This window comes from Mustela nigripes, chromosome 2 (genome assembly GCF_022355385.1).
Source record: "Mustela nigripes isolate SB6536 chromosome 2, MUSNIG.SB6536, whole genome shotgun sequence".
Classification (NCBI taxonomy): domain Eukaryota; kingdom Metazoa; phylum Chordata; class Mammalia; order Carnivora; family Mustelidae; genus Mustela; species Mustela nigripes.
The window spans coordinates 160,387,869-160,448,816 of record NC_081558.1 but is presented as its reverse complement, the minus strand read 5'-3'; the positions used below and the strand labels follow the sequence as shown (position 1 = coordinate 160,448,816).

Genomic DNA, 60,948 nt, shown 5'->3' with positions numbered 1-60,948 from the left:
TAACAAATAAGAATATAAAAAGATGACCAATATCATATGTTAAAGGAAATTGCAAACTAAGACAAAGGTATTACTATACACCTATTAAAATGGACAAAATCCAGAGCACTGACAATACCAAATGCTGATGAAGATGTGAGCAACAGGAACTCTCATTCATTGCTAATGGGAATGCAGAATGGTACAGCCACTTTGGAAAGCATTTTGACAGTTTCTTACAAAACAGAACATCCTCCTACTATATGATTCAGCACTCATGTTCCTTAGTATTTGATCAAAACTGATCAAATAAACCACATATACCAAACTGGCCACTACACTGGGAAACCTAAAGTAAATGATCTGGTGTCTTTCAATGGTGAAGATTATAGAGCATATATTCTGAATCTTCTGAATCAGAATTTTTTAGTGCTAGGAGTTGGTAATCTGCAGTTTATCAAGTTGTTGAGGATGTTATTCAGTACCATAAGGCTTGAGAATCACTTTTCTGCTTCATATCCACACATTTCTTTTTTAGTACAAAAGCCAATACTAAATTGATTCCAAAGAAGTTTTAATAACTTTATTATTCATTACCTTATTATTAATGAAATAAACCATGTGAATAATACTGAAATAGGTTTATATGGGAAATACATATATAATTCTGACACCCTTTATTTAGAAGCAATAAAAACATAAGTGATTTGGAATTTTGGCAGCATGATACAAATTTAAGAATAAATCATTTGTAGAAGTGAAATCATTATCAACATTATCTTTACTATAAGACAGGCTAATAATATAACAATAGACAGAAAATTTTTTGTTGCTTAAATTTAAGAAAATTATGAAGGAACTGTTCAGCTGTGTGTTTTCATCTGATAAGGGCAGCTAAAGGTATCCTCCCATGCTTCCTGTTTCTATATTTAAGAATACCACAAACAGTTATTCTAATATATCTTTTGTATGTAGTTGCCTAAAAATGCAGCTTCGCTGAAAGAGCCTACCTAGATCCGTTGCTCAGAATTCCAGGTACTGTGCTATTATACTGGCTTGATAACAGTGACTCTAAAGAAACACCCACAATCCCAATTTAAGGGGCAAAATCCTTAAAAAAAATTTTTTTTATTAACATATAATGTATTATTAGCCCTAGGGGTACAGGTCTGCGAATCGTCAGGTTCACACTTCACAGCATTCACCATAGCATACATCTTCCTAAGGGGCAAAATCTTAATGTCAATGTTGTTACAGAAGAAAAGCTCCACCACAAAATCCCAGTTTTATCTTTATGGGATAAAAAATATTATGGGATATCATACCCTCATTGCCATAATTTCAAACTTCTATTTTCATACATTTTCTTTAATGATCCATTTTCTCTAGTATTCTGAACATTTTAGGAAACTGAAATGGAATGTTAATTTTGTCGGTTTCTCTTTTTACTATTTCTATAAGTCACCTAGTCTTCCTTACACACACACACACACAGACACACATACACATACATTCATTTGTGCAGCAGCTCAACTATTTGTTCAAATGGATCCAACCTTTGCTGTCCACTTTGTATGAGGCGTACTGCCTTACTTAGTAGCAGCACGTGAGAATCCTAACAGCCTCAAGCTATTGAATAAAGTTGTCGATTATTTTTGAAATAATTAGCCTCAAGTACTCTGGAAATTCAGACACTTTGAAAGCATCGCCTCTTGCTGTAGTCAAGTGACTGCAACTACAGTATTTTAAAATGAATTGTTATGAAGCCGTACAGATGTGCTTAATGAAAGGATGGTGACCTGTACTGACCAACTAAATATTCCAGACTTTTCTCTATTCCAATAACTATGCTTTTCATTTGCTATCAGGTCAACCGCAATGCAGTTTAAGCTACCAATCTGTACCTGCTGGATGATACTTATTTTCACCGATTTTTATGTTTACTTAGACACCCCCAAGGATATTAATTTAGCAGCATTATGTCACATTTATAAACATTAGTCTATGTGACCCAAACCCTGAGTCACAACTGTGGTTACAAATGAGCAACAAACACATTAATACTCCATTACTACCTATGTTTGCTTAGCAGTGTAACAGGGCAGATAAAACCTTCTGTCCGGGATGGGGAGCCTCTACACTACATTAGCTGGTGTGTTCCACATCTTCATTGCACCATTTCTTCTTTCCATTCTTTTCTTATAACAAGTCAAAAATGATTTCTTCTTTACATGTAAGAAACCCCAGTATGAGATGGACAGAGGAAAATTTCTCATCATGGAAGAATGACAAGGAATAATCATAATATTGTTGCTTTGTTGATGGTTAGTCAGTCAAACTGGGACATTCTTTCTTCGTCAAGAGAGTGTAGTGAACTAATCCAGATAACACAAATCTCTCTTGCTTACATGTATCTCTCATCCTCCAAAAAATATACTAACTTCATCCATTGGGTAAAATGTATCTAAGTTTAAATGTTCTGCTACCCTGCTATTCATAATACCATTCATTTTTGGAGGGAAGGCTTTTTGTGCTATTGTTCAGTGCTATGCTGTAAAAAAGTTCCCTTGTAATTTGGGGGGAGAAATTTTAGTCATTTGTCCTATGGACCCTGAAGACCCAAGCACCAACATGAACCTCCTTGAAGTGAAACTTCTCAGGTCAAGGTATACTGTCTGATATTTTGTTGGGCTCAGAAAATGGCATTGATATGCTGATCATTCAGTGATCATTGGTTGGAGATCCAGATGGAATTTAACTCCTTACACATATGGCTGCATATTCTGTGGGTGCCTCTTTCGCATTCCTTGGTTGTCTTGGGTTTATTCCAGTGACAGAATGGTTCAGGGAGGCATAAACAATGCTCTGTTTGTTTTCCTCCAGACATGGGTTAGAATAAACTTCAGACTCTTCCTGGACCCTGAACCAGGGCTCATTATCATAAGTACTAGTCTCTGATGGCAGTGTTTGGGGATTTTGCCTGGTTCCCACTTCAGTTTGCTCACTCCTAAAGGGCTGAGGAATATCAACCTATAAGAAAAAAAAAAAAAAAAAGATTGTTTTAACTACTGCCTAAGGATGTGATAGTGCATACAATTAGCAAACTATGAGTATATGCTACATTGAGTCAATATACCAACAGAAATAATTTACTCTTCCTCACTTTTGCTGCTGACACTTACATCTTTAGCAGATTCTTACTTGATGAAAAATGAAAGGCTTAGGACCACTATTCCTCCTAAATAGTTATTTTGTGCTTTTTTTATTAGTCACTTTGGAAGTCACAGAACACTTCTAGCTATACAATAACATGACCTGGTAAAAATGAAGATGCCATTTTAATGCTAAAAGTTGCTCTTCCAATTTTTAAATACCAGTTTTGTCAGTCAATTTATGATCTTGATGTTTGGCCTAACTCCTTGAAGGTGTCAAGTCCATAGTCTTTGACAGTCTACCTGCCTTATCAGGTCCTTTGTCGTTTTCATTTTATACGTGAAATAGTACATCTCCCATCCCTCCTTGTCAGAATTCTAGCACAGGTGCATGTCAGGCTCTATCCCAAGAAGCTAAGCATTAGCTGCCAAGTATCTTGCTTCCCTCTGATGAGGTGGCTGCCTAGAAAATAACACTAAGGCCGAATGACTGAACGGAGCAAGAATCACTTTACCCTGCCCAGTCTCTTAGCCTAGCTGGAAAGTGTCCCAGCCTTCACTCTAAGGAACCTAGTGAAGACTCCAGAGAAGCACTGAAGAAGAAAACTGTCAGAACCTAATAAATAGCCATAAATCCTCAATATATCAACAAGATCCCTGTTGTGCTTTTAGAATATATATGTCTGTCAGCTCAATTACCTGGCTCTCTTTCCAAAAGATGGTTGGTTTTCATGGAAAACTTAATTAAAATGAATGAGGTTAAAGAAAACATGGTGGTCTGTGGCTTGCTGTACCCCATGGCATCTCAGCAAAGCGGATAGATGCCACAAGCTGGGACACCATACTGTGGTCGATAGAGATGACAAACACCAAGGCAACTATCCTACTCTCTATATGTATGGCATTTTACAGTTCACAAAGGGCTTTTAAAAAGGCATAGCTGAGTGTTTTTTAGTATTCAAGTACATTTACCCTCCAGGGACCATTGTGAAATAAAATGAGAACCTTGGCTTTTATATGTACCTGCCATGTTCTAAGCAGTTCCTTTCTCTACTTGATTTCTATTCCACTGGTTCCAATCCATGTCCCTTCCTAAGAAATCCATGTCCCTTCCTAAGAAAGTGACACCACTTTATTTTCTTAAATGTTGGACAACTCAAATGACACAAAGCTCTGAATTCCTATGAAAGATACAGACATCTTAATACAAAATTCCCAAATAATAACACACACACACGCAATCCCTTTTGAATTCAACTTCAGATCATATATAATTTGTCCAGCCTACACAGGAAGAAATATGACTACATTTTAACCAACCTAGCCTTAACTTAAACTATCTAGATTATCATTGTAAACTGTTTCATAGATCTCAGTCCTCATTGTAACAGAATGTGGTTCATTGGTATTCACTATAGGAAGAAAACATTTAAGTACATTTTCCTACTTGAAGAATCAAAACCTTAGCACCCAACACAATGTTGTTTACTGCCACTTATGAAAAACTTAGTATGAGTTTACAAAGTTGAATGCATTTGGCTTGATTTAAAAGTGGGCAACCTGGTGGGGGATGCGAAGTATCATTTAGTATTATAGGTAAAATTTTGGCTATATCTGCCTTTGGCATTTCTGGAACTTTTGAGAGGTTTACTACATCTTTACCTCTACCCTTCCACCCTGAAACGTGCATATGCACACACAAGTTCCTTTGTAGTACCTCATTTGTGACTATTTGCTTTTAACTAAAAAACATCATAAAATGTTTTCAGAAATGTATTGCCTCATCTTGATTTTTGGGTTTTTTGTTTTTGAGTTCCAATATTTACACAACATTGAACCCCAAAGAAAAACCCAAGTTTATATTTCAAGAACTTGTAGGAAAATTTGGCCCTGCCTCCAGAATGCCCTAGGCTTTGTCTGGAGGTCTCTTCCTTGATGAGCCCACACACATTATGGAAGATGTTTGCATAAGTAGTAACTTTTCCAGTTGGCCTTCTCTATCTGCTGGTGATCTAGGAAGAAATCACACAGTGTTTTATGAGATAATTTATGGTTCATTCTTTCATTAACTCTCAACTCCCTTTCAGAAAGACTTTAAGGTATTTTTTGTGAGAATAAATGAATAGCCTGAAGTTACATAACAGGGCAAGAGCAGAGTCAAGTTATATAATCCAGTCTCTGACTTTTCTACTTCAGGTCTATACTGCCACTCATGCTCTTCCAAAGGCCACTTATTATAAGTCTTGTTAATCCTGAAGAATCTTTGCTGCAATTGGATGTAAATGTAAAATAAACACTTACTTTTTTAAGCAAGTCAAGATATAGAGAGAATATTTAGACAGTTCCTGGCATAGGGTGAGTGTTTCATAGCCTTACCCAATTTAAAATAATATATTAAGATGAACATGGTTAACAGACTGCATTTGCTTTAACAGATACATAGGACATACCAGGTTAACTTCCCTTCTTGCTGTATCAGAAGACTTCTTTTGTTCTGCTGAAATTCAGAAAGAAAAATGAGAAAACAAGAAGAGAAAAAGAACAACACAAAATTCTTCCCCAATTCCCTGTAAGTTGAGGTTGTGGGAAGAATATGGGTTCTGGAATCTGATTGGCTGGTTGAAATTCAGTGTCTAGGGCAGAGGTAGGCTGCCTCCCCACCCATGTCATGAACTTGCATGCCAGTGGCAGTGTTAACTCCTAGTTTTGGCTTGTTTGTTTGCTGGCAGGTACACCTCAGTTTGCGAGCATTCATGCTGCTCACTTTTTTACTGGTTCTTTACTTCTTACTCCAGAGAGCCCTCTGGCATATCCAAGAGGAAGGGGCAGGATCAAGTACCTCACTTTCAACACTCTGGAAATCCTTGTTCTGTGGATATCCGGTACTCGATGTCAGACACACTGCTGTCCTCTCACTTACAGAGGCCAGGATCTCCTATGGCCCAGTTCACTCCAGATATCGTAGGTCAAAGGATTTATCCCTGCCTCTTTTTCTAAAGTTTTCTAAAGCAGCCTTAAGAAAGATGGTAAAAGCTGGGGAGGGACCATGGAAAGAAACTTGGAGTTACAGAAGTGAAGTTGGGGTTACAGAGGATTCCCGCAGTATTCTGGGAAGGTTCTGGGCTCCGGAAGTCCTTACCACAAAAGACCAGAAGTTTTTTTTTTTTTTTTTTTTTTCCCAGACAAAGCTTTCTCTGTGGCAGAAACAAGGGATGCTCTGTCTAACTTCATTTCTATAGCTATACTGTGGCTGCCAGTGTGGCAAACGGTGGGAGGAGATGGCAGAGGGGGAACCGTAAAGACAGAGAGAGAGAGCGCTGGGGTGTTTCAGATTAGAGTTACATTAGAATTCTCCACACATCTCTCTCTCACTGTGATTGACTGTCTGCTCATGACTCTGAGGGAATTCTTAGAAAAGCAGGAAGGAATTGCTTCTAAGATGTCACATCTCTCCCATCCTCTCCAAACCCAGATTTTTCAAATGCTTTATTTTTGGGTGACAGTTTAGTTCAGGCGTGTGTTTTTGATGGCATCAGAAAGTGCAGACATAGGAGTTTCCTTTGGAGCTATTTAATCTTCATTTAGACAAGGGTGTGTGTGATTGGCATGACATGGTACGGCTGTGAAAAAGAGAATGAGACTAATTCAAATCAGACATTTGACCTGAGAGATTATTTCAACCTCCCTTTCGATACCTTTAAAGCTCAGAAGAGCAGCTTGTCACATAAATTTAAGATTGACACAAATAGAATGGGTAAGTCCCAGCCATGTGCCCTCCTTTGCACAATCTCTGCCTGGAGCACGGTGCTGGTGTGACTGTGCCTCACCATGACTGGACAGGACCTGAATTAATCCATCTGTCTTTTTGGTGGAAGGATGAGTTGTCCCCGAGGAAATCATTATCCATGGCTCTTTGCAGAATATTGGGAAAGAAAACAACAGGAACCAACTAAAAATTAATCAGCTCTAATAACTGAACCCCAAATGTGTGGCACATAGCAGCAGATGGAAGATGGAACCCACCTTGGTGCCTTCGAAGGCAGCAGAATAGGTAGAAACAGATAATAAGCAGAATCAATGCTCCTAAAGGAAGCAGACTATAAAGCATCCATTGTCTTTCATCTGTCACTTGTGCAGAGGGTGGTCCTGAGGCACTGGTTGTATCTGAAATGTGAGTCGATGCTAAAGACAGTTAGGAAATTGGAGGTATAGTAAGATCAGTAACACCTTCTGCACCATTACAACTTAAATGAAGGAGATTTCCAGCTGATGTTTCTCTTTCTCTTCTGGAAGCCTTCCCCAAGAACTCTGTGCCTCAATGTTCTCACCCACCTCTTGCTTTGTTGATGAGCTTATGTGGGTGGTTCTGGGTTATAATTCAACTTTTGTAAGAATTTTTTATTCTTCTAGGGTTAATCCCCTCTAAAACAATACCCATAACAGCTCTCAGTGAGTATTTCACCAAGCTTTTTCCTTGACACTGTCTTACCTTTCACACTCAGCCCTGAAGGAAAGTAAGGAAGCCATTATTTTTATCCAGTTTCATGCCTTGATAAAGGTTTTATTGTTCCAAGACTTGCCCAAGGTCAGATAGCTAGTGAGTTGCCTTGGGACTCAAGCCAACATGTTTTTCCATACTAAATTCCAATTCCATTAACACAAAGGCTTTTTGTTGTCTCATAACTCTTTGGGATCTCCAAATACTAAGTACTTTCCTTATCTCAAGATACCTTTGTTATCACCAAATACACTTTGTTGGGCCTATAGCCAGTGCTCATTGCTATGACCCATGTTGACATGCATTAAGTTTCTGTTTGACTGGGGTAGATTGATTGCAACTCACTGACGAGTCATGAAACAATTTAATAGATCACAAACAGCCTTAGAAACATGAATTGCGGCAGAACAAAAAAATATCAGAAGGCAACATACATCATTAACGTTGTATATATGTTAAATTTTTTATGCAGGAAATTTTTATTTCTAAATATATTAACATCATTATCTGCTTGCTTCTGCATGCGCTTGGTTTGAGGTAAAGGTGGACAGGAAATACAGAGGCTGTGCAAATAGTGGTTAGGTAATTCAGACTGGTAACAAATGCCACTGTTTATGCTGCAGCTGCTGCTTGGGTTAGGACAGCAGCCAAGTCATTACCAATGATGATAGACACAGCTGTCTGGGGGAAGGGTGTAGATAGAAAGAGGGAGGAAAGTTCCCACATAGATAACTAATAACAAACAGATCCATTCAGTTAGGCGAATCCAACTTATTATTTCTCCGACCACCTAATAATCTAATTTCCTTAATTTTATTGGACTAGTTTGATACTTACTTATCAGAGGGTATTCGGAATTATTTCTAGTCCATTCTGAAATAGAAAATCAAGATAAACAAGTGAAATTGGTTGTAAAAACAACACTCAGTTGTGTCCAAAATCAGAACTAATCTCCTAGAGGACTCCTGCATTTGCACTAACAGAATCCAGTAACTCAGCTTAAAGGAATTTTCACAATTTGCAAATCGGCACCTCAAGATCATGGACACAAAATAAGTCTCTGGGTTTATTTTGAGGCTTGAAGTAAGACTGTAAATCCAACACAAACTTTGTCTGTCTGCTTTGATTCCCTCTTCCCCATTAAGTAGAAGGATAGAATACAGCCTGTAAGACCGCTTCCAGCTTAGAAAAACAAGATGTTCATTCAGCCGGTGCTCCAAGTTGAGTGTGGAGACTCATATGGGAAGGTTGCTTCTGATGACATTCTGACTATCATTCTGAAACAGATGGTGCCTCCCAGTTCCTGCCCACTGATACCACCCCCACTTCTCTACTGAGAAGATGACTGCCTGCCCTTGTGAAGTTCCTAATCAGGGATTGACCAAGGGCACATTGAGGAGGTTGGAGTTACAGGTCAATGTACATTCTAGTGACTGTTTCTCAGCTCTGTCAACTTTTCTCTTGGAGCTTTGATTTGCAAAGCATTTTTCTTCATTCTGGGAAAATACTGCTTTCTCAATAGCATCCAAGCCCTGACTGAGCTGACAGTCTGTTTGTACATGAACCAATTCTTTTTTTCTTTTTTCTTTTTCCCCCATGGGCCAACTTTTAACTTGAACATAAAAAGAAAAAGAGAGTCAGGTACAGAAACAAGAAAATTCCCAATAGCCCCTAAAAACAAAATCTCAAGGGGAGAAAATGAAATTTTTTTTTTATCATGCCTCCACATTATTTTTAAGAAAAGCATCATCCTTAAATATAATTTCAGAGTATATTTTTCTCTGTCAGTACTCAATTCACTGAGTATTCCCAGGTAAAGAAGGAAAAGGAATTTTTCTTTGACTCTTTCCTTCATAAAAGGAAAATACATATTCAGTTCAAAGCTAATTCTGAAATAATTCATTTGGCTTTTGTGAAGGAAGCAAGGATGACCCAGAAAAACATGACACAGTTTCTGCTTCCCAGGACCTTTTAATTCTTCATGGGATAAAGAACATTTCCACACATTAAACTACAGTACAAGGAAATGTCTGGTAAATGAGAAGCACAGAGCTTAAATGGCATGGAATATGCTAGAAAAGAGAAATTGCTTCTCCTAGGATGAACCCTGGAAGGCTTCATTAAGAAGTGGGAAATTGGCAAGTTGGGTTTGGCAGGAAGGGCAGAATTGTGGTAAATGGAAGCAGATGAATGGGTGCCCTGTGAATGGTGAGAAGAGCATGGTGAAGACATGTGATGGTAGATAGGGCTGTTGGGCTGGAGCAGAGACTCAAAGTGGAGTCCAGAAGCAATCCAGAAAGGCAGGTGGGGATGGACTGTAGTAGGGCTTGAATGCTGGGAGCCAAATTTGAAAGCACTAAGGATGCTCTGCCAAAGACTCGATAGAGGAGTGGCATGATGGAAGAAATTTATTACGCAATTAAGTGTATTGGGAAGATATTTGCCTGAAATGGACCAAAATAGGAAGCACTAAAGACACGGACTCCATGAGGCTGACTGGAATATTTGTGAGGAAGATAATGAAGGTTAGAGATACACATGAAGCTATAGGAGGGAGGCAATCCCAGACAGAAGGATGCTGACAGAGAAGAGAAGACCGCCAAAATGAAGTCCTGGGGAATTCCCTTGGTCAGGAGCATTAATTCATAAAGTGATAAGAAAGGTAGGAGTGTGTGAAATTAGGGCAACAGAAATCTCCAAAGGGAAAATTAAAAGGCCCTTCAAAGTTTTCCCTCTCATCACTTCATCTTTATCTCTCATCTCCAGTATGATCCTAACAAGTACATCCTCCCAAAGCAATGGGATCGACGGAGAAGTTGCCTCTTTTGCTTTGCTTCTCTGCAGCTCCCTCCTTCCCAAGGGGAGAGACCGTAGATCCTAATTTTAGCCCCAGCTTGATTCCTAGAATATGGGACCTTTATGCACTTTACAAACTGTGCAACCATCTGTAGTGGCTGTGAATGATCCCAATATGGGACAGAAGAGACACAGTAATATCCCTGGGATGCTTCCATGTCAGAAGTCGTTATTGGCTTGCCCCTGACACTGGTTAAATTCCTCCCTGTTGTATGGAAGGGAATTGATTCCTATGAAGGAAAAGAGAATTACACAAGAAAGCACCTTTTACAAAGAATGTGAACTCGATGCCACTTCATTTAATTTTATTATACATTATATTAACATACATCATATAAATAATCTAATAGCATTCAATTATTGTGTATTTTGTCATATAATTAATATCCTGGGAGTAAAGTTTTGTAAGCTTGGCTTATTTTTATCATCTATTTTGCCAGTTAAAAATTGGTACTTCTTTAAAAATTCAATATCTCATTATGTGAATTAATAGTGAAAATTTCTCCAGAAAGCATTCTTTCCATAATCTTCAGTATAAGCTTCTCCTGATTGTTAAAGGCAATCGTTTCACTTTGTACAGATTATGTCATTTAATTCATCTAGGAATTATAAAAAAAGATTTATTGAACGCCTACCATGTGTTATACGCTATGTTTGTAGAGAAGCAAAGATGTTTAAGACACAGCTTCCATTCCAAAGAGGTTTATAAGCCTGTGCATGGATAGTGGCTGGCAATTAGCATTGCCTTTGACCCACATTAGCAAAAGCAGAGTCTCTAACTCTGCCACGAATCCCTTCTACACTTTACTGTGCATTCTCTTACTGGGCTACTTTCAGAAGTCTTAAATAATTTATAGGATTTTAAAGAGATTTAAATGGATTCCTTCACTGGGCTACTTTAAGGGAGTTAAAAGACTGACTCCAAAGTGTGCATATAAAATAATAAATTACATTTTTAAAAACACAGTGTATGCATTCAAGTGAACGGTGTCCACTGAAGAAGTAACTGCCTATGTCTGCATATAGATTCTGTGCACAAAAGCTCTTTGAAATTTCTTTTTTTGCAATAATCTTCAAGGTCAGTTTATGGGCCACAAAACAAGCTCCATTTCACAGATGTTATCTGTGTTACACTAGGTGTAAGTGATAAATCACTAAATTCTATTCCTGAAACTAATACTACACTATATGGTAACTAACTTGAATTTAAATAAAATATTGGAAGGAAAAAGAAGTCAATTGGCCAAATATGTATGTATTTATTCTGGACTCTTAATTCTTTCCTACTGATCTGTATATTTATCTTATGCCAGTACTACACTGTTTTGATTATTGTAGTTTTGTAGCAAATCTTTAAACTAAGGAGTGTTAGTCCTCCAACTTTGGTCTTCTTTTGCAAGGTTTTTGTTTTGTTTTGGCTATTTGGGTCATTGCAACTGTACATGAATTTTAGGGTCAGCTTTTTCATCTATGCAAAAAAAAAAAAAAAAAAAAGGTTGGGATTTTGATGGGAATTATATTGAACCTATAGATTATTCTGGGAAATATTGCTATCTTAACAATTTTAAGTCTTCCAATGTGAATGGCATGTATTTTTCCATTTATTTACATCTTCTTTAATTTCTTTCAGCCATGTTTTGTTCAGTGTATAAGTGTTTAGCCTCCCAGGTAAATTTATTTTTTTCTTTTTGAGACTACCATAAATAGAATTTATTTATTTATTTATTTATTTATTTATTTATTTATATAATTTTTTATTTTTTATAAACATATATTTTTATCCCCAGGGGTACAGGTCTGTGAATCACCAGGTTTACACACTTCACAGCACTCACCAAAGCACATGCCCTCCCCAATGTCCATAATCCCACCCCCTTCTCCCAAACCCCCTCCCCCCAGCAACCCTCAGTTTGTTTTGTGAGATTAAGAGTCACTTATGGTTTGTCTCCCTCCCAATCCCATCTTGTTTCATTGATTCTTCTCCTACCCACTTAAGCCCCCATGTTGCCTCACCACTTCCTCATATCAGGGAGATCATATGATAGTTGTCTTTCTCATTTTTTTTAATTTCCTTTCAGATTATTCATTGCTTGTGTTTAGAGAAATCACTGGTTTTTTTTAGCTGATCATACAACCTTGTTGAATTCGTCTATTAACTCTAGCATCTTTTGTGGATTTTAAAGGATTTTCTATATATAAAATCATGTCATCTGTGAATAGTGATAGTTTCATTTCTTCCTTTCCAATTTGGATGCTTTTTATTTCTTTTTTCTTGCCCAAGTGTTCTGGCTAGTACTTCTAGTTCAGTGTTGAATAGAAGTGGCAAAAGCAGACAGCCTCCCCTTCTTCCTGTTTTTTTTTTTTTTTTTTTTTTTTTTTTATTTATTTGACAGAGATCACAAGTAGGCAGAGAGGCAGGTAGAGAGAGCGAGAGGGAAGTAGGCTCCCTGCTGAGCAGAGAGCCCAATCTGGGGTTCGATCCCAGGACCCTGGGATCATAACCTGAGCTGAAGGCAGAGGCTTTAACCCACTGAGCCACCCAGGAACCCCCTTTTTTGAAGATTTTTTTTCTTTATTTATTTGAGATAGAGAGAGAGAGAGCAAGGATGAGCAGAGGAAACGGCAGAGGGAGAGGGAGAAGCAGGCTTCTTGCTGTACAGGAAGCCAATGTGGGGCTGGTTATGGGGCTGGATGTGGGGCTTGATCCCAGGACCCTGGGACCCATGACAAGAGCCAAAGGCAGACATTTGATCAGCTGAGTTACCCAGGCATTCCTCCTCTTCCTGTTCTGAGGAAAAGCTTTCAGTCTTTTACCATGGAGTATGATGTGGAATTTTCATAAATTAAACATATTCATTTATTTTCCTCTACTCTTCTCTGTTTGCTTTCCATGTTTTTTTCAGTTTGGTTTTGCCCAACTTAACCTCAACCTGTTCTCCCAATTTCTGAACCTATTGAGGGCCTCTGGGAGAGTGGGGAGGGAGCTAAAGCTATGAACATCCTCAAAACTCATCAGGGAGTCAGGTTTATTTGTGTGCAGTTTCTTCTCTGTGAAAACTATGAATTATTAACAAATGTATAATTGTCTGAGCACCACAAATGTAACTTCAAAGGTTTATTATCAATAAAAGGACTGGTAAATGGAAGAAAAAATAAAAGATAAAGAGGATAAAGGATAGAGAGCTGTCTACTACAATCAGTATTCACTTGTAATTTTTTCCATATTTCAGTGACCTACTTTGGATTTATCAAACAAATGGTATACCCCCTAAAGGCAAGAACAATAACTTTTATTATATATTTTTTTCTATTTTTCTTTTCCTCATCCCAAAATTACATACACACTTGCTCACACAGATGACAATCTGAGGAGTGTGTCAACTCTCCGATTTATATGACTTCAGTTACTAACATAAATGCTTCAGAATCTGGGTCCTCCTTTTCCTTAAAACATGATTAAAAAAATATGAGATAGTCTTTTTGTTTTTTTATGAGACAGTCTTGATGTGTAGAACCTACCTGTCACATTAATGGTAATTGAATGGCTTTCAACAAGTCCAGATGAAAGATTCGCAGAACAGCGGTATGACCCATTATCATCAGGCAGCACACGATTAAAATGCAGAATAAAAGCTGAAATATTCTCCTTTTTGTCCCAACTTGTGTATGTATGATGTTTATTCCTAAAAGATAAACAGCTTTTTCCTTCGAGTTTGCACCAGATTACGTCAGGTCTGTTAGTACAGTATTTCACAGGGCATTTCAGATCAAATGATTTCCCTGCTGAGACAGTGTATATGGAATGTCTCTTTACATGCAGTTGTTCTTTACATGATTTTTCACCTGAAAGATGAAAACAAAATTAAAATCAAATATGTTCTAGAAAGACCAGATATCTGCCATTCAACAGTTCCTGCCAAAGATTTTATAATTTTATAATTTTCCCAAATAATGTGTTTTTTTTTAAAGATTGTATTTATTTATTTGACAGAGAGATTGAGAGAGAGAGAGAGAGAGAGAGAGAGAGAGCGCACATAAACAGGGGGAGAGGCAGAGGAAGAGGGAGAAGCAGACTCCCACCAAGCAGGGTACCCAATGTGGAGCTTGATCTCAGGACCCTGGGATCATGACCTAAGCTGAAGGCAGACACTTCACCAACTGAGCCACCCAGGTGCCCCCCCCCCCACCACCCATAACATTTTTCAATGTATTAACCCTTACTGGCAGAGTGTGTGGTACATAGTAGGCACATAATAAGTATTTGCTGAAAAAAAATTCCTCAATTGTTAATCCCCTCAATTACCAAAACATTACTGACATTTTTAATTTTATAAAATGTTATTTTATTTTATTATTTTGTAGCTACTCCAATGGTAGCAAATAATAATAACAGTGTCTGGTCAATAATTTACTATATTCCAGAGGCTGTTCAAAACACATTAATAGGGACGGTTGGGTGGCTTAGTCGGTTAAGCGTCTGCCTTCAGCCTGGGTCATGATCCTGGGATCCTGAGATCCAGCTCCACTTCGGGCTCCTTGCTTAGCAGGGAGGCTGCTTCTCCCTCTCTCTGCCTCCTCCATACTATCGCTCTCACTATCTCTCTTTCTCAAATAAATAAATAAAATCTTTTAAAACCCACTAAATATTTTGACTCATTTAATTTTTACAACAAAAAATATATTATTATGACAGCTATTTTTCAGAAGTAGTAAAATATTTGCCTAAAGTTATATGCTAATAATTAGGGGAATCAAGACTCAAATTCATACTAGGGTCCATTGCTCTCTAATTCATTACCCATTTCTCTGTTATTGTTTCTTGGGAAGTAATAACACTTTCTATTACTAGCTCTGATATATTCCAATAAGTGGGAGAGAGGAACTTTTGCAGACAACTATTTCCCTATTATATTTGGTATAAAAAAATTTTATTACTTTTTTTTCAGGGGCTTTAGTGCTGCCCTGCAAATTTTTTCCTTGACTTTTCCTATGTATGACACACGCAACTCAAGATCATTATTGAAAGATAGGATGTTTTGACATAATATAAGTGTTTTGTCTTCCAAAGGGGAAGAAGGAACAGTGATGCACCTCTTTTGGAAGTTCTGCCTTTTGGCCTAACAAGGCCTAACAAGAAGTTACCTCCCTTTGTTTTGGTGGGGAGAGCTTTTTCCTAGAAACAGATTTTCTGTTATCTTTTATAAACCTTCTGTTAGTAATTGTCAGTTGCGTATAAATCTGCAGCCAAGAAAAAAGAACTTTTAAAATTATCTATTACTACTGAATAAGTTCTGTAACTCTACACTTACCATGAAAGTATTTACCTGGAAACATCAATATCTAGGATGTAACTGAGAACCAAGATACATGAGGAAGTATTCCCTAAACCAGCAAAATAGATAACGCAAGAACCCAAACTCATCTCACTTTATACATAATCCTTATAATTCCCTTATTATTTCCTAATTAGGTTAGAGGGTATAATTGTGTTATATAATACAGAATAATAACTATACTCATAACAAGAAGACTGAGTCAACAGCAAAACTTATTATATATATTCAGCTTAAAATATTCATTTTTTGAAACAAAGAAGAGTTCAACCCATTTTAAAAAGAATTTCTTCAAAAATGGTCACGTCAAAAAGCATTTTGGCTTCTAAAGGAGCAAACTTTGGTTACTTAGAATGTATATTTATGTGGAAGTATTCACTCTTGGATAATGGTTGGATTATATTGTCCCTTTGGAGACTCATGCACATGAGCAAGAAAAAATGGCACCAACTGGGGCGCCTGGGTGGCTCAGTGGGTTAATCCACTGCCTTCAGCTCAGGTCATGATCTCAGTGTCCTGGGATCGAGTCCCACATCAGGCTCTCTGCTCAGCAGGGAGCTTGCTTCCCACCCCCTCTCTGCTTGACTTTCTGTCTACTTGTGATCTCTCTCTGTCAAATAAATAAATAAAATCTTAAAAAAAAAAAGTTCACCTTTAAAAAAAATGGCACCAACTTATGACAACCACTCAATTTTTTTGTGTCAGTGACATTATGAGTGTATATAAATCATAGAATATTCTACTACTGATCCCTGTGCTGGGAAAACAAAATAACTACAATTAGCCAGATTCCTTTTAGTTAAGAATGTGATAGTGGTTCATACCTTTTTATTTTTCCATTAGAGCTAAGTCTTGAGAGTGTTTTCTCTTTAAGTTCCTTTCCCTACGTCTTTATGGTTTTTTTTTTTTCTTGGCTTTGTCTTTCTCCGTTTTGAACTACCCTCCCAGCCACATATCCAATATATCCTCTTCATTAATTTCTTTCACTCATCTCCAAGTGTCCTTCTGGACAGAAGTACTGTCTCACATCAGCATGACTGAAAGGATAGCTTAAACTAGCGTGTAAAGGACAAAGCAGGCTAAGGGCAACTCGGATGTTGAGGTGGAGGACAACTTTTGGCCCTGCCTTACCTTACACATACTCAGCTCAACTTAGCTGAATGTTCCACTTTGTATATTCTCATTTTTAGCAATTTCCTAACCTCCAAAAAAACCTGCCAGTATAATTTCTGCTCACATCTCATCAACCTCTGCTGCGTTTCCAGGAACCAGATTGAGAACTGTGGAGAACTTTCAGAAACTTTGGAATATTCATATATTTATAAATGCATTGAAACCTCAAACATGATCATTTTAAGGCTTACTAGACTTACTAATTCAGTTGCTTCCAAAAATTCAAAATAAAAATGAAAGCAAACTAAAAGCCAAGTTATAAGGATGAAGTTTTCAAAAACTTGAAGAGAAAGGGTAAGGTAATTTACCAACAGGAAGTGCCTAAGAATATAACACCTGGATGTGGTTAGACTTGCAACAAGAAAGCAAAGAAGCCAGAGGCAGAGAAGCCAAGTGAAACTCACATTTCCAGAACTCCATTCCTCCTCCCCCTGAAGTTAATGGACTGCCTCAGCCTCCTAACTTCCCTTTTCATGTACCTGGATCTGGATAAGTCAGTCAGAGTTGTTTTGTTTTGTTTTGTTTTTTTAAGATTTCATTTATTTATTTGACAGACAGACATCACAAGTAGGCAGAGAGGCAGACAGAGAGAGAGAGAGGAGGAAGCAGGCTCCGTGCTGAGCAGAGAGCACCGCAGGACCCTGGGATCATGACCCGAGCCGAAGGCAGAGGCTTTAACCCACTGAGCCACCCAAGTGCCCCAGTCAGTCAGAGTTTATGGAGCCTAGAACTCAGTGCCAACACTGTGGAAAACAATGAGATATTTGTAGAAAAGGCCTTCCTGCCCTCAAGGAGCTTAGCATTTAATTGATGAGAGGAGATTAATTTACATAGGCACTTGCTCAGAATAAATTTATCTAAATTTATCTGCCATGCTTTTTATCTTCAAATATATCTGAGCTGAAACCGGGGCTCAAAGGGACCCTGTATGTCCTTGTATGTTAGTTGTTAGGGGGTATAGAAGTAAATAAGACAAGGTGCCTTCCTTCAAGGGGTTTGCCTTCTAATGGGAAATAAAGATGTTTAACAGATGGGAGAATGAAATAACACTATAAAGAGGTGCAAAGTTTGCTTGGGTGTGCAGAGGATTAATCTCAGCTGGGACTATTGTTACGAAGCTTAATGAACTGTAGTGAATTAGTAACCTTTTGATAACCAGAGCCCTGAAAGGGAGAGGGGAGGTATTTTAGGACTGAAGACAGGGAAGGGCAAAGACAAAGAAGCCAGGAATCTCATGGCAGATTCAGGGAATGGATACATACTTGGATCATGGGTTGCTCACATAGTGACCCAGAGACCACAGGTTGGTTCAGAATAAATGAAGCAAGCATTAGTTGGGCCGTGTTTAAACTCCACTTACTCACCATGAGAAAATACAGAGCCTGATACTTTTGAGATATTTATAAAAGTCACATAAATACCTAAAAACTAGAATAACCATTCAAACATAGTTGCTCGGATACTCTCAAATACTAATATATTGGTGATGTTGAGATAGCCACATGGTCTCACTGGACCTCAATTTCTGTAAAACAGGATGAAAACAGGAAAATTCTCACCATACTCGCCTACACAAATGCATCTGCAGCTTCAGCGCCCTCACTGTGTGACCGACAGGTTAAAACCAGCTCTAGGTCTGTGTTGCCTTTCCATTTAGCCACTGAGCTGTTACCCAGTGCTAGTAGCACAAGTGAATATCCCTTCGAGTCCCAGCCTGTGTGGCTATGTGCGTGGGGAGAGGACAGAGCAGGGGTAGGAGAGGAGGAGAGCCAGCTGATGGTCCTGACCCCATCACTGACTCCCAGTGGTGTTATGAAAACGTCGCCGGGGTTCCTGCATATTCTTATCAGCAAGATGAAGATCACTGGCTGTTACATTGGCTGGTACAGGGAATTTTCTTGAATGAAGGAATGAATGGATGAATGCAGACTTGCCAACAAGCGTTGAAAACCATGAAGAGGACTCGCTCTTTGTTCGAAGAGGGTATTAACGTGTCCCATCTTCCTGAAACTCAAACGTATGTTTGTAACGCAGGAATGCTACACGGAGCTGAATGGCACAAATCTAAGTTTCCATCAGACAGCCATGTTGACCGTTTGCTCCTGGTCCTGAATTTTGTATGACTATTTCAGATATTCAGGAAATCAAAAGCTGTCCCCGAGGTGTTTGTCTTGTCAAAAAAGCATTTTCTGAAGAGAGGTGAGGAACACAATTGCTTTTAGATGGAATGTATCAGCCAATGGTAGTTGTTCCTGTTGTTATTCTCAAACATTCACAGCTAATGGTGGGGAATTTTCAATGCCAAAAATAATTCAAATACACATGCAGTAAAAGGATGGCTTTTGTATGATGAAGTATCCCTTTTTAAGTCACTAGAGGTTTTAGGAGACGTAAGAGTTTTTTTGTTTTGTTTTGTTTTTTAAGATTTATTTATTTGAGAGGGAGAGAGATCTTGAGAAGGGTGTGGGGCAGAGGGAGAAGCAGACTACCTGCTGAGCAGGGAGCCCGATGTAGGGCTCAATCCTGGTACTCCAGGATCATAATCTGAGCTGAAAACAGACCCTTAACTGACTGAGTCATCCAGGTGCCCTGGAAGACTTACATTTTAAAAAAATCTTTATGAAAGCCATGGCTTTCACAACACACATATTCCACACATATTCCATGACCAGGGCATATCTAGCATTATATGATGCCCAGAGTGCACCATTTCTAACAACCTCCTCCTTCATATGGAAAAATGTTTTCAGAGATCATGAGTGGAAACGAACAATACAATGGACAGAAAAGAAATACAGACAGTGAATATTTCCTTTCATTGAACTTCATACATAAAACCATGGAGGTTAAAAAGTATTTTTAAATTATGAGAATCAAAAAAGGAAAAATGCACCAAATTGTCTATTTAATAGTTTTGTAACTATTTAAACAGTGTGAACTTTGATCTTTTAGTTACAGTCTGATATAGTAGTCTACATAAATAATTTTCCAGTAGCTAATAAAGGAATTTTATTAAAACTGAAATTCTACAAAAGATACAAGTTAGGCAATTACTAAATTGTACCACGAATGTGAAGTTTTATTTGACTCATTCTTTAATTTTAAAACAACACTTTAAAGAGAACACATTTCAGCTGTATATATATTATTTGATAAAACGTGAAGCTTTAAACTTCAAAACTAAAGTTTATACCTGAAAACAAACTACACGGCACAGTTTGTACGGTTTCACTTTTCAATTTTAAATAAATAAATATCCAAAGTGGTTGCACAGAAAGCAATGAAATGGCTCACATTCTGTTTCTTTGGCTCCAGAGTCCCTGTGGTATTGTTATTTATTTAAAATCTACTGTTGAAATGAAGGAATACATAGGGGCATAGGGATCAGAGACAAAACAGCCTGGAGCAAGTGCAGGTGATGCTGGACATTATAAATTAACATGTGGAATGAACACATGAATCTGTGTGCATGCCCAGAGCCAGTTCTGTAACTGGAAGTTCTCTGAGTTAGCTTTCGTGTAGAATACAATGTTCTTCTTCAAGGGGGAAGTACTAAAAATGTGCTAATTGGAAACGTACATACATATCATTAAAACTCAAGAGTACCTATAGTAATTATTTAGAATTTAGACCAAAAATATTTTTGAGGGGATATTATTATTATATTATTACATATAATATAATAATACTATTATTATATTATCACTGATATTTTTCAGAATTCTTAGTACATGGTGATAATTAAAAGTAGCTTTATTTGTTTTAAAATTCTGTAGTGATAATATACCCCCTTCTTGCCCAGACCTGGAGGCGTGGACATCGCCCTATGACTACTTAGTAATGTGACAGTTTCTAGTGCAAGGGGAATGGTCTTCAATTTTCCTTTCAGTTTTTTTTTTTTTTTTTTTTTTTTTTTAATCCTGAACAAGATACAATCCCTCAGAGCTTTCAGATTCCCAAGAGAAAGAGAGCCCTCTGGCTGGGTCAGTTAGGAAATGCTCCAAAGAGGAAGCCCAAACCCACCCTGGGGCAAATCTTGTACACTTTCTATTATTACAGTATGATACCATCACCTACCTATGACGTGGCCAGAACCTAGGAGCCTTCTTGGTTTCTTTCCTCTTTCCTACCCCATTCTATCAGTCATCAAATTAAATTGATTCAGCATCCAAAATGTCTTGCCAATTTGCTTCCATAAAACTACCTTAATTTGGGTCTTATTTTGTTCCATGTGGATTATTATCACAGCCTACCAACTAGTCTTCTACATTCCAAACTTGGCCTTGTTCCCCTCCGCCCACTGCATTTATTCTTCATATCACTATCACAGTTTGCATTCTCAAAATGAAAATCCAACAGAAGGATTTTGTACCTTAAATCCTTCAGAGACCCTTCAATGCCTGCAGGAAATGTCCAGACTCCATCAAATGAAACTTAGCCCTTACTTCCTTTTGTAAACTCACTCTGCCTCCATCCTCGAGCAACCCAAGTCCATTGGACATCCCCTGCTCAGTGAAGGTCCCATGCTGCTCTGTGTGACATGTAGCATTTCTTTATAATTAAATATGTGTTCATGCATCTGTCTTCCTACCAGGTCCATGACTTTCTCGATGAGATAGTACTTGTCTCTGCAGGAGGAGCTGGGCTTAGTATGAAAGGAAGAAGGCCCAAAGTAGCCTGAGACTGAACCATGAGAGCTCAGGAAGAGAAAAATTTCCTGCTCATAACTCTGACTAATGCTTTCTATGCACTAAGGGAGCAGAGCAGACACATCTGACCTATTACAAAGGTGGCCCACAGGGCACTGAGGTGAAGAATGCATGCATCTCAACATACCCCATAGTGGTTAAGTTATAACCACTAAAGAAAAACTAGACCTTATAAGTATACAGTGTGGGAAGGTCTGATTTATGTCCACTGAGGGGTGGTATTCAAAATATTTAACAAGTGATACTCTGTGGTCATCCAGATACCTGGATCAGCCAATCAGAAAGGCATGCCAGCCACAAAAACTCCACGGGCCAGTACCTTCCAGCTAAGAAGGTGCAGGTGTCAATACCAACAGGAGCCAGGGAGGGTAGCTAATTTGCGAAACCTATTAGCTCTTTAAAAAAAAAAAAAAAAAAAAAAAAAAAAGCTTTGTGATTCTGAATCCCATGCAAAGTACAATTATTTCTAATTTTTAAAGACCATGTGCCTTGAGTATAACTGTTATCATGAGGAAAATCTCAACTGAGATTCACTCTTGCTCCACTGAAAAATTCTTACACATGCATGGAAAGTTGAAACTAATTACATTTACTCAAAGAAGTGGGTGACTGTAATGAACACAGGTGAGACCTTGACTTGAGCTATGACAGAGTTAAACAAAAAAGTATCAATAATTTTTGAAATCATGAAAGATATAATACATCAATCATTTTCTGTGGTGTGAAGCAGGATTTTATCTTCTGTCAGAAGATACTGTGATAGACAAACACAGGAAAAACCCCTCAAACTTAGATACATGATGAGGAGGCTACAGAAGGAGGGAAGTCTTCAGGCTTAGGAGGAAAATAAGTCTCCTGAGGAATCCAGTGGTACAATTTGCCGTAATTTTGAGGGCCAGAGTGGTGGACGATGGGGGAGAACTGATGACCCCCAGGGAAGGGAACTAAGTGCCTGTTCCCCTGCAAATTAGATGGGTTCAGGGGTTGCCTGAGGCAGTGGGCTGAACAAAATCAAGGCCAGTTCACGTACAGCAACAGCAGGCATGGAATTACACATCAGAGGTTCTGGAAGGTTCCTGGACACCTCAAGGAATCACATGCACAGCATCAGAAAGTCCATGTGGCACGCTTCTCAGCATAAGCTAGTTGGCATAGACTCGGAAAATCAGAAATGTGGTGACATGAGATGAAGTTGGTGGCCATACAGACACCACTAATTTAATGCCTTATGTAGTGTGGATTAAATTTACCACTTTAATTCTGTGGTAAACAAACCTGCTGCATAAGTCAGATACCCCTGGATGTGCTAGGAATACCTGTAAAGAGTGACCATTGGTAAGTTACGCTAAACCCAGTGCCATGATCTCAGGGGTACAATGAAAACTGAAAGCCTCAGTCCTCAGAATAACGTATATCTGACAAACAGCATGCAGTGTAACACTGATCAAAGACATAGACATGGATGAAGTAATTGTTCAGGTTTTTCTTCTTCTCTGTGGATATTGTCTGATACTGGTCTTTAGAAGGGGATAGGCATCTCTTTCCTGTCTGAACATACACATGTAAAGATGCACACAAAGAGATAAGGAGAGAGAGAGTGAGACTCACATTAACTTAAAGTTTCTTTAGCTAAAATGGGACTGGAAAGTATTAAAGAATTAACTTCACAACAAGAATGTACATAGTATGAATCCAAATTTGTTCTCATTGCTTAAAAGAACAAGAAATGAGAAAATTGAGAGAATTTTCACAATCATTTCTATTACCATTTCCTCCTTAAAAATCTCACTATATTGGAATGTGAAAACTTTCTCTAAATTTGCTTTCACATGGTATTTATTTAGCACACTGAAGCAATTTCTTCTAGGCTTGGATTTCTCATTCTGTGATATGACTCTTTGGGGGAAAATCTGAAGACTCTCTTTTCAATATAGTTTTATTGAGCAATGTAAGACTTTAAGACATCCCTTGGTTTTGTCTAGTTTGGGATAAGTCTTAAATTGTTTTGTCTTGAAATAGTCATTTTAGTATTTTTCAAAGCTTCATCTAACAGTCAGCAAAGCTTACCAATGACCTGTGCCATTTCCTCTCCTTGAGATATTAAAAGACAGGACCCACAGGGAACATCAGTAGTCATCAGGTCAGACAGCACATGGGTGGCACAAGTCACATTTGGGGGATCACCTCCAGAATCACAGCTTCACATTCATTGTCACTTGCTCATAAGCACAATAATACCTCACAATATCAAGTGCTGCAGACCCCCCTAGATCCTCCTGATGGGAGGAAGATAGGGACGTAACTAACATTTTTGAGTTCTTATTATGTGTTTTACTCTTAGGTACCATACATACATCATTTCCTTTAATCCTTAAAATCTTATCAGGTATTTGCAGTTATCATCTTAGTTTTTAAGATGGAGAAACCAAGTATTCGAGAAGCTAAGCCGCTTGCTGAGACAACCAGTTTGTGGGAGTCCGAGCTAGGACCAGGACTTGAGCCCAGGCCCGGCTAACTCCAAAGCAAATTATATGCCAGGGTAGTTGTGGAAGTAAATGAGAACACATAGGAAGAGTTCTTAGCATTATGCTTGGCTCGTAATAGGCAATAAAAAAACACCAGGTATTCTTTTTTCTTAGGATGAATTTAAGGAAGTGACACAGTAGTTGAGCAAAGCCTGCAGGTGGCAGAGACAAAATGGCGACCAGAAGTTCTGCCCCAAATGCCTCTGCTCTGAGCAGTTATTCCTAGCTGAGTCAAGTATCATCAGTGATGCATAACAACTGGCATATAGATTGGGCAAACAAATATAATGGATACAGAAAAGGCAGTTTATCCCATAGAAAATTGTACTTTTATATATGAGAGGTGGAATCTTACAAAATTATACTAACAAAGGGTGCCTGGGTAGCTCAGTCAGTTAAGTATCTGACTCTCGATTTTGGATCAGGTCATAATCTAAGGGTCATGAGATTGAGCCCTGTGCACTAGGCATGGAGCTGCTTAAGATTCTCTTTCTCTCTGACCTACCCCCTCAAAAAATAGATGATAATAATAATAATAATAATTAAAAAGTTAAAAAAAAGAATTATACTAACCAGCAAGGCCAGCCTTGGTCAAAAGTGGGAAGTAAAATACCTTTGTCTTTGGATACTTTTCCAAGATTTATTTTAGTACTTCTCCATTACATCTCTACCAAGTGACAAATGTCCCTTTATGGTTCTATCCTACTGGTCACTGACTTTGTCTGTCCAGCCAAAGGATTCACATGTTCTCATTTCTGCAGAGTTCTGCCCACCTCATTCGACAAGAATGAGTATCTTGTGGAGTGTTTGTTAGCCAATTCTACAATTCTCTCTGTGGAATAGCAAACGTTTTGGGCCAGTTTAGTGAGCCCTAAAGAACGATGACTCATATTGATAATTTAGACAACAGCTCCAGAAGATTTTGACTGCCTGCTCCTGGAAGACCCTGTGGTTCAGAAATGCTAAGGCCTCTAACCTGACCACAATGACTTCTGGAAGAACAGCGCAGAAAAAGCCTACAGCATAGCTTAGAAGCCATAGCCAGTAGCATCAAAGAGAGCCTTTGTCATCATACCAGAAATCAACATAAGGATTTCTAAATACTGCCTTCAGTGATTTTGTGGTTACTTGGGCTGCTCAGGGTAAGCATAGGTTCTGTGTTGCTGTAAAGACACAGAGAAAGTCCACCTCTACTTCTTTCCCAGGTACTTCCTCCCTTTCTTAATGCACTCTACCTCAGAGATCACACGGAGATTCACAGAGTTTTCAAAGCCAGAAAAGATACTAAACAATATTCATGTGAGCAGAAACTGCCAATTGTCCCCCAATATTAATTCTTCTCTTCTAAATGGTAGAAAAACATTAAATAGGGCCACAACTACCCAGCTAGGACTTAAGTGCCCCAGCCTGCCTTATAATGGCTTCTGGACAATGAGCTGTTTATGACATATTTGAGTTCCAGGTTGTGTTCACAAGATAAATATGGCTAACAGGAAGGAGAAAAAGAGAAGTTAGCTCTACCAGCTAAACCCGGGGTTTCCCTATGACTGACCCAGATCACCGTTCCCAACACTCTGCTGGACTCTGTTCAAAGTGTACCTCAAATTAGATAAGTTTAGATTCTGAGCATTCGAGAATGATACCCCTGCACATGCATGCATGGGTGCTTGGTAATTGCTTCCGTAGAGGTAAGCATGTCAATCAGAGGCCATCACCATGAAAGGATAGGTGGATAAGAATGAGCTTATTTTGAGGTAATGGAATGGTGACTATTAGAAAAGTGAATCAAACTGCATATTCTGTCAAACAGCTTACAAAGACAGTATCACTGAAGTCACATGACCAAAGCCTTGTTATTTCTTGGTAACTGTGGATGGTTGTAGATAATGATATCAAGAGCTATTTATAGAGAACTTTTCTCAACCCCAAATGAGAGATAGCCTCCCAATCCTTCTTGAAGGAAACTATCAAGCTAATTAAATTTTGGACTAAAAGAAAAAAAAAACATTAGTTAAAGTTACAGACCACTTAATGATGCATCAAGTAAATCATAGGAAATCCTCAAGCTATAAAGGTTAAAATTAATGTGTTCTGAGTGTTGTGTAGAATTAGTTCACTTACTATAGGAACCCCATAAGATCAGTGTCATTGTTGTCCCCTATTGTTTAGATGAGTAAACAGAACCAGAAAGTTACAGTCACAGTAAGTGGCAGAGATGGGACAGTAATCCAGGCAGTCTGGATCTCGAGTTCCTGATCCTAACCTTTCCAAGAAACACAGTAAAAGATTGATTTAATTTGGCAACCTGATTATGAATGCCTGTGAACATTTTTCCTTCCACAATTTGGAACTCTAAAGTTGAAACTCACAAGTAATGAAAACTAAGTAGGAACGCCCCAGCTACTCAAGATAACCAGAATTTGACTTTAAAACGACATCAGAGGAAATTTTGGTAGTGAGATAGAGGAAGCAACAATTAATTAAAGAGCTTCTCGGGGTTAGAAAATCAATTCAAGGCTCTTATCAGCACACAGGTTCATCTTTTCATGCCTTAATCCAGGAAGTCCTTTAGCTCCGGAATATTTTCCTAGACATTTATGTAAAAGGTATGCCTATTTTGTGGCAGGCATTTTTGTAATAACAATACACAGGCATTTGGCAGAAGAAGGAGTGCTACCTCCAGCACACCAGCTACACATTTCAATAGGAACAAATGGCTAGAGCCATAGCAATAAGCCTGATAAAGACACTCTGTTATCGGGCGCCTGGGTGGCTCAGTGGGGTAAGCCGCTGCCTTCGGCTCAGGTCATGATCTCAGGGTCCTGGGATCGAGGCCCGCATCGGGCTCTCTGCTCAGCGGGGAGCCTGCTTCCCTCTCTCTCTCTCTCTCTCTGTCTGCCTCTCTGCCTACTTGTGATCTCTCTCTGTCAAATAAATAAATAAAATCTTTAAAAAAAAAAAAAAGACACTGTGTTATCAAACAGGAACTTCAAAAAATGATGGGTGCCCTTTCTGCCCTGTTTCTTCTCTGACCCAAAGATGTAAATGTAAAGAATGTACAATGTACATTGCCAATGTAAAGAATTCAGTAATTTAGTAAATCACAGGAAATCCCCAAGATGAATAGTTTAAAATTAATGTGGTTTTAAGGAATGGAGTCATCAGCTCTGTCTGGGAGAACAATTCTCACCAAACATTTATCTCAACCTATATCTTTAATTTAATGCAAGTTATGCTTGTTCCCAGGGAAGGGACAATCTAAGTGGAATGCGGGGTATGGATCCATGGACCATACTGAATTATCACAATGAAGAAGAAACAGAACACATACAAGAGCCAAGTGGAGACTCAGACCGAACTACTGTGTTCTTGATGGAGCCAAACCATAAGTGGCCACTGGTATAAGATTAGTTTTTTTGTTTGTTTGTTTGTTTAAATCATAATAAGTAGCGGTCAGTCAAAGATTTCCTACTGCCTTCATGTCAGATCATATTTAGTGCCAAGTGGTACCCAGACACTTAACTGCTATACTCCTGCCTGCTTAAAGAACGGAATCCTTGGTTGATCCTCAACTGAACAAGTGGTCCAAAGACTTGCAGCTGGGACCTGCTCTCTGGTGATGCATCTCCACTTACAACCTAGGTCTGTCCAGTATAATCTGCCCATCTGTACAGGAAGGAAGGTGCTGACACCTTTATTCTTTCATCAGGATAAAAATAAAAATCACCGTCAGATACCAAGGGGCAGAGTTCTCTCTAATTTTTTTCTGAGAAACACAAAAATCAACCAAGCATAATTTTATTACAAAGAACAACCTTAAACAAGAAGTTTATAGGGAAAATAACATTTTTTCCAACCTTATGATAGATAGAGCCTCGTTCCTGGGAAGAGGCACACAGATTTCACATTGTTTTTAAGTGGAAGGAAAGAAGTCCATAAAAATTAAAGAAAAATTAAATTGTAAAATAAAAAAATAAAAATTTAAGAATCTGAAACTGGGCCAATGTAAAGAATTCAGTAATTTAGTAAATCACAGGAAATCCCCAAGATGAAGAGGTTAAAATTAATGTGGTTTTAGGGATTGGAGTCATCAGCTCTGTCTGGGAGAACAATTCTCACCAAACATTTATCTCAACTTATATCTTAAATTTAATGCAAGCTATGCTTCAATCTACCAACTGCTTTACAGTAGACCTGGTTGGCACTTTATCTGAGACTTTCCATTTCATTCTCCAAATAATTTGATTCTCTATAGTTGGGGTCAAATATATTGGGCTATGTATTTTATTTATTCATTTTTTTAGCTTTAAAAGCTCAGCTATTTTAAACGATAATATTAGCACTTATTTCCCATCTAACAAAATTTTGTGGGGAGTGCTTGGTGAAAATAATATTAGCAAAAACACCATTAATATTTATCAGCTTTTATTATGTGGACCTGTTATACCTGGCACTTCATTGATATTATTGTATTTATACCGCAGGCCCATATTTTATTTAGGTACAATCATTATCTCTGTCTTACAAATGAGGAGACTAAGGATAAAAGAGGATAAGAAACATGACCAAGGCCACACAGTAAGTGGCAGAGCCAGTAAACAAGCCCAGTCCTAAGCCCCCCCCCCCCACACACACACACATACACTGACATGGGGCTCAGTCCCAGGATTCTGGGATCATGACCTCATCTGAAGGCAGACACTTAACCAACTGAGCCACCCAGGCATCCCAGCACTGAACATTCTTTTCCTCCATTTCACACAGGAGAGTTTATGTGTTCTTCAAACTGGTATGAATTCTATTTAATACACGACTCCAGTTACGGCTGTGTGATTTTAGGTGTCTGATGGAAAATGAAAAACCCAGCCAGCCATCTAAGCACCTCACCAACATAATACCAAATTACTCACACACATAAAGAATGCTTAGGTTCCTGGGAATTTTTATTCTGCACCTAGTTGTGTGCCATCCTAGCATCATGAAGACAAGTTCTAAACCAAGCAGCTCCAGGATTTACGATGACATTCAGGAGGATTTCAGTCACTGTATTTTCTGAATTAAAACCACATCACATTAACTGATAAGAGTATGTATGTTTGTGGGGATAAGCAGGCAGGAGATTTGAAATCAGACCTGAGAAAATCAGAAACTTCTGCTATATAGCCTTTCCAATATATGGGCCCCTGTGTCCATGTACGGGAGCAAATGAATTTACTAGAAGAAAGTAACGGCTTTTTTGTCCTCATAAAATCTTTGTGGAGATGGCCACATATCAGGCAGACCTCAAGCTGTTTTCTATGCCAAATGACACCCAAGTAGGAACCATTCTCTTTCAGCCTAATAGGAACAATGACAGAATGCTCTGATTCTTGATCTTTGAGTATTTGCTTACACGGTGTTCTCCAGGCAAACACCCTACCGAGGTAAAAAGGGCAACTCTGTTTGGTGACCTTACTCAGTAGTAGCCACAGAGACAGGTACAACCCCAGTTATCCAACACCCATCCAGCTGAACACGACAGCACTCTGCTTGCCTCTGTCTCAAAAAAAAAAAACAACAAAAAAACAAAAAAACAAAAACAAGCTATTCAATCATCAGGATGGCATCCAGAGCATTTTTGCTAGAAGTTGTGATACATTTGTACCTTATTTATAACATCCACCCAATTCTTTCCTTACCATCAGAACATTTTTTTTTTTTTTTAAGAAAATCAGCCAAGCCATGACTTGAAAACCATGTTCTTATTTGGTTGATGTTCTAGAATGTGCTCAGTGAGCAAATCTCACTGCATGGTTCCATCCACCATTATCCGCTTGACATAAAAGAACACATCCTACTAACACCGCAAGTGAAAACATTCCCTCCACCTCTGGGAAATAAAATAAGAGATTATCTATGTTGGTGCCTTACCGTTGATACTCCAGATGCTCAGATGTGGGATTAGGACGAATACCAGGCACAATTTCCCAATTCCAAACATGCCAGGCAATGTCTTCATTTCCTGCGCATACCAGGGACAAGAAAACTTCACAAGTAGACTTCTTTTCTGCCCTTGAATTCTTCAGGATTGGACCAGGTTACCTACCTCAGCGACATCTGTGAAGTAAGTGGAGAAAAGCAAGGAGGTGGCAGAAGATAGTAGGAAGAACCTGAATCGTTTGTGAAACAAAGTGAACAGAAAGACGATGTGATACTCTATTCTGTGGTTTTTGCTTCTTGCCAAATCGGCTGTTCACTTTCAAATACTGGTCTGCAAAGCAGCTCAGTCCCTAACTTCTCCTTCCGCTTTACCACCCTTTTTGCCCCACATTGAGGTTTTTCTCATTCAAAGCTGAGTAACATGAAAAATCAAACTCTAAAGAAATCTATATTGTTGCCATCTTTAGGTTGAGATTTTAATCAAATTAAGGTCAGGGAATTCATGGTAAAAAGTGCCTATGGTAAGTATGCCTTTCCCCCCTTTTCATAGCTTCAGACTATGAAACTTCTTTTATGTAGAAAGTTTTAGATTTTTTCTTCCTAAACACCATGTCATGGCAAGATGAGAATGCTTATTGTGATTATACCAGTGATTTATTTGAGGTTATGGAGAATATGAGTGACAGGAAACACTTCCTCAACAGATGAGGGAAGGGCAGGTGTCTCTGATCTGTAGATAAATATCAATGGAACAAGACCATTGTTAATATTAGCTACATTTCTCCCTCTAAATAACTAAGTTCCGAGCTAAATGAGATCTTGAATATCAATTAAAGGAAACTTTCATTTTCAACATTCTTCATGTGGTTATTATATGGATGAAACAGAAAAGAAGCAACAAAAGGAAGAAATGGAAAAGTTCAAGATCAGATAGTCTAGGCTCAAGGTGGGACTGTTTTCTCAAAGGCCACTTGTAAAAATTAGCTGTGCTTCTAATTATACATGCATATATACCTACATACATACGTATATATGTACACACACACACATACGCACGCACGCATGCTTGCACATATATATAAGATTTTACTTATTTGAGAGAAAGAGTGAGAGAGAGTGAACATGAGTGGGTGAGGGGCAGAGGGAGAAGCAGAGACCCTGCCAAACAGGAAGCCCAACCTAGGGTTCAATTCTGGGACTCTGGGATCATGACCTGAGCCGAAGCAGACCCTTAACTGGCTGAGCCACCCAAGTGCCCCTGTGCTTCTAATTATAAGAGCTAGTTAAATTCACCTATTTGAGGTTCCAAATGAGAAATCTAGATTTGTGACATCTGTGGTCATTGACAAAAGCTGATTTTGTAATCAGCTTCTCCTGGAGGCTGGTAATTTTCTTCCAAGGCCAAACTTCAATGGTTTCAAGTACCTAAGTTTAAAAAAACAGTTTCGTTGTATTTATTGATTCAGACAGACATTGTGTGATGGTTGGAGGCCCCAAGATGAATGATTTTAAAGAGCTCAGTGGAAGGGAGGGTGTGGGGTTCGGGTGAGCCTGGTGGTGGGTATTATGGAGGGCACGTATTGCAGGGAGCACTGGGTTTGGTGCATAAACAATGAATCTTGGAACACTGAAAAAGTAAAATTGAATTAAGAATAAAAAAGAAAAGCTCAGTGAATTGGGTGCTATAATCTCCCCATATTTGCCTTTAGTGTTGGAACTGAAATATTCATGTATTTCAACCACCACAGTTTAACACAGAGTGACTATACCTGTCTTAGAACATCCATTACTTACCAAGTAAACATCCTGTGAAATATTTACCCAGCATTTACACAACTTTCTTTCCCGTGCTCAAGGTGAAATGCAAACTTCCTGTGGCAGCTGAGGCAAGCCTCATTATCCATTTAAAATGGTTCCAGAAGTCAAAAGTCATAAACCGTAGCCATGGATCTCAGGCTATTTGTCCCAAATCAGAGACAAGTCATATACACTTAGCTTGTTTCAGCATAAAACCTTTTGATCTACTATTTTAAGGATTTCTTTTCATATAAAAAAGCCGATGTGAATGAGATAACCTTATGTAACATCTAGTGCATTTTTAAAGATATCTATTTAATTACTTTTATCAGCATGACTGGCTCTTTATTACTCCACAGCTGGAGTCCTCAGAGGCTGTAGACAGAACCTTCCCTCAGAATCTGACTCCTGTTTTCATTCTAATTAAAAAAAAAATATATATATATATATATATTTGAAAGAAGCCTGGCTCCAAAGTTTGTTAGCTCAGCTGCAAGTCAATTTTGTTTTAAATTTCTACCTCATCTAGCAACTACCTTTCTTTTCTGAACCTTGTCCCATTATAATCATGTACTGTTTGATTAAAAATTTGTACTTTTTCATTAGAACATGTAAACTTAAAGAATCTACAACTACAGGGGCGCCTGGGTGGCTCAGTCACTGAGTGTCTGCCTTCGGCTCAGGTCATGATTCCAGGGTCCTAGGATCAGGCCCCGAATCAGGCTCCCTGCTCAGCAGAAGGCCTGCTTCTCCCTCTGCCTGCTGCTCCCCCTACTTGTGTGTGTGCTCTCTCTCTCTCTTTCTCACTATCAAACAAATAAATAAAATATTAAAAAAAAAAAGAATCTACAACTACATTTTTAAAGAATTTACTACATTTAAAAAAGTGATTCCTTTGTTTTTTAGGAATAGTTTTAAAAACATGAATCTATCTCCAATTTTATCATGAAAGACAAAAAGCAAAATAGAAGTGGATTTCTTAAAATTCATTTCCAAGCATCTTAGGAGCTACATACAGGGAAAATTGTTTAGTTCACTTACAGATTCAGTTGCTTTCATGAATCATGAAGCATCTGTACTTTCTCCAATATTTTTACATCGGGGCGGCCGGGGGTGGGGGGAGGGACGGTGGTCAGAGAAACAGCAAACACAAAACAGATGCAGGACCCTAGAGAGAGCTTACTACTGATATTAGATAACATCAGCCCAAAGGGATGAATCTTGGTTTTAAAAATTTTAGCATCCCTGTTAACATTTCATAGCTTCTGCTGCAAATGTAGTCCAGCATTTAAAACTTTTTCCATTCTTCTGCTTGGTGTCCTCTCCTCATCAATGTTCTTTTTTTTTTTTTTTTTTTTTTTTTTTTTTAAAGTAGGCAGAGGCAGGCAGAGAGAGCAGAGAGCCCAACGTGGGAATGGATCTCAGGACCCTGGGATCATAATCCAAGCCGAAGGGAGAGGCTTTATCGCACTGAGCTACCCAGACACCCCCTCATCAATGTTCTTGATAGCAATGGTTTCCAAATATCCTTGTACTTTAGAATCAGTCTGAGCACTTTTTATGCACTGGGTGAGATTCCCAGATCCTATCTAGGTCCATTGAATGAGAATCTCTCAGGATTGAGGTCACATATCCCTGTTTTAAAGAAATCTCCCAAAGTGATTCTGATAGCTGATTTGAATGGATATTTGGAAACCAAGTATGAATTGCTAAGAGACATGGATTTTGCATCACAAAAGACTTGCTACCAAATCATTGCTGTTTATTAGCTGTAGAATCTTTAATAAATTCCTGGATTCTTAGTCTGTAGTAGACATAGAGTTGTACCACTTGGGTGATCCTTCAAGGACAGATTTGCTCTTGGCTGTGGAGAATGCAGTTGGCAGATAGCTTCCAGGTGGTAAACTTCTTTAGTGACCGGTCAGGTTGAGACTCACCAATCCAAGATCATGCTTTGTCATGCTGGCCATCTGGGGTTCCCATGGGATGCCGATGGGCAATACTTGACCCAGAGCTCCAGGTTGTCAGCCAAGGTTATGTCAGGCCTCTATCATAGTTTGACTTCTGCCTCTGCACAATCGTGCTCTGCCTCCTTACTTTCACAGGTATTGACTGCTAATCTATCCCAATACCTGCTTCCAGAGAGCCAAATCTATTCCACATCTCAATTTCCTGTTCTCTAGAACACAGATGGTAATAACATCTATCTGTTATGTTGGTGAATATGTGAGATAATGTATGCAAAGTGATCAGTAAATTACATCTATAATTATTCTTGAACCAAAGATGGGCTTTAATTTGGACAAGATGGATACCAGGAAGCCTTATGTTCATAAGCCAAAAAATAATGATAGCAGAACAATTTGAATATGTTTATTTGTTAATGGGAGTCATTGTTGCATGGAGATTGAGACATTGAACAAGTGTGGTGACAGAACTTTGTTTAGCAAAGAAATGTAGCAGATTCAAGACGGTCTGAATTCCCCCTAAATTCACAAGGATGGGTCAGCCATGCAGGGAAACCTCAGAAGTTAAGGGCAGAAAGAATTAGAGGTCTTAGAAGGGCAAGAGATGTAAAGAAGGACCCGCATTGAGAAAGCGCTTTAAACATCCGAAAGACTGGAAGGGGTAAAGCTGTGGTGCTGTTACATCAGAGCTAAACGGCTGGACGGGATACTCCCTGAAACTGAAATACAGAAAAGGATCAGCCCTTGGCCCCACACCGCAAGATAGGCAAAGAGACCAACTTGGTATTGAGCCCTTCCCCTTTACTCCTTGAAGTGTCCCTTCAGGGAAAGGATTGGTCTGGTACTGTGAGGTGGGTAGGGTTGACCCAAAACATGATATAAAATACCCTCAACTGCAAAACTTGGAAAACTAAAGATGCTTTGGAGAAACAATAAATAAAAATTTATGTACAGAGAATGCCCAAGAATGCATCCCTACTGGCAGACTTGGAATGTCTTCTGGATCTATCATTTACTAGATGTGTGACCTTAGACAAGTTACCCCACTTTGAATCTAATACCTCCTTGAATCCTGTTAGTCTGTAAGGCAGGAATAATAACACCTACCTGAAAGGTTGTTATGAGTATCCAATAAGGGACTTAAATAATACTATATACTATATATTTGAAATGGGCATACGTGAAACCACATACCACAGTGCCTGGCACAAAATTAGGATCCTGACAAATGCATTTTTCTCTCATACCTCCCCATTTTTTCTCATAGGCAACTCTCCTAATCTAATCCTTATGTTTTTCCATCCCATTTTGGAGCCCACATTTGGAGAAGCCAGTCTAACACATTCTGTACAAGGTAGGAAGGCATGAAAGCTACTTAGCAAAAATAGCACAATTAAGTTAGTTAATTTGGGAGAAACTGTAAAGATAAGCCAAACTGATAGAGAAAATAGTGAAAACACAGGCATAGAAAAGAGACAGAAATGTGGAAAATTCACATTCTTTCAACTATAACAGTGAAAGTAGCTAAGAGCATTGGGGAATTGGACCCCCAAAAGCAAAAAGCTTTTTCAGCACTGCACTGCACAAAACTCACACTTGTCTTCGAGGCAGGGTCTTCTCCTTATTCATGTGGCTTTTTGAGGGGAAAAAAAACCCCATGTAGATGAAGTAAACAGTAATTTGAAGCAAAACACAATGGAGTTAGCTTTATTTTGGAGTAAGTACAAAGAAATAAATTTGGGAGAAGTTTGTCCTGAAATGAAATATATACACACTCCATAACCAGTATGGTACCAGTCAGATCAAATGCTGGTTGCAGAGCTGGGACAGCCTTCTGGAGGCCCCAACTGCGCCAGTCATTGTAGTTGCTCAATAATTAAGACAGCTAGAATGAGAGGTCCCAAGGAAGGGTTGCAGGAAGTCAGGGCAGAAGCAGGGAATACTTGAGGGCTCTGGCCAGTAAACTAGGTGCCATTCACCAACTGGTCCTAAAGTGCAGTATTCATATTGACTACCTTGGTCATTTATCCCTTTAATATTAATTAGAGTTGGTGTTAATAAACCCAAATAACTATATAGTTGACCTTTGAACAACATAGGGGTTAGGGGTTTTAACCCCCCACACAGTTGAAAATCTGAATATATCTTTGGATGCTCCCGAAACTTAACTATTAATAATGAGAGCCAGGAGAGACCATTTTATTTTTTTTACTGCAATATTAATTTGCTGGAGTAAGGAACTGTTCACACAGAGATGGACTAGCCTCATAGGGCACTTTAAGTGGATACTCCCAACACTCACTGCAATAGCAACAGAAGGTGGCTAGGAAATTAGTGCAGCACCACAGTATGTACTGCAGTATATTTTATCCAGCTACAGTGTAATACTATGTCTTTATGCTTGTTTACATTTCTCTCAGCAGTGCTTGGTACCATGTCCAGCCAGTTAAGTGTTTGTGAATTTCGATAAGTTTTAACTTTATGTAATAGATCTGTGTATATCTTATAGTACTAAATAATAAACTAGACTAGTAGCTATGGATTCGTGACATACCTTTTTCTTAATTTTTTGGATAGTTCTACAATATGTGGCTCATCTGCGAGTTTTTTCGAATCTCCCAAAACATTTTCCAGTATATTTACTGGAAAAACAAAATAAAACAAAACACAAGTAAGTGGACCTGCTCAGTTCAAACTCATGTTGTTCAAGGGTCAACTGTAACTCTAAATTGTCCAGCATAATGGTTTGAAAGCTCAGGAGGAGGCATGTTCTCCTGAGCCTGATGCAGATTTTTAACTGTCTGCTCAGATGCCTGGCAAGATTGCTCTTTCTGCCCTTATCATGGGCATTTCTCCAAAGATTTAGAGAAAAAAAATACACTCTAGTAACATTATTTAAATAGCTGAATAATATGCCATCTTATAAGACTATTTAGCCATTTTCCTATTATAGGACATTTAGTTTTCTCCAATTTTTTCATATAAAAATGAACACTTTTGCTCTGCTGCATTTTGGATGACTTTGCCAAAGTGGAATTACTGGGTTGAAGCTATATTTTTTTTGTATTCTTTATATGTAGTGCTACATAACTTCAAAGACCAACATATATTCCTAAAGACAAGTTACGAGATTATCGAGATCTAGGTTAACTGCATCCTTACCATTAGAAATGTCTTATTATGATCATCATATTTTTATTTTTATTTTTTTAGATTTTATTTATTTATTTGACAGAGAGAAATCACAAGTAGATGGAGAGGCAGGCAGAGAGAGAGGTTGAGAGAGGGAAGCAGGCTCCCTGCTGAGCAGAGAGCCCGATGCAGGATTCGATCCCAGGACCCCGAGATCATGACCTGAGCCGAAGGCAGCGGCTCAACCCACTGAGCCACCCAGGCGCCCCTGATCATCATATTTTTAAAGTACAACATTTAATTTATTCTGGAGTTTCATATTTAATGAGAATGAACATATTTTGGGATGTTTTATCATATGTGAGTTGTCACTCATATGCAATTAACTGCTTGATTATCAAGATATTAAAGCCAGTAGCTTTTTTTTTTTTTTTACTATTTTTTTTAATTTAATAATGCATTTAGGCAGATGGTCTGTTTTCGCTTTTTAACATTTTAATAGTAGCTTTTGACTTATAGAACTTACCTTTTTAAAAGTAACCACATCTAATAATTTCTGTTGCTTTTAAATGAGAAAAAACCTCTCCTGCATGATTTCTAAATCAAAATGTGTAGGTGACTGTGGTAGGCTGAAAAACAGCCTCCCCAAAGTGTCCACCTCCTAAAACCTAAAACCCTGGACCCTCTGCTATGTTAAATGGTGAAAGTTACTTTGCAGATTTAAGGATCTCAAGATGGAGAGATTATCCTGGGTTATCCCCCTGAGCCTGATCTAATTATAACAATCCTTAGAGAGATATGGGAGTCAGAGATGGAGGAGAAGGCAATGTGACAACAGAAGAGAGATTGAGAAGATGTGGCTGGAAGCCAAGAAATGTCAGCCATCTCTAGAAGCTGCAAGAGACAAGGAAAGGATTCTCCCCTGGAGCCATCAGAAAGAATTGGCTTTGCTGATATCTTGATTTTAACCTTGTAAGACTCATTTTGGACTTCTGATCTCTGAAACTGTAAGAGAATAAATCTGAATTTGTGGTTGTTACAGTGGCAATAGAAAAGTAATGAGTGATATTATTTTGTTCTCCATCACACAAATTCCCAGTAAATATAAAACTGCTTAATGTCTAGTAAATATTCTATACTAATACAAGAGAAAACTTGCATCACTATAGAAACTTCATGGAATTTCTTTACAAAGCTGTGATATTTCCAGGGCTAATTATCTCCTATGAATCTCAGTGTACCCAGTAACTATGGGGGACAACAAACAGCACATTCTTCATCTTCCCTTGGAAAGGGAAGTATTTTTAGGATTTTACGATTTTTTAGGATTGCTTTAAGATTACATCACTTGAATTCTTTATCAATTTGAATTAAGTTCAGCATATCTAGTGGGAAAATCCAAAATTGTGACAGCTTAAATAAAATACAAGATTGCTGTTCACATGCAAAAGAAGTTTAGAGGTAAGCAGGATGGGGCAAACATCTCAGCTCCCCCTTCTTCAGTGACCATGTTTCCTTCTGTCTTTTTGCTTCACTTCTTAACTTTGACACCTGGGTCCATGGTTCAAGTTGGATGATCTCAGCTCCTGGAATCAAATCTGACTTGTGGGCTCAAAGAAGAAGGCAGAAAGTCAAAAGAGGCAGCTCATGGGGATGAGTGAGACCCTTTCTGGAAATCCAATTTCACCTACAACACACTAACCCCAATTTAATCATATGATCTCATCTTCCCGCAAAGGAGACTTGTAAATAGGATCTACCCAGGCAGGAAAAATGCCCAATTAAATGTCTAGGTTTCATTACTGAGAAAGACGAACTGAAGGTGTCTCTACCACATCCAGCACTTTGACTACCTAAATATCTATGAAGAACACACTCCCTTCTTCGAAAGGGACAACACCAGTATTTCACCTTGCTACCTTGTCCAAGTCAAGACATTTGGAAAACCCATGTCCTCCTCATCAGATTTGTATGTAATTTCTCATGGTTCCATGATCTATGACCTGAAAGGTAGGTTATATGTTCCCAACATTCCCATGTAGTGTCTTTAAAATTTCCCATATGCAATTTTTGATTGTTGAGTGAAGTTGTTACTTATAATAAGACATAAGGGAGTCCCACTTTTAAAATACTCTGCCAAAATGAGGAACAAGTATAGTATTCATAGGTTAAGTTACTCTATGATACTAATAATTCTAATTGAATAATATTTGGCCCATTTTGATAAAAATAACATGTTTCTGCATACTTTTTTTAGGCCATGGTGCATCAGTGCTCCAAATTATGTAGGAGGCTACTTTAAGCCAAGGGCAAAAGCATCAGTTTGATTTCTTTTCAGTTTTTAAGAAAAAGACACACACACACAGAGAAAAAAATTGCAAAGAAAATGAAGGTCAATTGTGAGGATACCCTGCTAGAACAGTGGACAAATTCCTTGTTTAATGCATCCGGTGCCCCACCCTCTGCCTTCTGCAGTTTCTTCCTACTCCCTGAAGATTAAGTTCCCTGGGAAGCAGGCTCTGAGGCAGAGTTTAGGATACAGGAAATTTATTAGAGAGTGCTCCAGAGATCAGTGAGTACAGGGCCAGAGAAGAGAGTAGGACTAAGAAGAAGAAGAAGCCCTGAGGCTGTGATGCAGTCTCAGCAAAGGCCTTAGGCACCCAAGGGAGGTCTGGCATTGGTTCAGACCCTTGGAGTAGTTTGGTTAAAAAGACAGGGACTTTATGTGCCCTCATTTACTAATCACTGGGTATGAGATCTCTAGGAAAGGTCCTTTGGTGAAGTATTTCTTACCAAAATCCAAGACAAGATTAGCAGCAGAGGACTCATAGCCAGGAACACCCTTGGCAGCTGAGAAATAAGTCCTTCAGTTCTGAAGGGAATCTAGAAGTGCATCATAACCTCCATCAACTGGTCCTTTTCCCATGAGTAGCAAGTACAGAGTTCCAATATACTCCCTTCCCCCACACAAGCACAGCCTCCCCCATCATTAACATCCTGCACAAGAGCAGCACATTTGTTACAATAGATGAACAAACCCTGACACACCATTGTCACCAAAGCCCATAGTTAATATTAGAATTCCTTCGGTTTTGCATTTTCTATGGATTTTGACACATGTATAATGACATTATAGTATCATAGAGACTGAGTTTATTGTCCTAAAAATCACTGTGCTCTGCCTACTCATCCCTGACTCTCTCCTCTCCACCCTCTTGCAGCTACCATGGACATAGTTTTATTTTTTTCCATACAAAATGGTGGAAACCTACAGTGCGTAGCCCTTTCAGATTGGCCTCTTTCACTTAATAGAATATGCATTTAAGATTCCTCTATGTTTTTGCATAAAAATGGAAATGATAGCTCTTTTTTTTTTTCTTTTTAAAGATTTTATTTATTTGACACTGGGAGAGAGAGAGAGATCACAAGTAGGCAGAGAGGCAAGCAGAGAGAGAGGAGGAAGCAGGCTCCCCCCTGAGCAGAGAGCCCCATGCGGGGCTCGATCCCAGGACACCAAGACCATGACCTGAGCTGAAGGCAGAAGCTTAATCCACTGAACTACCCAGGGACCCCGCTCATTTCATTCAATATTCCATTATCTGGATATACCCATTTGTGTATCCGTTCACCTACTGAAGGACATCTTGGCTACTTCCAAATTTCCACAATGATGAATTAAGCTGCTATAAGTATCTTTGTGCAGATTTTTGTGTGAACATAAGTTTTCATTTCCCTTGGGTAAATGTCACAGGTGAAATTTTTTTTAACTCTGCAAGTTTCCAAATTAGTGGTTTAGTCTACTTAGATTGCAGGCCACAAGCCCATGGCCTCTCTTAGCCAAGTGCTATTTCCTTCCACTTCCACCTTGAGTTGATCCATATCTTGCAGGATTTTGCTGAAAGAAGCAGGGATCAGCACACTTACACTAATATTTTGAATTTTTCCTAACTTTTTGGTTAACGTTACAGGCATAGTTAGGATGCTTTCTGCCATACAAGGATTGTTTGATGTACAACTTGGTTCACAAGCTCTCCAGTCTACATAGTCTAAATCCAGAATCTTTTTCCCTACTTCCTTTTTATAGCCAAAGTTACAGTTTGGTTGTGACACTCTCTGTCCATTGTCCTGATAGAAATGACTATATTTCAGATAATAGAATTGTTTATAGCTAGTTTAATCAAAAAAGGATTCATTTCAAATTTCTTGAAGCCCCAGAAAACCAAATTAGGTGTTATGTAGTGAGAAGAAATACCAAAAAGACCTATGTATTTATCCAATAGGGTTGTTATAACAAAATCACACTGCTGCCCCTGTAGTCAGTACCTGTGAAGCCAGAGACAGGATCCTTCCCACTACTGTTCTAGAAACAAAATAAAACAAATACATCATGATGGTGCTTGTCAGAAAAGTCACATGCCTGCTGCTTTGTGATGTTCACTTCCCTGTTCCAAGTGTGACACACAGAATCCTAACTATAAGAGGGTCTGGGGAATGCTGCCCTCACTCAGCTTGCCTGTCTCCAGAGTACTGGAAGGCAAGATACAAAGGAGTTGGATTTATATAGAGGAATGGTTCTCACCAAGGATTAATTTGGACCCTTCAGGATATCTGACAATGTATGGATACATTTTTGGTTGTCACAACTGGGGTGGGGGTAATAGTAGCATCTAGTGGATAGAGTGAAGAGATGCTGTTCAGCATCCTACAATGCACGGGACAGAACTCACAACAAAGAATTATCCAGGCCAAAATGTCAATGGTGCCAAGGTTGAAAAACTCTGGTGCAGAATGAACCAATCTGCAGTAACTGCTTCAAACTTCCTCCTCAGATTCATATTCCTGTGGGCAGTGGAGAAGCTAGAAATCAGATCTGGAGACTTAGAATGCAGGGTTTTACCCTAAGTACCCAAGAACCACACAATGATCATGTCCAAAAAAATAAAACAAAAAGCTCTGTAACAAAGATAGGGACTATGCTTTGTGACCACCTGAGGAGTTTCAGGCTTTCGCCCCACTTCCCAAGGAAATGAGGAAAATTTGTGATAAATAAAAAAAAAATCTCTTCCCCTTTGATTCAAACTTGAACAATTTGAACAAGTATCTATATCAGTCTCTCACCAAAACCATTTCAAGTTCCATTTTAGATTGGGTTCCTCCTGAAGCAAAACCCAAATTGAGGACTCAGGCACAAACAGTTTATTTGGAGGTGTTCCCAATATAGGGGAGTGAAGAAGACAGGAAAAAGGAGGAAACTAAGAAGTGGTTTGTTTTCTAGCAAGTTACTGCTGTGAATAAGGTAGTTAATCCTCACCTCTGGGAATCCTGAAAGTCAATACTGAAAGATGCCTCAGGGTCATCCCACTCAAGGACTGAAGAAGCTGGGGGCATTTAACCATCTTATTAGATTCCTATCGCTCCTATAAAAAAAAAAAGTGGTGGCTTAAAATAACACAAACTTATTATTTTACAGTTCCAAAGGTCAGAAGTGCAAAATGGGTCATACATAGTAGGCCGAAATCAGGATGACAGCAGGGTTGCCCCTGGAGACTCCAGAGGAGAACCATTTCAGTTTCTAGATACCACTTGCATCGCTTGGCTGGGGTCCCCTTCCTCCATTTTAAAGCCATCTTCAAATTGCTCTCTGACTGTGACTTCCCTCTTTTAGTTTAAGGACTCATAAGACTGCACCCACATGGATAAGCCAAGATAATCTTCCTTCTAAAGATCATGAATTTAGTAACACCTACAGAATAGCTTTTGCCAGGTAAGGTAACATATTTGTAGATTAGGGGATTGAGAGGTGGACATCTTTGAGTGGGTCATTTTTCTATTATATACATCTGCTCTCATCAGTCATTAGTTGAAGACTGCTCCCAAGATGAGCACTGGCATTTCTAGCCTGCTGCTCAGGTAAACCAAACACACTCTGATGGTCAGGGAAAGCCTGTAAGCAAAGGAGTATAGGTGCCGGCAATTGGAAGTTGGGCGATATTCACCAAAGCAGTGAGGGCAAGGGATATAGGCGAAGCTCAGACACCATCTGCTGCAATTCTTCTTGGATATAAGTCAACAACTAGAAAGCACAATCCTTTTACTAGTTTTTGTTTTGGTTTAAGAGTGAGAGAAAGGAAGACAGAAATGGAGGAAGAGAGGATAAAAACCAGAGGATATCTATGTAAAGATAATGTTTATGTATAAGAAAATATTTACTTAAAGGTGGAGGAAAGACACAGAATTCAAAAACAAGTCACTATTTTTTAACATAATTTTAAAAAAGGAGATAACTGAAAAATCAAAGCAACCACCTCCTTTTGGATGGGATTTATTAAGAGAAACAAAAAATTTTGGAAAATTTTATGTTCTTAACATGATTCAGGAGTTCATAGTTCATTTTGGGAAGTTGAGCATGGCAGCAGCATATTTTTGAATGCTTCCAAATTCCCACATCAAAACAAATAGTTCAACTATATAGCAAAACCAAAAATTTATAAATAACATTTACCAAAACATATGCATACATGCACACACAAAACAAGTACATAAACAAAACCCCAGATAATAAACTTTTCCACAGACCACAGAGGAAGACAAACTACCAACAGGCATAAATCTACATGATATCAACCCTGTCCTGGAGTAATAAGAGGGATGCAATAGGCATCTCTCGGATATGAGAATAAGAGAACCCACACATAGCTAACAGAACTGAATCACTGGAACATACGCAGTGCAAATGGAAAACAGCAGCTGAAACTGGGTTAGCTGTATCCACTCCATCAGCAGGTAACCACAGGAGCCCAGTTGTTAGAGGATAGAGAAGTTGAGTCCCCATGAACTCTCAAAATAGGGCCCATGCTCCCTCCTACAACAGGGCCCTATGCTGAGTAGTAGCTATTAGGAATGACAACAGAGCAGAGTAGGATGGAGATGATGAAGATGAAGAAAAAAAAAAGCTCATATAAAGGTGGGGAAAGGAAATAGAGTTCAAAAACAAGCCGCAGTATCTTTGTTTTACTTTTATAAAAAAGAGAAAGAAAATAGAGCATTCTGAAGTTAGAAAAGCTATACTGAATAATTTTTCTTTTTAAAAATTTGGAAAAACTAATTAAGAAACAGAAAAGTACTGAGGTCAAATCCCATACAAAATTATAAGAAAAGAGACTTCCCCACAAACAATGAAAGCATTGCATAACAGAAAGACATGTTTGCAAAAGAGATTCAAAAAGAGCCAAAAGAAATTATATAAGACATAAGAAAACAACATAATTCAGATCAGAAAAACTCAAATGAAGTGACAATTCAAAAAATAATTACAAATAAAATAACAAAACATATTTCAAAAACAAAGACCTAACAAGAACACAAGAGGCAATTAGCCCAACAGAATGCCTTGATGAAATAGAAGGTGAAGCTGAGGCAAGTTTTTAAATTCAAAAGAAATCAATAGGTAAAAAGATTTGTGAGAAAATAACACAATTGAAAGTAGGCAAAGAAAATTCAATATGTAACAGAGAGCTACCAGTACAACCATAAAACCAGTAACAAAATGGCAACAAATACACATCTATCAATAATTACTTTGAAGGTAAATGGACTAAATGCTCCAACCAAAAGTCATAAGGTGACAGAATATATATAAAAAGCAGGACCCTTCCATATGTTGCCTACAAGAGACTCCTTTCAGATCTAATGACCTGCAGATTGAAAGTCAAGGGATAAGCATTTCTCATGCAAATCAGTGTGAAAAGAAAGCCAGAGGTAGCAATACTTATATTGAACAAAATAGACTTCATTCATTCATTCATTCCCTTATTTAAGTTGGGCTCCAATGTGGGGTTTGAACTCACAACCCTGAGATCAAGACCTGAGCTGAGATCAAGAGGTGGATGCTTAACCAACTGAGCCACTCAGGTGCCCCCAAAATAGGCTCTAAGGCAAAGACTATAGCAAGAGACAAAGGAATGGAAACCAGTGCAGCAACTGTGGAAGACAGTACAGAGGTTCCTCAAAAATTTAAAAATATAACTACCATATTCTCTAGAAATCACATTACTGGGTATTTACCCAAAGAATATGAGAACCCTAATTTGAAATGGTATATGTATCTCTATGTTAATTACAGCATTATTTACAACAGCCAAATTATGGAAGAAGCCCGTGTCCAAATAAATGAATGGATAAAGAAGATGGGTATCTATCTATCTATCTATACACACATACATATGTGAATATGTGGGCGTGTATGCGTATATGTGTATATATATATGTATGTGTGTATGAAATAATATTATTCAGCCATGAATGAAATCTTGCCATTTGTAACAACCTGCATGGATCTAGAAAGTATAATGCTAAGCAAAATAAGTGGGTCATGGGGTGCCTGGGTGGCTCAGTGGGTTAAAGCTTCTGCTTTCAGCTCAGGTCATGATCCCAGGGTCCTGGGATCGAGCCCCACATTGGGCTCTCTGCTCCGTGGAGAGCCTGCTTCCTCCTCTCTCTCCCTGCCTACCTTTCTGGCCTACTTGTAATCTCTGTCAAATAAATAAATAAAATCTTAAAAAAAAAATAAGTGGGTCAGAGAAAAACAAATACCATATGGTTTCACTCATATGTGGAATTTAAGAAACAAAAGAAACAGAAGGGAAAAAAAAAAAGACAAAAAGAAAAACAGACTCTTTATTATAGAGAACAAACTGATGGTCACCAGAGAGGAGGTGGGTAGGGGGATGGGTAAAATAAGTGAAGGACATTTAGAGCACACTTACCACGATGAGCACTGAGTAATGTATAGAATTGTTGAATCATTATATTGCACATCTGAAAATAATATATCACTGTATGTTAACTACACTGGAATTAAAATTAAAAACCCCAAAACAAAACAAAAAAAGATCTAATTCCTTGGTGAAGAAAAAAAACAAAGCAAGAGAAAAAATACTTAAAAACATAAAGTTTTCCTGAAATAAAATACTGTCATCTAAGACTATTATGTGTGTAATATAGGATAAAGTAAATATGTATTTATAGGATAATCTAATTCTACCAATTCCTTTGTCTCTGAGAATCACGAGTCTTTGTGAAAGAAGAAAGATACAGGTGTAATGTGGAGGTTAAAGTTTCTGTTAGCATTCCTAAATTTTGGATGGAGGTATTAAATATTTTATCTTAGTGTGTGTTTGTGTGTGTGTGTGTGTGTGTGTGTGTGTGTGTGTATGCACACAGAGCTAGGAGATAGTTGGCTAAAAAAAAGAAAAAAGGAAAGGTAGGAGGGTGGGGAGAAGGAGGAGGAGAAGAAAAGACAGAAGGGAGAAAAGGAAGGAGGGAGATCTTTCTAAAGTCTATCCACCCAAGAAGCCTAAAATCTGTGACCAACCCTGTAGCAATGGATATCTTTAATACCAGAATTCTGGTCTCGATATACCATTTCCCACTTAAAAACAAAACAAAGCAAACAAAAACAACAACTCAAAACCGGGGCCTGTTGGAGAAACAGTTAATTCAGGGTCTGGGGCAAGAAATGTACAAAATAAATCCAAAACATCTTGTCAGAAAGAGAGCAAGGGAGCTATAAAAGATTACTAAGTTATATCAGAAAGATTTGGAACAAACTTGAAGAGACTCCTAATGGCCAAAGGCAGGACAATTGAGCATTTAAATAGGTAGCTGCAATTTATTAAAATCTCTCAAGCATGAGCAAAGAAGTGAACAGGGAGAGAATAGAAAGATGGGTGCCCATTCTAGCAAGACCAAGAGAGAAAATTTCATGTCAATTCTAGGGTTTAGTTTTCTACAGTAGATCGAGCTTAGTGATACGAATTGTGACTGTTTGCAAACATGATTCTAGGACAATCTATTAACCAAGGAAGATCAGAACAGCCATGAGTGTGCCAAAACCTTTACCCAGCGTCAGCGCAGGCTTATTGCTACTAAATCAAGTTTGAAGGAATGGTGAAGAATAAAAACAAAGTAATGTTTGAATTATAATCCATGTGATTTGTTTATTCAAAGTACCAGTTACATGTGAAAAACAGAACTCTGCCCCCATGGAATGGATAATCTAGGAAAGATTTTACATGTACACAAAGAACTATAATGTAAAATATTAAGAAATTAAGTGCCACAATGGCGATACAATCAAAATTCTATAGTTTTGTAGACAAGAATATCATGTCTGGCAATGGTGAGAGAAAAGAGTAGCATCTGAGCTGGTCTTTAAAGGATAAGTGGCATGTGATGGGCAGAGATGAGGGAGAATCAGGCTAGCCTGAGAAAGCAGCTGGAACAGGAACACAGCATAGGAAAGTACAGGGACTGTCTTAAATCACAACAGGAAATTCCAGTTGTCTGGAGGGGAAGGTCTGTGATGGAGGAGTGAGAGACAAGTCTGGACAGGTGGATTGGGACCGGGCAACTGGACAGGCTTTCATCATCAGTGTAAAGGTTTGGAATTTATTTTTATTAAGAGAGTCACTGAGGGCGCCTGGGTGGCTCAGTGGGTTAAAGCCGCTGCCTTCGGCTCAGGACATGATCCCAGGGTCCTGGGATTGAGCCCCGCATCGGGCTCTCTGCTCAGCAGGGAGCCTGCTTCTCTGCCTACTTGTGATCTCTGTCAAGTAAATAAATAAAATCCTTAAAAAAAAAAAAAAAAAAAAAGAGAGTCACTGAAAGTTTTTAAGTGGGATAAAGTCCTACCAGCTAAAGAGCATTTTATAGTACATGAACGATATGTTCAAAGAAAGAGCATGCAGAAGCAGAGACCAGTGAGGAGGCCATCGTAGTCGTTGAAGAACTGAGCTGCCATGGTGGCAGTGAGGATGGAAAGGAAGACAGGGGAGCCAGAAAAATTGTGAATGAAAACTCAGAATAGATTTTGGATGAATGATTAGATAAGGAGTTGAGGAACTTGAAGCAGATAAGGATAACTGATTTTATGTGACTGGAAAGGGCTATGATTGGAGAAGAGAGAAATCTGTGCATCTTAAACTTGAAGTATGTTGACTGGGAGGAGCAGGACAATTGAAATGAGAAACTGGAATCAGCAAAGTGCTGGGGAGGAAACAGTTCTCTGAGGCAGGCTCATAATGCAACTCCAGTGGGGGAATAAATGAGAACTCAAGGGGAGTACAGAGGAAGAAAAGAAGGGAACCAGTGACAGGCCCTAAGGAGAGGCTGATGTTTGGTGAGGGCAAGAGGAATCAATGGAGGGTAGGGCAGAGACCTGGTGCAAATTCTCTGGCATATGCCAGTCTCCCAGAGCTTGGGCTGCCCCCCAATGTAGATTCTATCAACCTACCCTTTCCATCAGGCACTACTTGAGAGATGGCACGCTGCAGAGCAGCCTTCACAACCTGTGATGAAAGACCAGTTTTTTCTTTCCAATTTGTCAGAACAAATACTTCTGTAAAATTAGTATGAATCAATCATGAAAAAAACAAATGATCAAGAGCTTGGATATTTTGGCAATGTCAACCTTCTGTGAAATTTTCTGAAAGCTTACTTTCAATTTCTGTACTTACATTGTGGTAAATATAAATACCAACATATCTGAGGAACTGACACCAAGACAGGATGCTATTTCCAGTTCTGTTATTAGCACTGTGACAACAGGCAAGCCTCTTAACTTCTCTGAGCTTACATTCCCTTGTTTGTAGAGTAAGACGATTACATTTACCCTACAAAGTCTAGATTGTATGGTGTTTAAATGTTCGTTGACACTGAAATGGCCTAAATTATCATTCTGCCATACTCACTTTCATGCCTAAGTGGGAAGGAGCTATTTTCTTCTGGGAGCCTTCCCCACCTCCTAATGTTTTGAAGTGTATTGCTATGTTTTGAGGCTGGAAGTCTGGTCAGGAAGGACTTCAGGGAGCCAGATTTTCTGCAAAACTATTCTGAGCTAACTCTAGTTGTTTCTAATCATGCCACATCAAAACCACAGGAAACCTAAGACAAAACCTTAACCTGAACCACGGGCCCAGTTTACATAACAGGATTCATGATTCACCAGCTCAGGATTCCAGGCTACAGTGTGCACACTTCCACATGCCCCAGTCAACTTGAGATGGTCAGTGACGTTTATCATATCCTGTTCATCTTATATGCTAATGCCAAACATAGTGCTAGGCATACAGTAGGTACCCAACAATTCTTTCCCAAGTAAACAGATGAACGAATATGAATGCCTCACATCCTTCAAAAGCCTTCCACACCCCAGACTGACACTAACTTCTGCTTTATTCTCCTTATTCAATGTCCCCTAGCACTTATTCCGTGAAGAAATTACCTGTTTCCTGTTATTTGCTAAAGGAATTGTGAGTTACATCTCTAAAATATGCCTATTTGGACTGAACTGTGTCCTTCCTCCTCCCAATTCATATGTTAAAGCCCTAACTCCCAATGTGACTATATTTGGAGACGGGACTTATACAGATGTTTTCAATCAAGGTTAAGAAGAGTAGTAACAATGAGGCCTTAATCTAATAGGGCTGACACCCTTAAACGAAGAGGAAGACATTTCTCAATCTCTCTCTCTCATTCTCCCTGCACACCACAAAGGAAAGGCCATATGAAGACACAGCAAGAAGAGAGCTATCTGTAAACCATTAAAAGACTCCTCACGAAACAGAATTTGCCAGTTATCTTGATCATGAACTGCGAGAAAGTAAATTGTTGCCTAAGCCACCCAGTGTGCAATGTTTTGTTATGGCAGCCCAAGTAGACTAATACAATGCTCTTCCCTGAGTTTTCTCATGTACGCATTCGATGATGGAATGAAAATAGGTCAGTAACAGCAAGAAAACAGGAATATTCACAAATACATGAAAACTAAGCAACTCTTGAACAACTATTGAAACAAAAAGGAAATAAAAAAATTTAAAAACATCTCAAGACAAATGAAAATGAAAACAAAACATAGCAAAACCTGTGGGATGCAGGAAAAGCAGTAATAAGGATGTTTATAGTGATACATGGCTGCATTAAAGAAGGAAGATCACAAATAGATAATAACTTTACACTAGAACTTGAAAAAGAACTAGAAAAACTAGAAAGAATCTAGAAAAAGAACTAGAAAAAGAATAAACTAGGCTCAATGTTGGCAAAAGGAAGGCAAAATAAAGGTCAGAGCAGGAAAAGAGATAGAGACTAGAAAGACAATTATAAAGATCAATGAAACCAAGAGGATAAACAAAATTGAAAAATCTTTAGCTACACTAAGGAAAAAAAACGGGGAAAACTCAAAATTACAAGTGAAAGGAGACATTACAACTGATAACACAGAAATACTAAGGATTATAGGAAACTACTATGACCAGTTATGTGCTAACAAATTAGATCAACTAGAAAAAATGAAATAAACTACTGGAAACATATAATTTCCCAAGACTGAATCCTGAAGAAATAGAAAATGTGAATAGACTAATGATGAATAAGGAAATGAAAGAACAAAACTGGAGACATCACATTGCCTACTTTCAAATTGTACTGTAAAACTATAGTAATCAAAATAGTATGGTATTGGCATAAAATCAAACACACAGACCAATGGAATAGAATAGAATAGAATAGAATAGAATCAAGAGCCCAGAAATAAACCCACACATACATGGTCCATTAATTTTCAACAAAGCTGTCAAGAATAAACGATTTGGAAAGAGTTGCTTCAATAAACGATATTGGGGAAACTGGATAGACACATGCAAAAGAATGAAAATGGGACCCCTACCTTATATCATACACAAAAGTCAACTAAAATATATTAAAAACTTGTAATAAGACCTGAAACCAACTCCTAAGAGGAAAACACAGTAGGTAATGTCCTTGACATTGGTCTGGCAATGTTTTTTTTGGATTTGACACCAAAAGCTAAGGCAACGAAAGCAAAAATAAGCAAGTGGGACTATGTCAAACTAAAAACTTTCTGTACAGCAAAAAAAACAAAAAACAAAAAACAAAACAAAACCATGAGCAAAAGGAAAAGGCAACCTGTGAAATAGGAGAAAATATTTATAAACCACATATCCAATAAAGAGTTAATATCCAAATTATATGAGGAACTTCTTATAATTCAATAGCAAAAAAACCTCACATATCCCAATTTTTAAAATGGGCAAAGGACTTGAAAAGACCTTTTTTTTTTTTCCAATAAGACATCCAAGTGGCTAGCAGGTACATGAAAATGCTCAATGTCACTAATCACTAGGGAAATGCAAATCAAAACCATAAAAAAATATCATCTTATACCTGTTATGACAGTTACTACAAAAAGAGATAACAAATATTGATCAGGATGTGGAGATAAGGAACATTGTGCACTGTTGGAAGGAATGTAAACTGGTACAGGTACTATTGAAAACAACATGGAGGCTCCTCAAGAAATTAAAACAGAACTACCATATGATCCATATATCTCATTTCTGGGTATGGTCTAAAGGAAACATCATTATCTCAAGGAGTTATCTGTACCGTCATGGCCGCTGCAACATTATTTTTCATAGTCAAGATCTTGAAACAACCTGTCCTTTGAAGGAGGAATGGATGAAGAAAATTTAAGACACACAGACACGCGGAATATTATTCAGTCTTCAAAAAGAAGGAAATCTTGTTATTTGGAACAACATGGATGACTCTGGAGGGCATCTCACCAAGTGAAATAAGCCAGATAGAAGATAACACACATTATTACTTATATGTGGAATATTAAAAAAAAAATCAAACTCATAGAACTTGAGTAGATTGGTAGTTGCCAGGGGCTGGGAGAAATAGGGAGAGATTGGTGAAAAGGCATATTAACTTTCAGTTATAAGATAAATAACGTATCAAGATGTATTGTGTGGTGACTATAATTGCTAATACTTTATTGTATAATTGAAATTTAGGTAAGAGAGTCGATTTTAAGTGTTCTCATCACTTTCCACAAAGGCAAATATGTAGTGTGATGCATGTACTAATTGTGAGAATCCATTTACAATTTGTTTATATATCAAACCATCACTTTGTATATTTTTTAAAAAAAGATTTTATTTGAGAGTGCAAGTGAGCATATGAGTAGGGGCAGGGGCAGAGGGAGAGGAAAGAGAGAATCCCAAACAGATTCCTTTGGGCACAGAGGCAGATGCAGCCTGATTCCACCACCTAGAGATGGAGACCCGAGCTGAAATCAACAGTTGGACACTCAACTAAGCTACCAAGTGCCCCCACTTTGTATACATCATCATTTGATCAATTATACCTTGATAAGACAAAAATAATTTTAGTCCATTTCCCTCATTATAGAAAGATAGATATGAAGGACAAGAGAGGTGTTAGGAGATTGAAACCGCAAATAATTACAAAAACAAAACCCAAAATACTTGTAAACCGCATGGCTGATAAAGGGTTAATAACCAAAATAAACTGGATGCATTGCTGTTCTTCAGTAAATGGAGGGATGAGAATCTTAAACATATTGAAGGTTCACCAACATCATCCATTTCCTTCCTCCATTACAACAAAAAATAGAGGGAGAAGTGATTTTTTGTAACTGGCATCTCCAGTATGCTTTAGTATTTAAATCTTGTGCTATTCTACTGCCCTCTGCTGGATCTGCGGTACTTGTAACCTCAAAGCTAGCTAATTTAGAGTGGCAGCAACAGTGATCATTATTATACTAGCAGTGGCATTAAAGGTCAAGCACTGTGCTAAGTGCTTTACATGTACTATCTTATTCAATCCTCTTAATAACCCTATGGCTAGAAAATGTTATTCTTATAGGCGAGGAGCCTGGAGGTTCAAAGGCAAGCAAACTAAGTTTTTACACAACTAAAGTAAGAGCTCTGGGAATTAAATACTAACTCTAGAGCCCAGATCCTAGCTATCTCCTGTTTACTAAATATAAACTTTCATGCTTACCAACTGTACTGGAGATAAATCTGGAAAGGTATTGTCATTTGAGACCTGCTGATTCACTAATAATGGAATCAAGAAAATGACTTTTATTTTAAAAAGCACAAATAAATATCTTCTAATTTTTCCCTCTCGAGCCCTAAAATTATTTCAAAAAGGAAAATTTACTCAATTTCTTAGGGCTTCCCAAAGTGTGATCCGTGAATCTCCTGCATTAGAATCATGTGAGTTGCTGGTTCAATATGAAGAATCCCAGGAACCAGGCTGTACTGTACAGGTAGAGGACAGGACCTGTTACTGAGACATGGCATGTGTTGCTATGTAGGGGTGGACAGAAGGAAGAAGAAAGATGATTCCTAGGATTTTCTGCTTAGTAGCTGTATTGGTAGTAATGACATTAACTGAAATGGAAGATTATTAGAAGGTAATGGGTTTTTATTGGCAGCAGCTCAGCTGTGGTAGCTGGTGTTTGGTAGTGGATATAAATCTGGGAGTTTTGGTTTAGACATGTTAAGTTTGTTATGTTTAAGAAGTAGCCAAATAAAAATGGAAAACAACAGAAACTACAAAGGAAATAATCGAGACCCAATTTTTTGATTCAGAACTGTATTTAAGAACCATGTTGGATCATGTTTATCTAATTGCAGTATAGTACCTTGAAACCCTACCAATGAAAATGGCCAGATCGCTTCCAACTTGTTACTACAAACAATATAGCAAAGGCATCCTCCCACCTGTCCCTTACAAAATAGTAGTAATAGATTGGTCCTTGTCCTCAGTTCTTGACAACAGGGATCCTAAAACTCCTAGAAATTCCTAAGTGATAAGAGCACTAAGAGCATCTTTTGTTCTACTGAGGTGATTCTGGGTCGGTTCCTGGTTGGCTGCTGGTCACTAGAAAGACCAAGCCATGATTAGAAGTTTGGAATTTTCAGTACCATACCTCATCCTCCAGGAAAGGGAGACGGACAAGAAATAGAGTTGATTGATCATGGCTGTGTGAGCACATCTTCACAAAATCTCAATAGTAAAGGATTCAGAGAGCTTTGAGTTGGCCAAACACATTCACACTGGGAGGGTGAGGCACTCCAACTCAAGGACAAAAGTTCCTGCGCTCAGGGCCCTCCCAGTCCTTGCCCTATGTATCTCTTCATCTGGCTGTTCATCTGTTCCTTTAATAAACGAGTAAACGTGCTTCTCTGAGTTCTGTGAACCCTTCTTGCAAATTAATTGAATATAATTAATTTTAATTTTGTAACTAAATCAGACATAAGTTATAACCTGGGGACCAATCACTTGATATTGGGATCTGAAGTATGGTGGGCACACATTTGTGGGACTGAGCTCTTAACCTGTGGGTCTGTACTATCTCCAGGTAGTGAGAATGGAGTTAAATTGCAGGATACTGAACTGTTATCACAGAAAACAGCTTGGTGTGGGTAAAAATCTCTTCACATTTGGTGACTTGAAGTGTTCTACATAAGAAACACAGGTGGAAAGCTGAGTTTGTCTAATACATCCCTATAAAGTCTTCTGCAGCCATTCCTTTGATTATACACACAGGAGTAAGACATTCTTAATTAGATGAGGTACTACCAGATTCTTTCCTAAAATGGCTATATCGGTCTACACTCCAGCAGTCATAGGGTTGGTTCCAATATCTTCACATGTCTTTGAATGCCTGTCATTATCCAACCAAATGTTTGCTAACTAAATGGGTATAATGAAGCACCTTGTTTTTAACATCTCTCTGGTAACTTTATCTTAAATATACTTCTTAGCTTTGGGGGTTTTTCTCCTATAAATTGCCTATTCATACATATTTTATCTTTTTAAAAAAATTAGAATTCCTGGCTATGGACTTTAGTCAATCTGCAAGATGGCTCACAATGACTCTTGCTTCACAGCATTCACATCTTTGTGTAGGATAGGGCTGGATAGGGCGGATCTGTGTAACCAACTGGATATTAAGGAAATTACGCTGTATAAATTCTCAGAGTAGGTCATAAAAGATACTGTGGTTTCTGCTTTATTCTTTTAGATGACTTCCTCCAGGAGAAGCCTGCTGTCATGTCAAAACATTCAAGGAAACTTATGGAGAGGTCACAAGTTGAGAAAATAGCTACCAGTTAGCACAACTTCCTGGTCATCTGGCAAGTGAGTGAGTTGTTTTAGAAGTGGATCCTCTAGGATCTGAAGTCAAGCCTTCAAATATCTGCAATCATGGCCAACATGCTGACTGCAACATCATGAGACCCTGACCCATAAACAGGGCTAAGTCACTTCTAAATTTCTAACCTACAGACTGTAAGAGATAATAAGTGCTTATTATTAAGTCACTACATTTTGGGGTAATTTGTTATACAAAAGATTAACTGACATCCTGATTGTTCTCTGTTGTTGATTTGTAGGATTTCCCTGCATAGTCTAAAAAGATGAGTCCCCTGTCAGTTTTACACTTTATAAATATCCTCGTCCAAACTACCATGTCTATTATGTTTGTCTGCATTGCCTCTTTTAAATAAATCCATAATTTTGACATAGTAAAATTCATCTATTTTCTGCATTCTGGATCATGCTGGGTAGGGTTAAGGGCTGGTGTTTAAGACTTCTACATCCTAGATTACAATATATTTCCTACATTTTCTTCTACAAAGTTTTTAATTTCGCCCTCTATAGGTATTTTTATCCTACTTCTATACTCTCATCAGACCAGGTTTACCTCAATTCAGATATATATAATTTTTTACTGCAAGAATATGCTCCCTTGTGTGAACGTAGAAAGAGTATAAATAATAAACACAAAGCATTTTCCATCCAGTAGCTTAACAAGTAATAAGCTTTACCTATGAATCAACTTAGTAGAATTCCTTCTAACAAGCCTATTTTTCTTACTTACCTAATACTTTAGGAGAATCTAGGCTTAAGTTGCTTGGTTTTCTCTCCTTACTGCAAATAGAAGTCCAAATCCTACAAAATAAAGTACATTCTCTAGACAACTGAATTTTGCAGAGTGCTTTGGGAGCTCTCAAGTCATCTTCACACTATCATGTATTTCTAGGTTAAATAATTTATGTACAAAGGTCAGAATAAACATTCTACCACTTGGCTTAACTGAATATACCTTGAAACTCGTGTTTTAAAAAACATAAAGACTTTTGCCTCAGGATGTAGAGACCTGTAAAAAGTATTTCTTTTATCCCTGCAGCAAAAAAAGAACAAAAATAGTTTCCAACTTAAGACTTTATGTGATTCCATAGGAGACCTAAGGTTGCCAAGTAAACAACTGATACAAAGTCTTCCCTTCAGGAAAAAGGAGAGGTGACACAAGCCCACATGAGGTAGTACAGTTAATATAGCAGGCAAACGTAAAGGCAGACTCCAGAATGGCAGAATACTGCGAACCCTTGGGGCCAAAGATACTGTGGGGAGTCCACATTGTCTCACAGGCTCTTCTTCCATGAACTCTACCTGGTACTCATAGAAAGATCGGGAGCCCTAAGAAGTATCCTCTGGGGTGCAGACCAAGGTAGGGGAACAACAGCTCTGCACAAGGGGCTGAAACACCACCAAGACCTTTCCCTTCTATCTCCACTGTAGAACAAAATTCCTTCAAGAATACAAGCTATCAAACTCAAAAATAAATAGTAAGTTAAGTATAAAGAAAGTAATTGAATCTGTATTTAAAATTTTCTAAAAACTCTCAAGCCCAGATGGTTTCACAGAAAAATTCTAATTCTATACCGTATCTTCAAGAAAATGGAGGAGGAACACTTCTCAACTCATATTGAGGCTAACATAACCATAAACCAAAATCAAAGACATAAGAAGAAAACCACTGACAATATACCTCATAAACAAGATGTAAAATTCATCAATAAAATTTCAGCAAATTGAATCCAGCAGTATATAAAAATAATACATGGTTCGCCTGAGGAATGCAAGGCTCTCTTAATAATGAATGTAACCTCTAATACAGACATAACACAAAATACTGTATGATTGTTTCAACAGATAAAGACAAATTTGACCAAATCAAAGATTTATAATAAAAACATAGCAAACTAGAGACAGAAGTGAAATGCTTTAACCCTTTAATATGGTTAAGGTTAATATAGGTTTAATATGGTTAAAAGGTTAATATGCCTTAACCTTTTAATAAAGGGCATATACAACTAATATCCTACTTAATGGTGAGAAACGGAGTGCTTTCTCCCAAAGATCAGTAATAGGTAAGAGTGCCCACTCACATTATTCCTAATCAATACTACTGGAAATCCTACCCTGATGAATGAGATAAGAAAAATATAAGATACACAGATTGGAAAGAAAGGAGTAAAACTATAATTGCAGAAGAGAGGACTATCTATGTAGAAAATCTAAAAGGACTTGCAACAAACATTATTAAATGTTTATTATTAACATTTATTATCAACATTATTAAATGTTGAATTAAAAATGTATTTGGCGGGTGCCTGGGTGGCTCAGTGGGTTGAGCCTCTGCCTTCGGCTCAGGTCATGATCTCAGGGTCCTGGGATCAAGTCCCGCATTGGGCTCTCTGCTCAGCAGGAAGCCTGCTTCCTCCTCTCTCTCTCTCTCTCTCTGCCTACTTGTGATCTCTGTCAAATAAATAAATACAATCTTTGAAAAAAAATATAATCTATAAAAAAATAAATTTGGCAAGGATGCAGAACACATCATTATATGAAAGTCGGTTGTATTCTTATGAGCAATAAACAACTGGAATTTGAAAATAAGAAACCTAGCAGATACCACCTTAACCAACTGCTTCTGGTGGTATTCTTCCCCAATTTTTTTTGAAGATTTTATTTGTCAGAGAGAAAAAGAGAATGTGTACACAAGCAGGGGGAAAATCAGGGAGAGGGAAAAGCAAGCACCCCTAAGCAAGAAGCCTGATGTGGGACTTGATACTAGGATGCTGGGATTGTGACCTGAGCTGAAAAGGCAGATGCTTACCCGACTGAGCCACCCAGGCATCCCTTTCCTCAAAAAAAAATTTTTTTTTTAATTTATTTGACAGAGAGAGAGATCACAAGCAGGCACAGAGGCAGGCAGAGAGAGAGAGAGAGGAGGAAGCAGGCTCCCCGCCGAGCAGAGAGCCCGATGCGGGACTCGATCCCAGGACCCCGAGATCACGACCCGAGCCGAAGGCAGCGGCCCAATTTTTAACCTCAGTCCAATCATGAGAAAACATCAGGTAAATCCAAATTGAGGGACACGGGACAAAATTTCTGACCATTACTCTTCAAAAGTATCAAGGTCATGAAAGACAAAGACAGAAACTGTCCAGAACAGAAAAAACACATTAAGTGGGAAAACTGAGGGAATAAATGTGAATAAATGTGAATAAAATATGCAGTTTAGTTAATGGTATGGTATCAATGTTAATTTCTTAGTTTTTGTTTTTTAAAGATTTTTATTTATTTATTTGACAGGGAGAGATCACAAGCAGGGAGAGATCACAAGCAGGCAGAGAGGCAGAGAGAGAGGGGGAATCAAGCTCCCTGCTGAGCAGAGAGCCCGTTCCAGGGCTCGATCCTAGGACCCTGGGATCATGACCTGATCAGAAGGCAGAGGCTTTAACCCACTGAGCCACCCAGGCACCCCAATTTCAATAGTTTTGATAAACATATTAAGGTTATGTAAAATATTAATACTAGAGGAAGCTGAAGGAAGGGTATACAGGACTTGTGATACTTCTGTAAATACACAATTATTTCAAAAGAAAAAGTTAAAAAGAGGAAAAAGACTATTACCATTTGCTACTATTTATACAAATCAGACATTAAAGAATACCACGAAGTTAATATAAAAAGTTAACTGGTTGCAAAAGCTTTTAAGATTGTCATCCTTAATCTAACTTCAATTTCATCAAAACTACCCACTGTTGTCATAAAACTCCTATGAACTTATAAAAACACATTTATATCCTTAACAAATCCATTTTTGTTGTATATATTAAATATCCCTACAAAGATTCCAATTGGGAAAAAACATGAAACTTGGGACGCCTGAGTGGCTCAGTTGGTTAAGCCGCTGCCTTCAGCTCAGGTCATGATCCCAGCGTCCTGGGATTGAGTCCCACATCGGGCTCCTTGCTCAGCAGGGAGCCTGCTTCTCCCTCTGCCTCTGCCTGCCATTCTGTCTGCCTGTGCTCGCTCTCTCCCCCCCTCTGATAAATAAATAAAATCTTAAAAAAAAAAAAAAACATATGAAACTAAAAATGTTTGACCACCAAAATTTTTATACTACCCAGTAATGACTGAGATAAAGATGACTGATAACTTAAAAAGAGTTGAGGTTATCTGTACTTTTGGTAAGTTAGCTTTGGGAAAAAATGTGGACAGTGTGATAATATCTAATAATGGATATCATTTAGACTGAAGGTACTAAAAAATAGAATATATCAGTAAAATCAGGATGGAAGACTAAATTAAGAAAGGAAAAGAGCTTGCTGGCTTTATGAGCAAACAGGATACCTGAAGTATATTAGAGGATGATGCCCATGTTTGTGTCTCCATATTACACTATATCAGACAGCACCTTAACACTACCAAGTCATTATCTCTACTATGGAGATATCCTTGCAATACAAGAACTGACTGACAATTGGAAAAAGGAGAAAAGTAAAGGGGCACTGAAAGTAAGAAGAGTATTCTTGAACGATGAGAAGAGAAAAAAAAACCAACCAAGGTTCCTTAAAGGCAAGGTTAGCCACTCCATTATGTGCAGACTGGAAAGAACAGGGACAAGAGGCAATGAATAAAGAGAATGTTTTAATGGGCATTCTGGCCCTACTCCTTGGCTGTCCCACAACAGAATGCATTTGGCCTTTCTGAACTCCTACACCCAGATCTACACATTGATGTGATAAAACAAAGAGATCCATTTAAAGGTAATATTCTACCATGCAATCACAAGAGGAAAAATATTCCTGAATCTTTAATATAAAGTCATTTTGGTGGTATCAACTTACTAAAACAATCAGGAAACAAGGTAAGTATTAGCACATTTCCTGCCACACAGTAAGTGCTTCATAAGTATTAGCTATTAGCAGGTAGGAGACTTGGGGAACAAGGGAGGAGACGGAAAATAAAAAGAACAAAGAGGAAGAGAAAGGGAAGGTATGTCTAGCGTGCAGTATTTTTTAGTCCTAGTTCACACCATCACAACATATTTAATGCCCTCTTCATAATCGCAAACCAAAATACTCTTATCCTGTAGGAGATGCTTCTTCATTTCCAGAGTTCTTATTTAAAGAAAACACTGTTACCATATTTTGATAAGAAGAAAGAAAAACAGTCTCTTTACACTCATTTTTATTAAACAAATAAGTCTGGTAGTGGAACTTTTTTATTTAATGCATAAACATATAAGTCCCTTTATTAGAGAAATTGTACATATTGGTGAATATGGTCAATGGTCACATCTATGGGTTAACTGTTTAAAAATCAGAAACAATAATTAGGATAGATTCTATGCTCTCTCCGTTACATTGTGAAGTGTCTTGTGTAGTCATATTCTATTGTTGGAATGACAGCTTGTACAAACTTCAAGAAAATTAGAAGATACCTAAAGGTCTTTAGCTAAGGAAAACAGATTGGTAAATGGTACTATGATTTAAACTAACATGTAGTTATCCTATTTCTCAGAAAAAATATGTAAGATAAAATCTTAAATCAAGTATATTAAAAAAATTCACTCATGCAAGTTTGTGTCTATTCAACATGAGGTTTCTCTATAACTTTAAGACTGCTCAACCCATTCCCATTTAATATTTGAATGTGAAACTTCCTAATGAGTTCACAGGAGCCCAATTATTTTGATATAAAAATAAGGACAGGGGTGTTCATATTTAAGTGAGTGGGAAATGGTTCCTTTACTGTTAGTCTGCTAGGTTATGTTAGAAACAAGGCAAACTTCACATTATTAACACCACGTTCTAAACAATGAATCCTGGAACACTGAAAAAGTAAAATTTTTTTAAAAATTTAAAAAAAGAAA

General features: G+C 38.2%; 2 protein-coding genes across 6 annotated transcripts in view; both read right to left on the bottom strand.

Moving 5' to 3' along the window:
• Positions 1-546: 546 nt before the first annotated feature.
• BTLA (B and T lymphocyte associated) lies at positions 547-30,466 on the bottom strand. Of its 4 annotated transcripts, none has more exons than XM_059391976.1 (6): positions 30,136-30,466; positions 14,005-14,328; positions 8,467-8,502; positions 7,155-7,313; positions 5,582-5,628; positions 547-3,009 (listed from the first exon to the last, which is right to left on the bottom strand). In XM_059391976.1, exons 1-6 carry the CDS (start codon positions 30,221-30,223, stop codon positions 2,734-2,736), a joined length of 930 nt encoding a protein of 309 aa, XP_059247959.1. In that variant the 5' UTR covers positions 30,224-30,466; the 3' UTR covers positions 547-2,733. The 4 variants fall into 4 exon arrangements, 3 of the variants coding, with proteins under 3 accessions (XP_059247959.1, XP_059247960.1, XP_059247961.1); XM_059391977.1 differs by having other exon boundaries at positions 5,582-5,625; XM_059391978.1 differs by having other exon boundaries at positions 7,155-7,295.
• Positions 30,467-60,246: 29,780 nt separating this feature from the next.
• Positions 60,247-60,948, bottom strand: part of ATG3 (autophagy related 3) — a 27,346-nt gene continuing 26,644 nt past the window's right edge. For both annotated transcript variants that reach the window (XM_059391974.1, XM_059391975.1), the window contains one exon: positions 60,247-60,516. In XM_059391974.1, the coding sequence (XP_059247957.1) occupies positions 60,435-60,516 (82 nt within the window). In that variant the 3' untranslated portion in view covers positions 60,247-60,434. The remainder of the gene's footprint in view (positions 60,517-60,948) is intronic.

Bases quoted from the DNA above. Each gene is read 5' to 3' on its own strand.
- BTLA (XM_059391976.1), bottom strand. From the start codon at position 30,223: ATGAAGACATTGCCTGGCATGTTTGGAATTGGGAAATTGTGCCTGGTA. The intron at 14,329-30,135 runs GTAAGGCACCAA...TTCATCTTTCAG, and splicing joins GAGCATCTGGAGTATCAACG to GTGAAAAATCATGTAAAGAA. The intron at 5,629-7,154 runs GTGGGTTCCATC...TCTGAATTTCAG, and splicing joins CTGCCTTCGAAGGCACCAAG to CAGAACAAAAGAAGTCTTCT.